The sequence below is a fragment of the Pleurodeles waltl genome, chromosome 4_2 (genome assembly GCF_031143425.1).
Source record: "Pleurodeles waltl isolate 20211129_DDA chromosome 4_2, aPleWal1.hap1.20221129, whole genome shotgun sequence".
NCBI classification, from domain to species: domain Eukaryota; kingdom Metazoa; phylum Chordata; class Amphibia; order Caudata; family Salamandridae; genus Pleurodeles; species Pleurodeles waltl.
In genome coordinates, this window is record NC_090443.1 from 21,163,105 (window position 1) to 21,235,193 (window position 72,089).

Genomic DNA, 72,089 nt, shown 5'->3' on the forward strand with positions numbered 1-72,089 from the left:
CATGGGTCAGACTTCCAAGGTACAAACGATCTGTAGGATGTCACATCCACAAGGGGTGAAGGCAACCAGCGGGAAAATCACCATCCAATCGTGTCCCAAAATTAAAACCATCTCTCCGACACACAGATCCCTGGCCCTACTGACATGAACCTACAGGTACCCACACACAGTAGGAAAGGCAAAGACCCCAGGTAGGTGACTGGCATGGGAGGCAGTCGGTGATACAGCTAAAGTGTGCAATACCTCTGAGGCACAGATGCCACCAAACACAAGTCGCCCCTTTTACCCTCATTAAGAGTGGCATCTTAATTCAGCAGATCTGTTGATTTTCACACAACCAGGGGGGTGGGGGTGAGGAATTACCAGAATTACCAAGCCACCTAGCAATTCCGTGTTTCCAAAGGGACCCTCGTGGTCGACCTAATGAAAGAACGGATTGTCCTGGACTCTGAGATGACGGCTTTAACCTGCTATGCTGCAGAACAAGCCACTCTCGAGTATGGCTGGGGTACACTTTGGACCCCTTACCCTAGGAGGTAGAACCATAAACGTCACACAAAAAACACGGGGAGCTCGCAGTGGACTGGTAGATTGTCGAGTGTACAGGGAGAAAAGAAATGTAAGGCAGAGTTGAGAAAACGATAAGGAAGAGCAGGGCAGGTTTTCCAAACAATACTAGGAGTTATGTCCCTGCGGGGGAGAGGAAAAGAATGTAGAAGAAGAGGGGGTCCGAAGAGAGGAGGGTCGATGGAAAGGAGAGTGGAGACAAGGCGGAGAAGTGAGGGGACAAAGGAGGGTGGATTCAGAGTGAAAGTGAGTGGAGTGCGGAAAGACTAGAGCGTGAATAGAAAAGGGAAGGAACGAGGGAGGTCAGGAGAATAAAGGGTAAGCGGAGTGGGGGGGCAGGTGGTACACAGGAGAAAGGGATGCATGAGAGGGAAGAAAGGAGGTAGGGTGGCGAGGATGGGCGGGAATGGGCGAAGATGGAAAGTGGAGGGAGAGTGGAAAAAGCAGGGCAGCTGGAGAGTAGAAGAGGACGGAAAGAAATGAAATAGCGGCGCGAGAGGGGACGAACGTCTAAAGTATGTGTGAAGGGGAGAAGGAACGTGAGAAAGGAGTGGAACTGAGTGCTTATGGGCGTATAATGAAAGAGGAAAAAGAGAGGGGGGAAGATTGGACGAAGAGAGAAAGGCGATGGATAGTGAGGTAACATAAGAGGGCAGGGGATGAAATACGAAATCGGGGGGTAAGGGAAATGAGGAGAAAAGAAGTCGTGAGAAAAGACAAGGAAGGAGGGTAAGGGTGGGGAAAAGGGAACCGTGGGAACTCAGAAAGGGCTGAAACCAGAGGAAAGTTGAGAGCGCGAAATGAGAGGCAGAAAGAAGGGGCAATGTGATGCTGAAAGATGGAAGGTAAGACGGGATGAAGGAGAGATGGAAGAGGCGAGTAGGAAAAGAGGAACGTAGCCGCAGAGAGGCAGAAAGAACAGGGAGCAGGAGAACGAAAGGTAGAGTAAGAGAGAAGAAAAGAAGAAAGGAAAGATTGATGAATGGGGAAGGTAAAGAGAAATAAGGAAGAGCAAGAGAGGAGAGAAGGTGGAAGAAGAAAATGGAAAGAGAGCTAGAACGGCACGAGACAGGAGAGAGAAAAGAGAGGGGAAAGACAAAAACGCGATAGATGGAATAAGAGGGTGGATATGAAAGGGAAGGAGGCACTGTAAAGTTAGGTTAAAGATAAGAGGAAAGTTAAGGAGGGGAAGCGAAACAATGAAGGAGACGAAATGATAAAGCAATGAAGGTAAGAAGGCGGGAAGAAGAGATGGAATGATCTAGATTGAGAGTACCCCTGGGCACCCTTATTTTTTGCTCCTGACCCATACAGGACCCATGGCTCTAGGAGCTGCGGCCCTCCTCCCCGCACAAAATTTCGGCCCACATTTTGGAAGGCTTAATCTCTTTGGGACGAATGGGGAGTGGGGCGGGTTCTCCGCCCATCCCCCACAATACCGCTCCCAACTCTTTCTCGTGGATCCAGCATTGACCTGTCACTCTATAGAAGTTGTTGCTATGGAGACGGGAGACAATGGTCCTCAGCCACCCCCTGGAATACCATTGGCTGCAAGGTCTTAGCCGGTTCCAGCGCCCCTCGAACGGGTGTCTCCATGGCGACAGACTACAGATTGGATGCTATATTCACCGAGGGTCCTGGTAGTGGAAGCGAGGGAGGCGGGGAAGAGTGCAGGGTGGTGGGGGAGAATCTGCCAAGGGGCTACTCTTTCCTACCCTTAGTCACGAATGGTGGCCGCATTTAACTGAGTGTCCAGGATTGGCACGAACAGCGCATATGCAGTGAGCAGCCGCGGTGGACAGGCTCGGTGAAGATGAGAGGAAGCCCAAGGGAGCTTTCACCCTCCATCGGTGAGTGGTGCCGCTGAAGGAACTGGAATACTTTATCGGTCACCTCAACTCCACAACTGCCTGTTCAAGATTATTGGTGGGGGGTCCCGAACTCACATCAGTCCCGAACCCCCTACCATTGACTGTAAGACTTCTGAAATTGGGAGAGAATTGGGAAAGGCCACCGATGGAACAAAAGTGTCCGATCCCAAGTGAGATTAACAGAAGAACCCATGTGATGTCATAGAAGGACTAGGGGGCCTATTGGGGCAGTAAGCTGCCCTACTCTCACCTCACACTAACAGAGGGTGGAGGGGGCCCACCACTGTATAATCTATACTACAGCCTCCTGAGACCAACAGAGGGGCATGAGAGTTACTAGTGCAGTAAACTGTGTTACACCCACCTTTGACAAACAGAGCTCACTGGAGTAGAATGAACTACGACTGACTGGAAATCGTTGCAGCTGATAATTCCCCTCCTTCATGTAAAGGGCCTGAGAGTACTCAGCGGGCGAGGGTACTCTATTACCACCTGTGCGGAAAGGGCAAGGGACCTGGAAGTGCCAAGCAGTCAATTAAACTCCATGACAACCTGCATGGGAACTCTGGGAAGCTGGAAGATCTCAGTGGCTCAACAAGACAATACACCCAGATGCATAAGGAGCCTGGAAGCGGCCGTGATCAGTAATGCCAGACTAACACCAATATAAAGCCACCTCCCCAGAATACACTTTTTACCACCTCCATGAGACCAGCAGAAATCCCACTGGCCAGACAAGGCCTACTGCTGCCTGTGTGTGAAGAGCAGGAAGCCTGGGAGAGCCCAGCATTTGTGACTATCCTACTGCAGCGTGCATGAGGAAAGGCAGAGTGGGGAGTATGAAAGACACAACACATCCTGCATTAGGCCAACCTGAGACTAATCTGCCTAGCCCACTCTAGGAGATGGTTGAAGCCTTGTGAAGTTAGCAAGGCACCAGCATTGCTTCTTCTCCATTGCAGGGGACGTAAGCAGCATCCTTGTGTGAGGAAGAAGGGCTGAGCGACTCTCTGTTTCATGCAGAGTCACACCTATGACTCTTCCATAAAGGGGACTGAAGAAACGAAGACTAGAAGTTAAGTGGACATCTATGGCAACTCTAGAATTCTTGTCAAGCATACACTCCTGAGGAATTTCACTGAGAGGAAAGGAAGACGTAGAGCTCAGATGTGAAAGGTGCTTCCAATTATCTTCCCCATTGACCATCTCTGCCCTTACTTCTTCGACCTAGTATGTCTGTTCCACTGTTACTTGGTACTGTCAATCTCTACCATCACCCCCTCGCTCCTTTCCTTGGTTGTGTCTTTCGCTACCTTCAGTCCTTGGTTGTCTTTAACTATTCTCATTCATCGGTCATGTCCATCAGGAAACCCATTCTTTACGTCTATCTCTGACACCATTACTTGATTGTGCATATTACAATCCTCAACCCTTGGTTGTGTCTATCAGAAACCGAATTCACTGGTGCTGCTTTAGCTACCCTCATTCCTTTGCTGTTTTTTGTCAATACCCCCATTCCTTGTTTGTGTCTTTCACTGCTCTCGCACTTCGGATGTTTCTATCTCTGCTTTTGTTTCTTGTTTGTGTCTATCATCTTTCCCATGTCTTGGCTGCGTCTTTTGCTACTGTTACTCCTTGGTGATGTCTATTGCTATCCTAATCTACTAGTGGGTCTACTGCTACCTTGATTCCTTGGATTTGAGATTCACTAGTCCCATTCCTTTGCTGTGTCTTTCCCTGCTCTTACTGAACATATGTATTTATGTTGGTATTTACAGTGAATAAACCTAGCCAAGGTTAATGGAGGTCAGCACATAGCCACGATACGCTCAAAGAAAGGCAGAAGGGTAGAGGAGTTTGTGTGTAGGCTGTTTCCGAGTTCAGGGAAGGGACCTTCAAAGATAATCAGATGTAGAGCTCTTTGAAGAAGTGTGTCTTGAGCTCTTTTATAAAATGAAGGTGGCTTGAGGCTATTATTCAAGATCCTGGTTGCATAAATAGAGGTGGCCTGTTTTTTTCCTGACATTTCTTTGTCACTATTCTTAAGGTGCCACATTTCTGGTGCTATTGGGACTTGCCGAAGATAGCAAGTTTATAAGCTAGATAGGCAGGGGAGTGTTCGTGGTTTTGTAAATGATGAAGCTGGTCTTGAATACGAAGTGGGCAGATGAGGGGACCCAGTGAGTTTCCATCAGAGTCCGGGTGACGTAGAATTTCTTCTCACACTTGATGAGACATGAGACATGAAGGGTACTTTTTAGGGGCCAGTGTTCTGCCTGAGAGGCCATGGAAGAGCTCTGAAATCACTTTCCAGGAGGAACGTTTCCACTATCTTTGAAAGAGAGGACTAGAATTAAGATGGTGTCAATGCGATTTGGTCTTCTTGGTGACTTGTTCCTTAACGGTGAGAAAAGTATTAAGTGTTAGTCTGAATGGCAGTGTTAAGTAGAAGTTGGAGTTGAATCCATGCAGGATTATGTTGATTTGCCACATTTGGAACGGTAATCATTTGTTGCTGTTGGGGAAAAGGAATGTGGTTTTGATGGGTTTGTGTTTCCAGTACATGTTGGACATCCAGGTGTGGATGAGGCACAAACAGTGATTCAGACATTAACGGGGCTATTCAGAGACTGCATTTTGTAGTACGTTATTGGTACTACAATAGTACCACTAAAGTACTACAAAATGCATTTCACAAAGCTAAAAGTGTAAATCTCCACCTCTCCCATCGTTTCCTAGGGAGATCAGCACACATGTAGGTTTACTTCTTAGTAGTAAATATGGAAGGGGCCAGGGGCATTGGTTGGAAAAAGGGACATGCTTACTATTAAATGAGAAGGGTTAGGGTGTAGGAACAAGGGGTCTAGGGAGGGAGTGGGAGTAGGGAGGGGAATGCACCCACCCACAAAAGAGTAGCCCATTGCTATTCACAAACTGAACTTCTAAAGTTACCACAGTCAAGAAAGGACCCAAAACAGTGGTAAATTACTCTAGCCCAAAGCTGTAAGATGCCCAGCACCAAACATGGCCAACCATTGCTATTGCACAATCATCTGATACAAAATAGTCAGACTTAAAATAAAACCCCCTTAAGAAGTCATCTAAAATGTTATTCATCATAAAAATATTCTACCATTGTGTTTTTAGATAAATAAACATTTTTACTTTTGGATATATTTCATCATAGGAAGACTCCACAGTCAGGGTGGAGATTTCCCAATGGTAAAGTACATGGAAGATTTAAAAAGTATGTTAATGTTTATAATGCACAATATATTTTTGTGTTAAATATTAATTTAAATTATCGTTATATATTTATTTCAAATGTAGACGAAAATAAAAAATGCTACAGCACTATTAACTTAACTTTTAAGTATTTTTTTACATTTATTTAAATATATTGATTTGAATGACAATGTTTTTCTGAGGTTTAAATTAAAAAATAAATTAACACTTAAATTAAAAAAAGTATTATGCATTACCTATTCCTAAACATGATTTATACAATTAATAAAAAGTAATTACATTATATTCAACAACAAATTAATATTACATTGATTTACACATTTAAAAGGTTATTAAAAAAAGTTATATAATTAAATAATAAATGTGTTTTCTTTTTAGTTTTTTTTTGTAAAATGAAAGTACATTTAGTTATAAATACTTTAATTTAATTAGACATTATTTCATATGGAGTTTTATTTTAAGCCCCTAGCTCCATTCATTTTTAGTGAGGGGAGGGGAAAGACAGTGTTGGCCATGTGTGGTGCTGGACTTACTACTGTTTATTGTTTGGCAGTAGTGGCATAAACTCGTGAATTTGGCCCCACCCCCTTTTTATTGTGGTGGTGATGATAACGTCTATAACTTTGAGCAACTTTAAATTCTGATTTTTTGAATACCCAAAAGTAGTAAAAATACAAATGTAAAAAGTAAATTACACATTTCAATTACTCACACATGTAAGTTACCTTTGTGAATATCTCTGTGAATGTCAAGGTTAGAGGAAACTTTCATACATAGTGGTGTGATTTTATTGTATTTGTACATTTTCATGCTGCTATAGTGAGTAGGAATCTATATTAAGATGTCCAAGTGGACACACTGGTGTTGTTTGATGAGTAGGAAAAGAGAAAGTGAAAGATATTTCCTGTGATTGATTGGTTGAAGAGTAGTAAGACCAGGTCACAGTTGAGGAAGTCTAGGAAATGGCTTGGGTAAGGGATGTGCTGAGAGAGCTTTTCCAATGAGAGCTTTGATGAAGACCAAGGTAAAATATATTCTTCATAGTAGGTGGCTTTGAGGCAGAAGATTACATTTAGGAAGTCTGTGAGAGAGAGGAGATTGAAGGACATTTATTCTATTACATGATGCTGCATGATGGGGTGGGCTGTAGATGGGAAACAGGCTTGGTGCTTTTGATGTGCTGTTAGATATGGTGTATTTTTCACTAAAGAGGTTTATGTCCTAGATCATGTATATGGAACATGAGGTAAGTGGGCCAGGGAGGGAACTAGTATTGTGCTTTATTACCTTGATGAGAGTTCCGCTTCTGTTGGATGCTTTACTGTTGCTGTTGGTGTAGTCTTGGCTATAGTGATGAGTGTTGTGCAGAGGGAGTTTAGAAGGATAAGTTTAATATGGGATCCGCTTCTTTCCTGCTTGCAAATGGTGCTCTTCTTGTCGGAGAGGCTTTTATGGTACTAGGGTGCTAAAGGTTTTGGACTGTACTGATGCGTTAGTTTTGGAACGCGGGCAAGCTTTGGGATTAGAAAATTGTGATGGGAAGAAAAATATGTTTGTGCTGGAGATTGTTGATGGAGAAGTCCTTGAATTATCTAAAAGTTTGCTATTTTTTATTGGGTTAGCCATGGTCTGTTTGCTGGCTTCAAAGCACGATGATCAGGATCACAAAATGGACTGTCCTATCCATGCGTAAAGGTGGTTTGCACAGAACTATTGGTGGTGTTGAGATGATAAGGTTGGAAATTTGTCCTTTGTAGGGAGCTGGTTCATTGGCATTCTGTACCATGTTAGGCTAGTCAGTGAGAGTGAGAAGGCTATCTTGCTTTCTTGGAGCTTAAATTTTTGTGGAGGGTGAAGTTGCTGAGAAGGTTATTAAGGGTGTGTTAGATAGATTAAGTGGAGAGGAGGTCTAAGACTTAATCTATTACTTCTTTGCTTTGTACCGGGGGCTTGTAGATGAGGCAGAACATAGTAAACACATTTGCAGACAGCAGGAAGATGCATGTGATGAGCTCCATCAAATTGATCATAGGTTGATCACCCAGGGTAAAAGGTAAGGCCACCTTGAAAAATACAGCAAGTCTTCCACCGTTTTTGAGCACATGGTCTGCACAATGAATGTTCTAGCTTGTGAAAACAAGGATTTATAGGATGTGGTGAAGAACCATATTTCTGTGACGGAGAGTGCATCAAGGGAACAGGGTGTGAAGAGGTCATCGATGTATGGCACATAGAGAGCACACACTAATAGCATTGTTTGGAGTATGCACATGGTCATTTGTGGGTTCCTGGTGGTTAGTGGAACCTATGTGAGGTTACATCTGTGTGTAGTATTGGTGTGGTGTGAGGGTTTTTTTCTGTTCTTGTTCTGCGTGTGGTTGTGGGGATAGACATTCCGGGAGAATGGGTGATACACATGATGAATTATTACCTTGCAGGTATTCGTTGCTTTTCCAGTAAGGCATTCAGGCCGTAGGGGTTTTCTGTCTAGAACAGGTCCAAACAAGTAACACCCTTGTCTTTGTCTTTATTAGCTGAGGGCGTTAAGGTGAAAGTACGCTCTCTGGCAAGTTTTTTTGTTGTAGCCCTTTAATGGGCTCCGATTGGAAGGCAGTCAGTCTGATGGTGTAGGGTTATTAGGAATTGTTGTAGCATGCCTCAGGGAGGGTTCTAGGTCCTTCCATAGCTCATCACAGTTCTTTGGTGAGCCCTGAGTGGCTAAAAATAGGTCATGCTGTGAGGTGATGCTGAAAGTCGTGGTTCATTGGTTGTGTCTATCACTAGCCCCTTCCTTTGGTTCTGTCTTTAACTTCCTTGGTTGTGTCTGTTGCTATCATCATTACATATCTGTGTCTATCAGTAGATCATTTGATTGGTTGTATCTTTCACTCTTCCAATTCCTTGCCTGTTTTCATCTCTACTGTTGTTACTTGGCAATAGCCATCTCTACCCTTTCTCCTTACCCTTGTTCCTTGGTCTTTTCTATCTTTACTCGTGCTCCCTAGTAAGCATCATCTTTACACTCCATAGTTTTCTTTATCACTAACCTTGTTATTGATTCTCTTTGTCTCTGCACTTTTCATTGTAATATTCATAATTCGATGTATTCTGTGGCCTTTGTTTATGTCCATCTGTACCTTTGTTCCTCTGTTATCTTGTTCTATGACCTATTTAGCTTCACACTTCTTCCTTGGTATTTTTTCTCTACACCCATTACTCGGTCGTGTCTATCTCTACGTCATTTCCCTTGTGCTGTCCATCTCTTGCTTCCTCACTTAGTCCTATCCTCTCGACCCTCCTGCCTTATTATGTTTATTTTTGCACTTGTTCAATGGTTCTGTTAATCATTGCCCTTGTTCTTAAACATCTTCATCTGTGCAGTAGAACGAGCGCTGAGATTAGCACAACCAAAGAATCTGGGTTAAGACGGACAGGACCAAGGAATGAGGATAGAAAGTACAAGACTCTATATTTTCATTCATATGTTCATTTCTACCATACTACCTTTATCAAGCCCAGTACTATCTTAATTTCTTGTACGCATCCATCTTTAACCTTATTCCCTGGACTCTTCTCTTATGTAAAACTCCTCATTTGGTCTTGTCCACACCTACTCTGACTGCTTTGTCAAGTCCATCATTTTCCTCATTCTGCAGCCATATCCAGCTTTTCATTCATTCCTTAATATTTTAATTTTTCCTTTTGATCTATCCACCTCTAACCTTGCTCTCTGGTTGAGTTCACTTCTACCACTGTTCCTTGGTTATGTTCTTCTCTACCTCATTTCATTGTCCTCTGTATCTGTACCATAAAAAGTGTGTCTTGGTTTTAGCACTCTTCACCTCTTCCCTTGCTGCAATTCATCTTACTTTTACCTTTAACTTTACTCCATACTCCTGTGAGCTCTACCCTTGTTCCTTAGTCCTATACATAAATTTTTCTAGATTATGCCCATCCCTTCCATTAGTCCTTAGTTTTGCTCACAATTACCCTTATTCCTAGGTTCTATCCTCACTATATGGTACATCCATAGAATCCTTTCTTCCATCGTCCTATAGAATGGTCCAGCATTCTTTTATTCCAGTCCTCTCTTTCCTTATTTATTTGCCCTGTCCATCTCTGCTCTCTTTTGCTGCCTATCTAAATATCTATTCTCATTGTTTGTTCCTTTAAAACTCTGTCTTGTCTCTGGTGAATCTACTGTCACCCTTTCCACCTCTATCATGATTCTGTGATGGTTTGTATCTCTAGCCTCATTTTGTGGCGATTATTTGGCCTTCTTCATCTTTTACCTCATTTCTTCATGTTTTTCCTAGCCATGCTCCATCATGATCCTCCAGTTCCTTACCACCATCACACTGCCCTGCCCATGTCCTTTCTCAATCCTTGGTACAGTTCTTCTCCATGCTCCTATGTTGGTCTTGTTAATCTCTCCCCACCGTCCTTGGTATAATTAATGTCAGTGTTTATACATTGGTCCTGTCCATGTTCCCCTCTTATTTTCATCCTGCCCATCTCTACCCTCATTCCTTTTGTTAACTGAACCCCTACCCTTATTAATTAGGCTGCCTACTGCTAGCCTCTTTTCTTGGTGATGTTGACCACAAAACTTGTTACTTGTCCCTCTGTCCTTGGTCCTCTTCATCTCTGCCCTCCTTCTTTGTTGCTGTTCATCTCAATACTTTTTCTTTGGTCTTGTTTAATCTACCCTTGCTCCTTAGGCCTCTTCATCTCTCCACCCTCATTTGGGCATGCTCTTCATCTCAAGCCTAGTTAATTGGTCCTGTGCAGTCTACCCTTGCTTTTTAGTTTTGTCGATCCATCTCTGATCTCATTACTAGGTGCTCTTCATCTCTACACTTCCTCCTTGCACCTGTTCGTGTTTACCCTCATTGCTTAATGTCTTTCACCTTGTGCTTTTGTTCTTTCTTTTTCATCATTTCTATTTTCTTTCTTTGGTCCTTTTCCTTGATACGTCTTCTCTGTTGAACTTCAATAGAGAATATTCTTCTCTTCAAAGATATAACAATGTTCTACTTTCCACTAGTTGGTGGTTAATTTTCTGAGCTTTACTGTGGTGCCTATCTTTTGCAACTAAAGGTCGGATTGGCATTCTTGCCATTGCCCCTACCAAGTTCTCCAAGATGCCCTCTGGATTGTGTGACTGCTTTTTGCTTCGAAAGAATACAACCCCACGGCGCAACATGGCAAAAGAGAAAGATTCCAAGAACAGGTCACGTGAGAGCTTGATGCCACAGGAATTAGTCTACCAGGACATCTCAGTCAGCTCCCTCGCTGAACAACCTCTTCTGGATCCAGTGACTGAGGCCAAGAGTGATCCCTTTGCCCCTTCTTTTTCCCCCTTCAATAGCCCGAGAATGGTAAGATCCTAGTGTTTATTTTTATAAGTTCTCCTATAAAGGAAAGCTCAACTGCTTCGGTGTAGGAGAATCTAGACCTGGGTATCCTGAACATAAGATACATTGAGCCTCATTTAGAGTTTGGGGGAGCAAGGGCCCCATAATAAAGTGTCAGGGCTCCCATCCCACCAAAGTCACGGCTTGCCTGTTTAATTGAGAGGTGAGCAAAGAGTAGGGTTTCCACAGGATGGAGCATCAGCTGGTTTCCTGGTGGAATCACTTGACCTGGCGGACCATACACCATTAGTTAGCCTAGTCATAAATATGTTCTCCCCAATTTCACTGTAGTCAATTCCCTGTAGTCAATTTCCCTGTCCAGGATTGCCTTTAAGGCATGGCGGTCCTGGGTAGGGATATCACACAATGATCTGACACACAAGGAAAAGCTTCCTGTGCATCATGGCCATAGGTTTTTGTTTGCCAAAAATAAACTCTCTATTCAGGAGTTTATATTTGAAAAGTAAAAAAGAATTGCAGAGAAGGGCCAAAATAACACTCACACTCGTGGTTGCTCCGAAGATAGCAAGATTCCCCTCAAACTAGTGGAGATCTTACATTATGGTAGCCAGTTGACCACCAGAGATTACCCGTCTGCCTCTGTGGACGTGGCAGGTTGGCAGGACACATACCAGGGTCATAACAGCACTTTTTGTATGCACAACAGCTGGTTGTCAGAGCTGTGTGGGTAGAGAAGAGCTATCCAGAAAGGGTTTTCTATGTGAAGTAGTGTATTTGTGGAAAGATTCGAGTGAAAAGGAGAGTGCAGTTAGAGTGTTTGCAAAGAGGGACTGGGGTGTTAAAATAAGTCAATCAATGTGTATTTAAGTGTGTGTGTGTGTGTGTGTGTGTAGGGGTGTGTGTGTGCACGCATCTGTGGGAAGTTTGTGAATGTGAGAAAGATACATGCAAAGAAGATTTTGGGCCTGGTTCTTTGCATCTTTAGGAGAATGTGTGCTAAGGAGGTTGTTCACAAAAGATGTGTACAGGGGAATGTGTATATAAAGGAAGGTGTGTCCATATAAAAGTGCGTGCACGAACAAGAGTGGGTCCAGATAGTCTGTGTGCAATAGAAAAGATGGGTAAGAGTGTGCTAAGCAAAGTATAATATTAGGAAATATCTATGGTGTAACCCCAAACATTCAGGTCTACAAATTCAGGTTACATTTATTTCAGGCCCTGTTTGCTCCGTGGTCGGAATTCCACACTTGGTGTTAATGTCCACTGTCAGTAATTACCATGTGCACTAAATAACTCACCATTCATTACATTTTGTCAGTCCAAATCTTCTAAAATTTAACAGGGGAAAACAATACAGTATTTACAGAAACATACAGTTTTTGGTGCAGGAAGCACCAAAATCTGCAAGTTATTCCCCCAAAACTCAGAATAGGTGCTTTTTATTCCCCCCCAAAAATTCTGAACATCTGGGTATTTTATCAGGTGTGATAAGTAGCAGCTTCCATCCGACAAACTCAGTATCAGGCACTAACACTTTCGATTACCACCATTTTATGTTTTTGGCTTGACTAATTTATGATGCCATTATGTCGAACAGGGAAGTATATAAATATAAATATTAGATATTACTGGGTAATATATGTAGTACCTTGTGAAGGTCGCCACTGGGTAGGTATAGTTAGGATCGTGTTTCCATCGGAAATGCATTTTTTGTGTTGCCAATAACACTGGCGCCATTTGACGAATCTCCACAAAACGTTCCAAAAAAGTGCTCCTTTTTGCATAGTTTGTGCTTGAAAAGTTTGGGGTGATCCATCAAGAGGGTGCTGAGAAAAAAGGGTGGTTCCAAAACATGTTTTCCTCATTCATTTTCCCATAGGAACTTTAGACACAGCTACACCCTAAACCACTAAATGGATTTAGACCAACTAAGAAAAAAGCTAGATCTAGGTTCCAAAAGAGTGCTTTTTGTCTTTTGATTTAAATCCATTCAGTCGTTTTGGAGCAGTTATTGTTAAAACAGCTTTGCATATCTAGGGACACAGAGGCTCAGAGGTTCCCGAAAGATTTCAAGCTGAGATCTGTCTGGCTGCTACCACCCAACCAGGAAGTAATGGTGGCCATTTTTGGCCTCATGGATACCATCCCCCTAAGGGCCCAGCTCTGTAATAAAGGAGGAAGAGAGCATGCTTCCCCTCCCCATGAAGATTTTGGCCCAGGGGACCCCATCTCTCATGGCCAGCCATATTTGCAAAAGGGAGAGGAGCCGTACAGCACCACCTCACTGAGCCATTAATGGCACTGAGGACCCCATCCCCCAGGGCCCGTTCATATGCTATGGCCTGGGATGCCTACCCCAGGACTTATCAGTTTCCCTGCCTGCACTGGCGCAGGCAGGGATACCTGTATTTGCTTTCATATGGCGGGAGCAATTTTAAACCCCCCCCAAGCCAGAGCAAATACTAAGTCCGCTCACAGCTGGCAGTCGCAGGGAACAGCATTTTTAGCCACTTGCTGCTGGCGGGAACAATGCTGGATCCTGCTGAATGCAGTGAGCCCGCTGGGGCTGTGGGGGCCTTGGGGCTACCCATGGCCCCCAACGAAAGTGTGGTGGGTGCCCTGGTTGGGCATCCTCCCTTTGTTGGCCGGACCTCAGGGGATGGAGTACCCAGGCACAAATTGGCCCAGGGAAGGGGGTCACGTGTCCCCCACCCCTTTTCCATATAAAGCAGGGTCATAGGTCCCCAGTACCTAAAAGGACCAGGAAGGGGGTCTGCATGCCCGCTCCTCCTAAAATATGTTCGTAGGCCCTGGGAAATGTGGTCCCTGGGGCCAAAAGCAGCTGGGGGAGGTGGCCTCATTTCCACCTTCCCTGAAACAGTGTGGTGGGCCCCAGGGGATGGGGTTCCCAGGGCCAAAAGTGGCCCAGGGAGGGTGCCTTCCCCATTCAAATATGCAGCTGGGTCCCAGGGGGATGGGGTGTCCGGGGCGAAAATGTGCCCAGGGAGGACGGCCGCATGCTCCCATTCCTTTAAATATGTTCCCAGACCCTGAGGAATGAGGTCCCTTAGGGCAACAGGGTCCTGGGGAGGGGGGCCTGTACCCCACTAAAGAATACACTGGACCCCAGAGAATGGGATTCCCGGGGCCAAAAGAAACCCAGGGAGGGGACCACATGCCCCCTTCCCCCCCAAAAAAATGCATTTAGTCCTGGGGAATGGGGTCCCCAGGCTGAAAGTGGCCCAGGCAAGGGGGGGCGCATGTCTCCCTCCCCTTAATTTTAATTAGTGGCCCTGTGGTCCCCAGGACATAATAGGTTTGGTAATGAGGGCTACACGGCCACCCACTTCTTTAGAAAAAATGGGCCGGGGGTCCCCAGGGCCAGGCCCTGTGGTGAACCCACGTCACTCATGGCTGAAGGACGAACATATGCAGTGTTAGAAATGGGGGTATGCACCTAAGCCAGGCAGAACCCACACACTAGTCAGGGCAAGGGATTTACATGTCCAAGATAACCCCTGCTCCCCATCTTGGTAGCTTGGCACCAGTAGTCAGGCCTATCCCAGAGGCAATGTCTAAAGCGTTTGCGCAACACGCACAACACACGTGACACACTATCCCCACCACAAAGGAAACACAACACCAAATAATATAAAAATAAATTGTATTGTACACAACGTAATTAGACCAAACACTTGTCAGTAATACCCTGCTACTCAAGCAGTTGTCAGAACGTTACACAATAGTTACTCTGCAGAGACCAGCAGTAGTCACACATAACACACAGGGTACTCATTATTCTGCAACATAAGCAGTAGTCAGGAATCACATTATCAGCTGGAACCATGGGGGAGGCCTTGAGGCTACCCTGTGCTTCCAGATAGCCAGTAAAGGGCAACAAAAAAATTGGGAAAAAATAGCCTAATGGTGAAGGTCACAGACCCCCACACTGACAGTTGATGGTTCTACTTCAGGTGTGTCCGTGATCATTTCCCCCACTTTAATTTCTTTTAAACTTCAAAACTTTAAGGCTCATACTGAAAGGAGATGCCACTCTTTTTAAATGAGAAATACATTCAATGTGTCCATATATATCTCATTCTATCATCCTTCAAAGCCTAAAAGCCTCTTTATCTCTCCCTCTCTTCCTCTTCCTCTCACTCTTTCTCTCTCTCTCTTTCAGTCTCTTTCGCCCACTCACACACTGACTCAGCCCCTTACGTACCCACTCACAGACCCACTCAGGCCCTCGCGCACCACTCACAGACCCACTCAGACTCTCACACACCCAATCACAGACCAACTGACACCCTCATGCACCCACTCACAGACCTGCGCAGACAGTGATGCACCCACTAAGACACTTATGTACTTACTCTCAAACCCAGACAGAGACTCTGACAGCCACTCCCACCCCCAAATACACCCTCTCACACTCAGAGGAACAGGCTGCGGTCAACTTCCACCATGCATGGCCAAAGGGGCGTGTACACAGTAGGGTTATGTGGTAAGGAGGGGTTGGCCACAGGGACTGGCTGCAGGCCAGGCCTTGCGTGCAACCCCTGCCGTGCACGGGCAAAGGCTGAGTCCAGAAAAACATTAAAAAAAGAGGCAGGGTATGTATACCCTAACCCCCTAGCCTTGGTCCAGGCGTCCCCCTGTGACTCCGCCAAGGCTAAAAAGCATTTTTTATAAATTCTCAGAGAACTCCTCTACCAAAATGTTTTTAAGAAAAGCGTGCGAGCCCCCGTGCTTATTGCTTAATTAGCCCCTGGGTAGGCCAGGTTCCAGGGGCACTGCATTTATTTTTTAGAGATGGAGGGGGGGCACACAGGACCCCTTTCTTAGGGCTTATTGAAGCCCTGGGGACCACCACCTTCCCAGGACAACATTTTATGTGTGCAGGGATGCCTGGACCCTCCCTGTCACCGGGGACCACCACCTCCAGCCGCTAGAACAAATGATGCGGTGGCCTTGTGGCAAGCCCTGGGCCCTGGAGACCTCAGCTTCCCCGGGGCCACAATAACAAAGAAAAAGCCAGGTGCCACGAGGACCCCCGTGCCCTGGGGACAATTTTCTCCCTGGGGCTGCAAATAAAATAAGATGCGATGGGCACGCGGACCACGCTGGGCCCCGGGGACCACCACCTCCCGGGGCCAATAACTTTATTTTCTATAGGAGGGGGCCCCACAGCACCCCTCCTGAGCCATATATGGCCCCCGGACCAACTCCTCCCCAGGGCCGGCCTGTGAAGATCAAAGGAGTGGGGCCTCGCAGCACCTCTCCCGGAGCCATATATGGCCCTTGGGACCACCATCCCCCAGGGCTGGTTACTGCTACCCCCCGAGGTGCCCATCCTAAGGGGGTAGCTGTTTGCTTTTGCTTGGCAGGAACTATGACAGCTCCCGCCAAACAAAAGCAACCACTCCACTTCCAGCAAGCAGGAGCTTTAAAAATGCTCCAGCTTGCTGGAAGCAGACATTTAATCTCTTTCCCTGCCCACAGACACGCTGGCAGGGGAAGAGATTAAATTATTGCTCCTGCATGCAAGGAGCTGCTATTTGCGACAGCTCCCTTCGTGCAGAAGCAATGTCAGCTCCTCCAGGAGGCGGTGAGCCGGCTGGAATCACAGGCTTTGAGGCTCTGCCCACGGCCCCTCACATCAACAAGAAAGACAGAAGCTTCGATAAAGTACAAATCATCAGAGTGTGTTTTCTATGCAGTTCCACCTTGTAAAGTTATCTGATGAAGACACTCGAGGAACAATCGCAATGGCAAAGTTACAGACACACAACTTCATTGGAGACGTTACCACGGCTTCCTTTACCCAGCTGTAGTGTAGGAGATGCACTATACATTTACCCAGTGAGGTAGCACTTACTAATTAGCCAGTATTTAGGAGCTCTTTAATAAACCAATTCATTTACTCCAACTTTTTGGAGATTTCTTTTACAGTTCCTTTAGTTTAGCTTTGATGATTTTGTTCCTCATCCTCTTTGCCTTCATGGCTTGATAAAGGTCAAAATCTGTCATCTTGGCTTTCTTCTCCCTGGCATCGATCTTCTTAGCCCATCTTGAGTAAGCCCATTTTTCATTTACATTTTATTTTTCCCAAACGCAAGCGCTGTGGGGGAACTTGAGCACAAAGTCAGTAAGCTGCATGCACTTGAAGGAAATAGCTTGCCTTTTGACGCCACTGCAAGGACCATCCGCCAGGGCCCTGTTTTGGTCAATTATGTAAACAATTGCAACCAGCTTCCCTGTAAGTGGGCCAAAGGAGATGTAGGTAAAGAGGCCAATCTGTATATAATGCTTGAAAACCAAGTTAGGACTTTTCTATTTCTTTCAGTGGTCAGCCTCTCCCTGGGAACACTTACTCATATTGCCACCAATAACTTAAAAGCTACACCAGCAGAAAACCTGCCGAAAACGTATAAGATGTCAAAAATTGATACATCTTGAAAAAACAAACACTACAAGAATAATTATTTTGGAACCTTAACAAGTACAAATGTATATTTTATACAATAGCGAGCAAACAGCCAAATGTGCAAGGATAATAAAATATTTTGTTTTTTACTTTTTAAAGTGACCTCAAGTGACCTCAGTTTTTTACATTTTAAGGGGAAATAACGTGGTCTGCTCTGATCACCTAAACAATGCATGAAAATAATGAAGGAAATCTGACAAGCCCGTTGCCATAAATGTAATCGACTACTTCTAATACCACCACTACTATGGATCCAGTTAAAGAGTGTATTAACTTACCTATGAAACCAAGCGGGTACCGTGGGAAAGCTGCAGGCAATAATGCTGTTAGGGCCAGATGTAGCAAGGGTTTTACGCATCGCAAACAGCGAAAATGCCCTATTCCCATTTTGCGAGTCAGTATCTTGGTTAACGACTCGCAAAATGGGACTGCGAGTCGTAAATAGGAAGGGGTGTTCCCCTTCCTATTTGCAAGTAGCAGCGCGATGCAGGATTGCTTTGTGATCACGAACGCAGTTACAAAGCAATCGCTATTATCACCAGTGTCACACTAGTGGTAACCCATGTGCAAAAGGGAAGGGGTCCCCATGGGACCCCTTCCCCTTTGTAAATGACCTTGAAAACATATTTTCAGAGCAGACAGTGGTCCGATGGACCACTGCCTGCTCTGAAAAAATTAAACTGACACGTTTAATTTTTTCATTTTATAATCCATCTCGTTTTCCTTTAAGGAAAACGGGCTGCATTACAACAACAACAAAAAAACTGCTTTATTTAAAAGCAGTCACAGGCATGGTGGTCTGCTGTCTCCAGCAGGCCACCATCCCTGTGAGTGCTGCGAGTCACAAGGGGGTCGCAAATTGCGACCCACCTCATTAATATTAATGAGGTGGGCCTTTGTGACCCCCTTGCGACTCACAGATGGTGTCAGGGACACCATCCTGCATCCTGCATTCGAGTCGCAAATTGCGAGTCGCTCAGACTCGCAATTTGCGAGTCGCAATGCAGGATTTTCCTACATCTGGCCCTTAGTAACTTGCAGCAGCGACCTTGTGTTAGGACTCTCAAGCACTGCACAACGTATAACAGTTCTAGCATAGTTTACATCAAAACCATAAAGCAGCAATACACGCCTCACTAAAAAGTGGTCAAGGAGCAGCACCATTTCCCACCTAAAAATAACCTAGTGTTCTTGACTTTTGTTCTTGCAACATTTAAATTGCATCTGTGGGTCCAGAGTCAACAATCAGTCCTTTAAAAGTTTTCTTTCTGTTGGGGGTTGTTAAATAAGCTGTAGACCCGACCCCTGGCCAGCAAACTCCGAGGATATTGCAGCATTGCACGTTTCACCCACCTTGGACACTTCAATAAAGCATTTTAATATTTGCATCATTTAAATGCAAAACTCATCAGAGACATGGGTTGTATGCCAAAGGGCAGAAGTTAAGCTACTCGAATACAGAAGCCAAGCTGTTGACTTTAAAGCAAGGTATCATAATGATTAAGGACGGAGGCAAAGGAGTCTGATGCCAACTTGCTGTAACAGTATTAAATCATTACACATTGAAAAGACATTTCAACCTAATTCACAACATTTGTTTATTTTAATGTCCACACTAATCACAGCCAGCCAGCTGTGAAATTAGTTTTTTTTTTTTTTTTTTGGCGGCACGTGCACATCCACGGAGGCCAGTACCCAGGATACATGAGGCAGAACTGAGATGTGGTTGTTTCTGCCATTCAGCTAAGCTACACAGCTCGGCTTTCCCGCAAAGCATATGATTACAATGCAAAAATTTCCATGGCCCCACCTTCCGTCCTAGCCATGACCCTGGCCTCTTATGGCCAGTACAAAGTATTCCAGTTGGGTAGGATTTCTAAACAAAGTGCTGTCCTCTTTATGGATAAATGCGCAGGACAGGATTCATCCTGGCTCAATGCTCATTTCACAGAAACTAAACCTCAACACAAGGCATTTACAGATATAAACAAAGCAGGTGCCCAAGTTGAACCTCCACTTCTGTAAAGTGCTAATCATCCAAATTTCTTGTGCATGGTGAAGGAAAACAAGTGGTTTTTTTCTGCATCTTGACCTTGAAAATATATCTTTAAACCTTGAAGGAGGTGTTTGCATCCTTGCTTTTTCAAGCAAAATATCTCATGTATTGAAACTGCTGCTGAGACTAGATATCTTGCTATCCTTTTAAAAATACAAGTATATGAAATGGTCTAGAAGCCCCACCCTTTTGGCACTACCCCATATACATTAGTGATATGCAGCGTGTCCCCCCCATTTTGCAAGGAAGAAAGGCCATGTGTAGTATGGGGTGGGGTGATTATAGGGGGTTGGCTGCAGGGTCTGACCACAGGCTAGGCCCTGCGGCCAACCCCTGCCACACACGACCAAAGGCCATGCGTGGCACAGTGCTGGGTGGTTACAAGGAGTTGGGCATAAGGCCTGGCCCTGCGGCCAACCCCTGCCACACATGGCCGAAGGCTGTGCATGGCACAGGGTTAGGTGATTATAGGGGCCCTGCCATAGCCAACCTCATATGCACACAGCCAAAGGCTGTGCTTGGCGCAGGGTTGGGCAGTTATAGGTGTATAGTCCACCCCACCCCTGCATGCAGTCTTTGGCCATGCGATGGGATGGTTGGATTAACTTAAAGTTATTAAAATTAATTATGTTAAAAAAATGCACTGATAAAACAAAGGTTACAGGGACGTTACGGTTAGGCTCACATTTTTAACGTACAAAACCATAGAAATTCAGCTGATAGAGTTGCTTCAAGTTACTATAGCTAGTGACCTAAGGTAACTATAACTCCCTTCCTCGCCATGTAGTGCTAATTACCCAACATATTTCAAAACACTCATGACATCCTGGAAAACATCATTGATAAAAATCAATGTAATAATTGCAGTAAAATATTGATTTGAAAACTGTGCATGGTGGTGGTGCAAGTTGTAGTTACTCTAGGGCACGGGTTATAGTTAGTGAAATAACTCTAACAGTTGAATTTCTGTGGTTTTGTACATTTGAAATATGAACCTAACTACAACGCCCCTGTAACCATTTGTTTAAGTGAAACAAATTTTTTTTATATGTATATATATATATATATATATATATATATATATTTTTTTTTTTTTTTTGTGGATATAGCCTTCCCATTGCACTACATGTACCACTCTTAGATTGCACTAAGTCTTTTGCACCTGACACTCTGAACTATGCACTGGACCAAGCATTCCTATATACCATTGAGGAACATACAGGATACCTATGCAAGGCAGTACGAACACATGCTCTACCTGATCTTATGAGTGTGTATTGCTCCCCTTCTAGAGTACTTTACTAGATGAATGGATGGAATTCAGTAGGGTTATCCTCTGATACCTTGTAATACCTTGTAATATAGGCTATAGGGAGAATTGGAACAAAATACATAGATTAAAGCTCTTAGAAAAATAATTGTCACAGTGGGAGATCAAACAAAGGACGTAATGGTGACATGTGAGGGTATGGAATTTGGTACAGGATTCGTTGCGTTCTTGACCATCTTATCGGAACATCTTTTTTTTGAACCAACTCATATGGTATTAGATGAAATTACCTGTGCAAAAGACAATTTTAATAAAACTTGTTAAGATAGCAGTCTTTTAATTTCCATGCACATGGCACTTTAAAGTCGTATTATGCATATCACACTCTAACTATGCACTTTGTCAGTCACTTTGAATTATGTAATGTACTAAGTGCAGTTATTTAACAACAAGGGATACATAGGATGTCTTACATAAGATAGATCTTATGAGTGTGTGTCGCTCCTTGCCCTGAGTACCTTACCAGATAAATGTATAGGAGTTGTATGCTTACTCTGGTATTTAGAGCAATACGGGAAACTTGGACCATGGGATGGAATATGAAATTTTGAGGAAATAACTGTTGAAATGGGAGTTCAAAGGAAATGTACAATGGCGAACTGTGAATGTGCAATAGTTACGCGTTATGAAAGGATGAAATACTGTGTGTTCAGATGATCTGTTTAAAGTGAAGAATTATTTTACATTCTTTGTCTGAAAGGCTTTGTAGAACTTGTACTTTACGTAACTTTGATATAGTGATGACTAAGAGGTGAATCTGTTTTTGTCCCAAAGTGAAAGAATCACTCTCAGGAGTTCGAGGCAAGAAAAAATAGTGGATGTCTTGGGAATGTCTTTTATAAAAACATGTCAGCACTCCAGATGTTTTTATTGGTGATGGGGGAGGGCTTTGTCCCTTTAAATACACTCTGCATATATTGACTTTATGGCCAGTCGAAGTCTCTGGCCGAAAAGCATCCTCAGACTCACACTTTTGGCACCTGGAATAACAGAAAGATAAAATACACATTTGCACTGACTAACCTGACTGTGCTTTGATCGATCCTTTGAGCCGTTCAAACACACTGGAAGTCTGTTGAGCAGAAGTGGAGCACACACACAGACACACACACACACACATATATATATATATATATATATATATATATATATATATATATATATATATATATATAGAGAGAGAGAGAGAGAGAGAGAGAGATAGATAGATAGATAGATAGATAGATAGATAGATAGATAGATAGATAGATAGTATAACTCTAATAAATATATATACATATATATATATATATATATATATATATATATATATATATATATATATATATATATATATATAAAAAACATTAAACTTAGGTGTTCAAATGATATTAAAATCTAAAATACCAGTGAAATTCACAAGGTATAGTTTACTGAGCTAACTATAACTTTCACGCCCCCCATGCATTCCTATTACCTCATGTATTACTTAATTAATTACATCTTAAATGACATTATAGTCATTTGCACCATGGAAGTAGTTTAAGGCTTGGAGGAAAGTGCAATTGTGCATGCTAATAATTATATGGTGCATCCGTTTACAAACCACAAACATTTGGGGCCATATTTATACTTTTCGACGCACAACTGCGCCAACGCAGTTGTGCGTCAAAAAATCTAACGCCGGCTAACGCCATTCTGAAGCGCCATGCGGGCGCCGTATTTATTCAATGACGTTAGCCGGCGTTAGCCGGCGGAGCTGCCTGGTGTGAGTAAAAAAAAATGACGTACACCAGGCAGCGCCGGCGTAGGGGAATATGGAGCTTGGGCGGCAAAAAATGGGGCAAGTCAGGCTGAGGCAACATTTTCGCCTCAACCCGATTTGCGCCATTTCTTTTGACTCCCAACCCCCATTGAAATGATTCCTGTCTTAGCAAAGACAGGAGTCATGCCCCCTTGCCCAGTGGCCATACCCAGGGGACTTCTGTCCCCTGGGCATGGTCATTGGGCATAGTGGCATGTTGGGGGGCACAAATCAGGCCCCCCTATGCCACAAAAAAAAAAAAAAAAAATTACTTACCTGAACTTACCTTATGTTCCCTGGGATGGGTCCCTCCATCCTTAGGCGTCCTCCTGGGGTGGGCAAGGGTGACAGGGGGGGTCCCTGGGGGCATGGGAGGGCACCTCTGGGCTCCTTCCGAGCCCACAGGTCCCTTAACGCCTGCCCTGACCAGGCGCTAAAAAACGACGCAAAAGCGGCTGGACGTCATTTTTTTTGACCCGCCCACTCCCGGGCGTCATTTTTGCCCGGGAGTGTAAATACGGCGCACATGCCTCGGAGTCAGTTTTTTAGACGGGAACGCCTACCTTGCATATCATTAACGCAAAGTAGGTGTCCACGCTAAAAAATGACGCAAACTCCATGGACTTTGGCGCTAGACGCGTCTAACGCCAGAGTATAAATATGGAGTTAGTTTTGCGTCTAATTTGTGTAAAAAAAAACGACACTAATCCGGCGCAAACGGAGTATAAATATGGCCCTTGAGGTGCAAGTATTACTCCATGGTATGTTTTAAAGTAGGTTGTGGTTTAAAGCCACAGCCTATTGCACAAAATCTGTGGGAAAGGCTAAAACGTCTGTTGACATTAGATTATCCCCTAGTCGATATCGGATCATTAGCCCATGTTAAATATTTGTAACATAGTACTGTAGACAAATTACAAGGACTTTTATATGGTGTAGATGTTTATTTCCAGAAGTCGCCTGATGATTTTAAGGCATTGTAGATTGCTGCATAATGCAGAATGCAGGGTTCCCACTTAGAGGTGGTTTATCTCACAATGGGTTTGTAAGCATTGCAATAACATTTGATTTCATTGTAATCAATTTAGGAAATAATGGATCTGTCAGAAGATATTTTTAGTAGCAAATGCGTACATGCCAACCTCTTGACTTAAAATTGTGGGTCATGTGAAGTCTTTAAGAGGATATGTTATGTGTCCTTTATCACATGATTGGTGATAGAAAATTGGCCATGGGTGTTGCATGTTGAATTACTTCAAGACCAGGATGCTGTCACAATGATAGAATTATGTTAACAGTTTTAACAGTTATGTCATCAATGACGTCATTTGAGATTTCATCAGTGATGACATTTAACATATCATGAGTGACGCAATATGTGAGTTAAGCATTGCACAGCTGGGGCGCATGTTATAGTTAGCTCAGTAAACTATAACTTGTGAATTACAACAGTTTGCCGGGTTTTAAATTAAGTTTTTATCCCAATTCAACACCTAACTAGGACGTCACTTTAACCTTTGTTTTTTTGCAATGAATTTCTGTTTTTTGTTGCTCAAACCAGAGCATACACCAAACCTCCTCAGGTTATCCAGAGCCAATAACCCAGCTACGTACCACCTTTGGCAGTGCACAGCAGGGGGTTCGTTCTTATACAATTTTTTAAAAACAATTATGGGCACAGGGACTGAGTCCCCAAGTCCTGTAATGACAGCTGCGACATCTTCTTCGGAGTTGGGGCCACCAATCAGATAGCTCGGTACCACAGCACCAGTAACAATGTGCCAAACTGGCAGATGGGAAAATAAATTCTCCCAACCAGTGAGGAGGTGCTGTGTTTTTAATTTTGGCACCACTGGACTCCTGTGGTGCCAACCATCTAGATATCTTCAAGCCCAGACCCTCTTTGACAGCACAAATTTCCAATAACAGCTGAACAGGTTTATACCGCATCACAAAAAGGCTGCTTTCTGAGAAAATTTCAAACTTTATGTTATGAGATGTAACATGAGGAATCATCGTTTTGGAACCCCCTTTCTTCTTGGCCACTCACTTACTGGATCAGCAATAGACTTTCCATTGAAAGAGCTGAGGTGGATAAGCATGTTTTTCGGAAAGGTTCGGAAAGATTTGTGCTCTGCTCTTACTATGGAAACTCTGAAATAAGCATAACTGCACATTGCCAAGCATGGCATATGTATACATGCGTTCACTGAAAAACCAAAGGTTAAAGTAAGTTATGGTTAGCTCTGGGTATAACATCCTAATGCACCTTTAATAAAAACTTAGAAATGCACATAAAAATAACAGTTTCACTAAATACAACCACTAAAATTCACAAGCTATATTTAGGACTGCATTCCATAAGTCGAGCAATAGCTCTGAAAACCATAAATCACAAATACCAAACTCAATGCTTACAGCCTCACAATATTTGTACCAATAAGTAACAACACCTAAATGTGCAACATAATTAAATCTAAACATATAATCCGACTTAGTTCTATATTTGTTGTCCTCTCTTTCCTAGTGTTACGGGCATTGTGATATTTATTCTAATATCTAACATTATTAACAACATTTGTGATTGCTGAATGTCACATCAAGCTTGAGCTCATACGCATTGTGTCCAGCATGCTTTTAGTCATGGGCAGGAGGGGCTAACCCTCCTTGGGTGGCCAACACCCACTTTGGCCTTATAGTGGGGGTTGGCTGAAGAGCCCAGTCTACGAAGGTGCTCTGCCCCCAACTGTGCACCCCAAAGCCTCTTTGAGGCCCTGAGGGTCCAATTCCACAGGGCTGATATTTAAGGAAAGGGGAGGGGGCACAGCCTCTCTCTCAACCTCTTTAGTGCGCCAGAGACCCCATCCCAGGGGGGCTGATATTTAATGAAAGTGGAGTGGGGCTTGCAGCTTCCCTCCCCCAGCCTCACTGTGGCCCGGGAGCCCATTCCCTGGGGCCAATATTTAATTCAATGGGAAGGGGGCTGAACCACCCCCCCAAGTACCAAAATGCCCCAGGGACCCCATCCCCAGGGGGGCAATATTGAATTAAATGGAGGGTGTGTGCAGCCTCCCTCCTGAGTCTCAAAGTGTCACAGAGACCCAGTCCCCTGGGGCAGGCTCAATGCTTGTGTCCAAGGAAGCCTACCCCCATTATTGTGGGCCTGGGATACCTATAATAATAAAAACACAATGAAAAACGGGGGAAAATAAATAATAAATGAGCAGCATGGGCCAATCAATCAATCAAAAACATTTATAGAGCACGCTAACTCACCTGTGAGGGTCTCAAGGCGCTTGTGGGGGGGTTGCGGGGGGGTTACTGTTCGAACACCCATGACTTGAGGTTTTTTCTGAAGAGTAGGTGGTCTTTGGTTTTGCGGAGGTTGGTGGGGAGGGAGTTCCAGGTTGTGGGGGCGAGGTAGGAGAAGGCCCTGCCTCCTGTGGTGGTTCGTTGGATGCCGGGGACTGTAGCTAGTGCGAGGTCGGCTGATCGGAGGTTGCGGGTGGGAGTATGGAAGTTCACTCTTTCGTTGAGGTAGGTCGGGCCGGTGTTGTGGAGGGATTTGTGTGCGTGGATGAGGATCTTGAAAGTGATTCTCTTGTCTATGGGGAGCCAGTGAAGGGATTTGTTTGTGGTGGGGGAGGCCAAGGACAAGGCGTGCGGCTGTGTTCTGGATTCTCTGGAGTTTGCGTTTGAGTTTGAGTGTGGTGCCGGCGTAGAGGGCGTTACCGTAGTCTAGTCTGCTGATGATGAGTGCATGGGTGACTGTCTTCCTGGTCTCTGGGGGAATCCATTTGAAGGATTTTTTTAGAGTGCGGAGTGTGTGGAAGCAGGAGGAGGTTAGAGTATTGATTTGCTGTGTCATGGAGAGGGAGAGGTCCAGGATGATGCTGAGGTAGCGTGCGTGGTTTGCGGGGGTGGGTGCGGGGCCTAGGGCGGTGGGCCACCAGGAGTTGTCCCATATGGTTTTGTTGGGGCCGAAGATGATGGTCTTGGTTTTGTTGGAGTTAAGCTTGAGGTGGTTAATTGTCATCCAGTTGGCGGTGTCGAGGAGAGCAGCGTGTAGGCTGGTTTTGGTGGTGGTGAGGTTGCGGGTGAGGGAGAGGATGAGTTGGGTGTCATCTGCGTAGGAGAAGATAGTGATTCCGTGTGGTCGGAGGATGTTGGCTAGGGGGATCCTGTAAATGTTGAAGAGTGTGGGGCTGAGGGAGGACCCTTCGGGGACTCCGCAGATGATCTTGGTAGCGGTGGAGTGGAAAGGTGGAAGGCGGATTCTCTGGGTCCGGTCGGTGAGGAACGAGGTGAGCCAGTCTAAGGCTTTGTGGCGAATACCTATGTTGTGGAGGCGTGTGCGGAGTGTGTGGTGGCAGACAGTGTCAAAGGCTGCGGAGAGGTCTAGGAGGATGAGTGCGACGTTCTCGCCTTTGTCGAATTTGGTCCTGATGTCGTCAGTGCAGGCGATGAGGGCGGTTTCCGTGCTGTGGTTCTTGCGGAACCCGGATTGTGAGGGGCCAAGAGTGTTGTTTTCTTTGAGAAAGTGGGAAAGGCGGGCGTTGACTAGTTTCTATGCAACCTTGGTGGGGAAAGGGAGGAGGGAGATGGGGCGATAGTTGGAGACGACCTCCGGGTCGGCTTTGTTTTTTTGGTGATTTCTGCATGCTTCCAGGGGTCTGGGTAGGTGGCGGAGTCGAAAGAGGAGTTGATTATGTTGCTGATTATGGGGGCGATGGTTGGGCTGGCTTTGTTGTAGATGCGATGAGGACAGGGGTCAGAGGGGGATCCGGAGTGGATGGAGTTCATGTTTTTTTCTGTTTCTTCGTGTGTGGTGGGGGCCCCGGTGGTGAATGTGGTGGGGGGGTCATGAGTGGGGGGTTGAGTTGGGTGAGTGAGGGGTGTGTGTGGTGGGTGTGTGTGGTATGAAGCTGTTGTGGATGTCCAGGATTTTGTGGTGGAAGTTGTTGGAGAGGGTGTCACATAGGGGCTGTGTGTGGGGGGGTCTATGTTGCTGGCTTTGGCTAACTCTTTAATGATGGTGAAGAGTTCTTTGCTGCTTTGAGAGTTGTTGTCAAGGCGTGTCTTGTAGTGATCTCTTTTGGCGGTGCGTATGAGTTGGTGATAGGTGCGAATGGTGGCTTTGAGGGTGGAGAAGTTGGTTGTAGAGGGTTCTTGTCGCCATATTTTCTCCGCTTGGCGGCATTTGCACTTGGAGTCTTGGAGTTCGGGGGTGAAACATGGGGCTTTCTTGATGTTGCGGGTGGCGATGTGTTTTCTGAGGGGGGCTACTGTGTCTGCGCAGGTAGTGATCCATTTAGAGAGGTTGTGTGCTCCTGTGTTGGGGTCGTTGGTGTGGGGGGGGAGGCTGTGAGCCAGTTGGGAGTTCAGGCGTTCTGTGGGGATCTTGTCCCACATGCGGTAGGGTGTGGTGTGTTGATGGTGGCGTGTGGGGGGTTTGGTGGAGGAGAAGTGGATGCAGTGGTGGTCAGTCCAGAGGAGTTCGGTGGTGTGGGTGTAGGCTATGTGTTGGCTTGAGGTGAAGATTGCATGGAGCGTGTGTCCTGCTGAGTGGGTTGGTGCGGTGACAAGTTGTTTGAGTCCGAGGTTGGTGAGGTTGTATATGAGGGAGGTAGAGTTGTGGTCTTGAAGGTTCTCCAAGTGAAAGTTGAAATCACTGAGAAGGATGTAGTCTGTGGAGGTGAGGGCGTGCGAGCTGATGGTGTCGGCGATGGTGTCGCAGAAGGCGGGGCGAGGCCACTCATTTATTATTCACTGCTTCTGCGAGCCCCCCAAATGCCCAATATATATTGATTCTGGTGCTGCCTCTAGAAGAGGCAGAGGCACCACCAAACATTTGTTTAATGTCATGGGGGGCTGCAGAGAGCCAGGTCATGTGTTCAACCTCATGCCCTGCACAGCAATGGCCATCTTACTTTATGTTAATAAAAGGTTATAGATATATATGATAATAAATTGTTACTTTCCATTAAAAAGAACTTTAGAAATTCACTGAAAAAATATAGGCTAAAGGGACATTATAGTTAGGTGAAAATGTTATTTAAAACATAGGCCCTCATTACGACTTCGGTGGTCTTACTAAAAGACCGCCAAAGCCGTGGGCGCCACTATACCGCAAGTGCTGGCCCAGCGGAAAAGTCACATCAACATTGCAGCCGGCTCCTAACAGAGCCGGCGGAAATGCTGATGTGCAGTGGGTGAAGCAGCACCCGTCGCAAATTTCACTGCCCGAAATTCGGGCAGTGAAATGCGCAATGGCCTGTGCCTGGGGGGCCCTGCACTGCCCATGGGCACCCCGAGTCCCCCTTACCACCAGCCTTTCCATGGCGGTGTTTACCACCATGGACAGGCTGGCGGTTGGGGATTATGACCGCCTGGCGGAAGCCTGGCGGTCAGTTGGAGGGGCCGGCGCTATGGCCGTGGCTAATGCGCCACGGTCATAATACACTGCCGGTACACCTCCAGCCTGTTGGTGGTGATACCGCCGGTGTACCACTGGCCGCCAGGGCCTTAATGAGGCCCATAATGTTTTAGACAAACAAATCCACTGAAATTCACCACTTATAGTTATCTCTACTCATGTCCCTGTAGCCTTCTACAGGTTTGGGGACAGGGGCATGTGGCATATTATATTAAAATGGCCCCTTTTACAAATACAGCAGGCCCAAAAGGCTAGATTCGCTGGGGCCAGAATTGCCTTGGAGAGGGGAGGGGCTTGGTTTCATAAAAGTGCACCTAACCCTGAGAGAATTAGGTCTCTGGGTCTGAAGGCAGCTCAGGAAGGGAACACTATGCACGCCTCCCGCTCATATTTGGAGAAAAAAAATATGTTTGACCCTGGGCCCACACCGGAGTGTCATTTATTGATAAAAAAAGATACAGGTGCCATTCTGTGGTTTTTTTATGGTGATCCTGTGGAATAATCACAGGATCAAGGCAAATCGTTTTTTGTTTTTTTGCACCACCAAGGTGTCGCTCTGAACCATCTCTCCCACAAGGGCAAGGACAACAGGGTATACCTACCCTGTTCCCTTATCTTCTGTTTGTAAAACTTTGTAAGCACAGGGGTTAAGTCCCCAAGTTCTGTAATGGCTGCTGCAACATTTCTTTTCATGCTATGGCCAGCCACTCACAGTGCTAACTCTGAAAAAGTCCCCTTAGCCAATCAGAAGGCTTATATTTTTTCGTTTCAGCCCAACGGTCTAGATATACAAAGTTTTTAATCGTTAATTTCTTTAAAAAAAAAAAACTACTGAAAACATTTACACCAAGTCACAAAAAACATGCTTTCTGGACCAAGATCTAGCTTTCTGCCAAATTTTGGGTAATTTTTGTTCAGCTGTTTTGGCTGTAGAACGTTTCAAAAATCACTATGAAAATGTCATGGGGAAATTGCATTTTTGGGGACCCCCCATTTTTCTAGGTGGCCGCTTGACAGATCACCCCAAAACTTTCCAGGAAGGAGCTGAGATAAAAAGAACACTTTTTAGAGAGCTTTGAGAAGAACCATATCATGGCCAGAAGTTATTAGTAAACCAAAAAAAAGCCATTTCCTATGGAAACGTAGTCACGTAGTCCTAACTATAACTATCCAGTGGCAGTCTAGGTAATAACTATATAGAGAGTAGACTTGCGCGGAGTCTGACTCCGTGAATTTCTGTGGAGTTGAAAAAAAACTCTGTGGAATTCTGTGGAGGGGAAACCGGTATCTGCGGAGTGCTGAATGCGCCTGATCTCAGAAGCGCTAAGCAGGGTCGGGCCTCGTCACCCAGGCCTGACCCTGCCTAGCACTTCTGAGATCAGGCGCATTCAGGAGAGGGCTTTGGCAGTGAAAACTACCATTTCAGCCCTCTTGTGCACTAGTCTGTCAAGTGTGCACTGCCTCAAAGAAACAGCAGCTTTCTTTTGCTGCCTACGGCCCTGGCCTGCCAGCCCTGTTGTGCACTGGCCTTCCCCTTGTGCAATGCACATGGGGCAGGCCAGCGCACAAGAGGCCTGAAACGGCAGCAGAATTCAGGCCAGGGCTATAAGCAGTGAAAGCTGCAATTTCAGTCCTTGTTTGTGCACCAATGTGCACAAACAATGAAAAAGAGAGTAAGAGATGAGGACTTACCTGGGTCTTCCCAGGGGCCTACTCTACCTGTCTACCGTGACGAGTCTCTCTCCACAGCAGCTGCCTCCCTGCAGCCCAGTGCACGCTGCAGCCCAGTTAGACTGTCTGCACTTGCGCTGTGCAGTCCATACTGGGCTGCAGGGGGCACTGGGTGAGCTCTACTCCGCTGGCAGGGCTAGCAGTGTTTTTGGACTTACTCTGTGCTCCAAGCAGAGCACTGAGTTCCAAAAACCCTTTAGCTCTGCCAGCGGAGCGGAGCTCCCTGGACACCCCTAATGGAGAGGGTGTGAGGCTTACCATTAAATAAAGTACACGTTAACAGATGATTAAAAAAAATAGAAAAAACATGATAAAATTTGAAAAGTTAAAATAAATATGGACAACATAAATGCATAGAAACTTACTGGGTAGCTACAATGGTATTCTGAAATTAATGATCTGAAATAATTGTAATCTGAAATTAAGAAGGTTGAAAAGTAACATGCAACTGTTTCAGCAGAATGAGCAGTGGAATGTGTATACATCAAAAATGTGGGTGTGTACTTAGCAGAGAAGGGTGTGTGCACAGAGATGTGTGATTGTAAAGCAAGATGTATTTTCTAACAGAGGTGCACCTAAGGCCTGCAAAACAAGGCATCAGTTTGTGCAAATGTCATTATTATTCACTGAATCCGGATCTGTTGACATTCATACCAGCAAATTAAACCTAATACCACAGAAAATCTGTAAATTTGTGGTGTGCTACGTTTCCGGGTACTGGCAGAAAGATGGCTGCCCACAGGAAAGGGAAAATGGAGGATCATTGTGGTTTTGGTGTACTACCACAAAATAACTTTCCTCCTATTGGCAAACTCTGCAGATGTAAGCATAGATGACGTGTGATCATGGAAATCTATTCTTTGCATAGGTTTCTATGATTTCTAAAGAACTTTGCGTGCATACCCAACAATTCAGAAAACTGAATTCATAGGAGTAGCATTTGCTGAGAAAATTAAAATCTTTGAAACAAAAATGTATGAATCATGCTCAGAGTCTGTGGCCACGCCAACAACCCGATCTTGATTCAATAGTTATTCTAACTCTCTTCTCTTGTTTCTTATTTATTTTGTAGTGCATCAGCTCCAAGGAGGTATCAAGAACCGGCAACCAGCTGATTGAGAAGAAAAACAGAACCATGTGAGTAGCAGACCACTGCAGCAATACCTCATGTTAAAAAGCACACACACAACCTCTTAGACAGATTACAGACACCGCACTGCCTGGTAGGCCTATGTGAGGCAAAACACCACCTTTGGAATGCTCCATAGACACCACCAATGCACTCCTACATGCGATAGACTTACCTTCAGTTTTTACAGATGTGGCACACACCTCTGAACAGACATGTGAAATCATAAAGTATTTATGTTGTGCTGAAAAGTAAACGAATGGCAACAAAGCACTGAAAGGGCTAGGAGAACCCAGTACCCTAAAATATAAAGATTTTGATTGATTTCTCGAATAATAGAGGTTCAACAATATTCAATAAGATCTCTCACTGTGGCCAGGAGTGTATTGGAAGCTGAGTGAACCATCACGCAAATAGGGGCATAGCTTCAGGGGGTGTATGGGGTGTTACACCCTGCTAATAAATGTATTCTCTGATGAATAGTTGGATACAGGTGCTTTCAGTCTGGTATGGTGAGATGTCTGTCGGGTTTCACCTGGGATTTTTGCATGCACACACAGACAAAAACACACACACACTCTCGCCTTTGTTTTAAGGTTCCTCAAAATGTTAGTTATTTTATCAAATGTTGTGTTTCTTTCACTTAGTACTGCTACTAATCCCCATGCCTCTCTTTTCTGTTGCCCTTTAATCCTTCTCCTGCGCCCTGCTTGTCTTGAATTATTTTAGCATTCTGTGCCAGTGAGCTTGTTGGGAAATCTGAAGCTGACCCCGCCCAATCTTACTGACCAAGCTACGCCCTCCTGATGGCTGTGTGAAAAGAAATATAGAAGTCTGAAACATGTTTAACTGACAAAATATAGCAACCAGCAAAAATATTCCAAGTGTGAGTCGCAGTGTCAATGGACCAGTGCCTCGCCACCTGAACCGTTGGAGCATTTATTGCTAATTCAATACACTTTTATGCACTTTTTTCAATGCAGCAAGCAGAAAAAGAACACGTGGTTAAACCAAACCTCAAGATAAACACTGGAGAGCAGAAGCTTAACTGGTCTCGTGGAAAGAATGCGCGGGGACCATGGGAGGAAGGTAGAGTGGGGCGTGGCGGAAAGGTGACTTCACTAGATCTTCAGTTCTCATTTTGGTGTACAAGACATGTTTTATTGTCTGCCAAAGACCCCAACCGGGATATAAAGTACAGATTTCTTAGTCAGGTATCTTGGGGCATGCTGATGTGTCACTCTCTGTGCAAACCTAAGAGTTTTCAATTTTACACAGGCGGTCATCGGCATTCATGTCCTCAACGTAAGGTATTCATGTTTGCACCTCAGTAAACTAGGCACTGTTCTGGCTGCAGCTTTCCTTACAGCCTGAATCTTTCCTTTTTTTAAATAAATATCTCCATTTGTTTTTGTATGCAGACAAAACAACATTACGTTACCAACATCAATATAATTCACCCTACTTTCCAGTCCATAAGGATGAGTATAGACATTTACCTCCCACTTATTTTCTATGCTCTTCTCTGCCTCTCGAGAGTTTTTCCCAATTACTTTATTTTTCACCTGCAGGCGCTCACAGGACTTCCGTGCATCCCACATCTTCTCCTACTTTCTATGGCGTGTCCTATCCTCATACACCACTTTTCCGGCTTGTGTACGCCAGTCCCTGCCCTTCTTTCAGTCATTCAGACCTGGTAGCTCCTTTGCTCCCCATCATCTGGCAATATTGCACTTTGCTACAATTAGGTCTAGTGGTATCCACAATTTAGAATACTTAGGGACCTCACCCACTCCCTATATATTCAACACAAACAGTTTAAAAAGGATATGGAAGACGGAGCCCCTTTGGTTACATCCCCTCTTTTACATGTCTCAGAGTCATTCTTTCCCATCATGTGCAGGGTTACTCTAGAATAGTATGATCTATTTATGATGCAGAGTTGTATGTGTCTATACTCAGAGCATATTGTTATTTTCATGAGGAGAAGGAGGTGGGCATCAATACTTCCTCTCACGTCTCCTCCTCAAATTCCCCCACATCTTCCTCTCAGTCGACCTTTAGTCTCTGCAGGCTGTCAGGGAAGCTCCTTATACCAGGGGGGCAGTCAGTATCCTCTCTTCCAAAGGTAAGGAATCTTTAAGTTCAGTCCCTTTTTAAATATAAGCTGACATGGCTTGTTTGATATGTAGGTATTTGTATGTTTCAGATTCCACCAATTCATATTCTTTCCCGAGGGTCTCTAAGGAGATCAGGTCTCTTTTCACCCACAAGTCTGCAAATTCTGTAATACCAATTAGGTCCTATTTGCTGGATCCTTCTATCTTCCCACCTCTGCCAGTGCATCACTGTCCCCTGGGTGTTGTGTGGGTAGGTCTTTTGGGAGCTGGTTTCTCTATGGTGCTTCTGGGTAGTCCCTTTGCCAATTGCATATCTGTCTGCCCTGATCACAGGTTCTTTTTTAGTTCTTAATCATTGCTAACTGTGTGGCCCAGTAATGTTTCTTGATATCTGGCAAAGCCACCCCCCAAAATCCCTCCCCCTGTAATGTTGGGCAGTGCAATACGAGGAGGCCCCCCATTCCATAATAATGATCTAATTTCAGCCTTCACTTGTTAAAAGAATTTTACTGGGATGTGAAAGAGGGTATATTGGAGTGCATGAAGAAACCTAGGTAGGGACTCCATCTTAACAGTGCAGCCTTACCCAAAAGTGACAGTGGCAATGCCCTCCATTGTCTAACATCACTCCTAAATTTGTCTAGCAATGCATGTTCTGATCAAGGAACACTGCTAAATTTCTGGTCATTTAAATGCACAGGTATTTGAACCCTCCCCTTGCAATGGGCATCTGTTGGCAACCTTGGGATTCCCTCCTCCTTCCATTATAGTGGATATATTAGATTTTCTCCAATATATTTGAGAGTCATAATATGTCCAAAGTTTCTAAGTATCTGCATAACGTTAAAACCAACAATGCAGGCTCCGGCAAGTAAAACGACACATCATCAGCGGAGAGTGATATTCTTTCCTCCCAGGCATTATCCCATCTCAATCTTATCTATTGGATCCAGGCTGTGAGCTGCTCCAAAGCTAACATCAAAATCATGGGTGACAGTGGGAGACCTGTCTAGTCCCCTTCGCAAGTTCAAAGAGGCATGACCTCGTCCCTTTACCCTAGCCATCAGTTGTTGGTATGTGAACCCTATCCATTGCCTGTATTGTGAGGCAAAACCCAGTCTATCCAGGAACACAAACTAGTAGGTCCACTCAAGAGTGTCAAATGCCATTGTGGCATCCAATTACATCACTAGTATTTGCTCCTGTTTTTTCCTAGGAAACTACTCTGGAATACGAGGTGTAACCCACATGTGCAACCACCTTGTAACCATACTTGTCAAGTGTCTTACAATTATTTCATTTCAGGTGTGTCTCCTGTATCATAAAAACATCTGGGGAGTGCCATTTAAGTTATTGCATAATGATTCCCCTTTTACTTTTACTACCTAGACCATTCCCATGCCAGGACAGGACCTTTAATGTGATTACTATGGCCATTTAGTTCTATTCACTCCCTTTCCTGGACTCTCTCTCTGGATAGTTTTCTCTTCCCGAACACCTCAGTACTTTGTATGTATGTATGTATGTATGTATGTTTCCCTTCTTTACTGATTATACAGTGTTGGCAACTATATAGAACATAAAAAAAGCAAAATCATCTCCAACCCTCCATATCCTGTCCTTGACTGAACTTCCCCTTCCCTCGATCCCTGCATTATAGGTTCCAAACTACCTACCCCCCCCCAACTTGCAGAGTTCCTATTGCCCTAACGTTTGTGTGCATCTAATAGGTGGCCTGGCCACTGCCACAATTATATGAGCATTTGTCTCAAGTCCCCTTTAGATTGTCATCATGGTTTATGATGTCATCATGTCTCAATAATTCAACTATTGTGGCTTTTGCTGCTTCTGCCAGCTGTTTACTTGATCTTGTAGCCATATTAATGTTTTGGGGCATGTATCACTTGGTTGAACTTTACAGTTAGTACTCATCTGGTGCCTCCCCATGAAGTCCCTTCTAGGCTTCTAAGGCCATACTTATAAGGGAGTTGCTTCGCTCTTCCACCACACAACGTGGTGTATGTGTGACACATCTCCAAATTGCGATTTATCATGCAATGCAAGGCCTGCTTGCATGGCTCTGAGTGACTTGATCCAGAGTAATGCAACGGAGCACAAATTGCTGCGTTGCATTACTCTGTCCCATTGAGGCGTTCCATGGGTGTTGCATGGGTGTTTCCACCAAGCACCCATGGATTTTGACGCATTCCCAGATTTATCAAATGTGATAGACCTGTGAATGCACCAAAACTGCTACGCCTTCCCAGGTGAGGTGTAACAAGGAGAAATATATTTATTTATTCTCTTTTTTCCTCTTTCTATGTGTACTGCAATCTGCACCACACATAGAAAGAGCATAATGCCTCAGGGGATGCAGTGATGCTTGTGTTAGAGCTAGGCAGCTAAAAGGGAACCAGCACAGAGAAAAGGCAAGAATGCACCGTATTATTTTAAATACGGCACATTCCTGCCCTTTCCCTGCCATGCAGTGCAGCAAGGTGACTTGCTGCGTGACTTTCTCATAAATATGCCCCTGGTTTTTAGCATAGCCTTGTTGTCAACTTCATCACCTCTTTTTCCTCTCTTCTCTATAGGCAAACCGGTGTGCCTCTGTTGCTGTAGATACCACTGGAGAATTCCTGAATCAATCTGTTTATGTTTGACTCCATCATTTGGTGCTTACCAACTTCTTGTTGGTCTCCCTCCACCAAGCCAGTTCCAGACCTCATCTAGAGTTCTGAAGAGTCAGGTCTTACCTTCTGCCACCACTCTTAGTTTCACAGGGAATAGCATCGTATCTTTAAGCTCCCTTGCTGTCAACACTTTTTAAATTTAATTAAAGCTGCATCTCTGTGCGTGAGCTTTCAGTGTTACGTCCAGGAAGAAACTTAGATTTACATTTTCATAATTTAAGAGTGTTTTGTTGCCTGGCGGCCTGAAGGAAGGCATCTTGATCTTGTTGGTTGAAGAGCTGCACAAATATGGTCCTGGTGGGATTCCAGGTTGGAGTAGCAGGAGTAGGGCCCTATGGGCACGCTTTATGGAAAAGAACTTGTAGTACTTTAGGTTAACATATTCAATATAAGGTCTCCCTCAGAAAGTTTGGCACTGGATCCCGTCTCTTGCTGTGGGACCCCACCACCTTAATGTTAATATCTTCTCGAACAACCCTCAAAGTCACCTAGTTTTGTCATTATCAGCTCATTGTTTTTCAGTAGCTGATCTACAGCTACATGGTGGGTCTTTGTGTCAGCTTGTAGCATTTGAGTGAGTGCTCTGTTTCTGTAATTCTTTCACCTATCTTTCTAATGTCCACTCTCAACAGGGTGACCTCTGTTGTCACAAGGTCTATTTTGGGTTCTAACAAGCACCTCACTCACTGAATTGCTACCATTATATGTTTTAAGGAGTGCTCTGGTTCTTCTCAAGGTTCTGAGGCACTGACATTTGTTGGAGAAGTGTGACCTATCATAATCTTCAACATAACATATGTATCCATTTTGTTTGTTGAGATGTCTTTCTCCCTTTGCCCACTATCATGGTGCTGTGTGGGTAATAGAACCAGGATGTAATGCTGTGTGAGTCCCTGCCTTTCTGCCACTGATGAAGGGATAGTATAGTCCAAGGGCCTCCCCCTATGCTAGCGTTGATGCCTCTGCTGGACAGGGCAGTGCTGGATATATGGGCACACTTAGGTCTTTGTCTCACTCTAATTAACTTGTACCTGCCTTTTGGCACTTTGCAACTTTTCAAAGTATGTTTCCCTTGTCTGTTTATCAAGCGCCATGTTACTGTGTGCACTTAATTACTCAGAATGCATATCTTGCTGTGGGATGCGGGAGAAGTGAGATTTGGGGTGGAGGCATGGAGAGGAACAAAAAGAGTATTGTCTTTATTTATGCCAGCACCCACCATGGGCTAGCACAACTCTAAACGCACCCCACCTACGGTGCATGAATGAAAGTTGCAAAACTCGATAGCCATTGTGCTGCCCTTAATGTCCCCATAGACTAATGGGTGCCTGCCTCATGTCTCTTTTTTCTCACTGGAGTGAGGTCTTATTTTTACACTCACTTGCCTGTATGCAGTATTTTCCTCTGCTGCCTACCACTTTATTTTGAGTGGTGGCACCTCGTTAACAGCCACACAGGGGATGTCGCTTTGGTGGGCTGAAGCAACGCAGTTGGTCCTTCATCAATCAAGCCCGATGTTCACCAAAGGATATAGATCCCGTGTGACTTTGGCGGCAAGAAGGCGTTACAAACGTGCAGTATCTGTCCACATGGCAATGCTGTGGTCACAGTCGGCTTGCGGTGCAGCAATCTCTATGCAGGACAGATTTTAGGTCAAATGTTAAGGATTAAGTTTATAAAACACCAAGCACACTAGTGAGCGGCCACCTCAGTGGCCATCTCATCCAGCAGTCACCCAGGCCCCCATCCTGTAACTTTCTTATATTGGTTATAGAGGTTCCTGCTAGTACAGCACTCCCATACTCTACTGTGCTGCCAACGAGAGCCACTGGTACTGTGGTTTAGTCCAATTCTGAGAGGAGATATCTAATTTTCTCAGCATCTTCAGATGGAAGTGCAGCACTCATACTACATTATTATTGAGGCTGTCTAAAAGCATTCTTCAATTCAGAATGACTCTGAAAGTTTTAACACTCTCACTAACTGGGATGTTTGAACTATGGACTCTAACAGAAGTGCTTTAGCCCTAATGAGTTTCAGACAGCAGTCCATACCAATGAGCAAGAGGCTGATTGAGGCTCAATGATTAACAGATGATCCATCTCTTTAATATGTCAAATATCTCTGTTGTCTTTCTTTGGCCCACAGTCTGATCTTGTGACAGGTGAAACTTAATCTATGTATGATCTTAAATATTGAATCCAAACTCCTAAATTTACCAGGTTTTTCTGCAGGGACTGCTGTACCTGCAGGTAGAAAGTTAGGGGAGACAAATAAGACCCCTGTAGGACACAAGTATCTCTGTACTCTTTGGGCTTGATTCACAAACTGCACTTCTGGTTAAATTTACCACTTTTCATTATTCACAAACTGCTCTTTAGCAGTAACTTGCACTTTTGTAGTAATTTACGTTTTTGTAGTAAGTCCAGCACTACTACTGGTACTGCAACACCCTCCCTTAGAAAATAATGTAGGTAGGGACTTAAAAGAAAACCCCATAGGAAATAATGTTAAATTAAGTTCAATTATTTAGAATATTTCAAAATATAAATAAATGTATTTTAATGTTAATATATATATATATAAAAAAATAGTGCTTATGTATTGTTACAGTATTTCCCAAACTCAATTTGGGTTATTAAATATTTTATGAGTAAGTAATTAATATGTACTATTTTTATATTTTTTAACATTAAATTATATTTATATATATTTTGAGCTACTTTAAAAAATGTATTTAATGTAATTTACTATGGGGTTTTATTTCAAGTCTCTAGCTCCATTATTTTCTGTGACAGGGTGTTATAGTACCAGTGGTTGGCCATGTGTAGTGCTGGATTTATTACAAAAGTGCAAGGGCCTGATTTAGAGTTTGGCAGAGGGTTGCTCCATCACAAATGTGACGGATCTCCTGTCCAACGTATTACAAGTGCCATAGGATGTAATGCAGTTGCAACAAGGTGGATGGGACAGAGTAACCCCTCCACCAAACTCTAAATCAGGCCACAAGTTACTACAGAAGTGCAGTTTGTGAATACCAAAAAGGAGTAAACTTACTCAAAAAGGTAAACTTACCCAAATGTGAAAGTTATCTTTGTGAATCAGGCCCTCTCAGTCAACCATCACTTTAGCTTTTCTTGCCCAACGAATAGACTCCAACAATGTACTGGCAAACCCTGCCATTGAGTCCGGGCTCCTCACTCTATTCAACAGCGTAGTGTTAACTAGGGTATCAAACTTTTCCGAAACCCCTAGTAGCACGAGGGTCTTCAAACAGGGGGGTGGGCCCCCTAAGGGGGTCTCACATGGTCCTGTGAGTCACCAGATTCCGGCAAAAAGAAGCAATAAGCTGATAAATGAGCTTTGTTTAAGCTGAAAAAAATAAGCAGCAGTAAACTGCTATGTAATGAGCCATCACTAACATGTTTTGTCATTTATATCCAAGCTGGGAGTATGTGTCTAAAGAATATGGACTCCAAATACTCTTCAAAAACCCCACTGCCACTTTTAATAATCACACTGTGGATACCTTTACATGTTAATAAGACCTCCCTGACCAGAATAGTATGTTTGGCATCATGTTTTTGATTGCATTTTTAAAACAGTAACAGAACCTAACTGGAATGTTTAAATAAGTCTAGATGTAGTTAAACATTGCCAATTTAATAGAACATTTGTGACAAATTCTGAGTGGGCCTCATTGTGTTTTTTCACTGGCGTGCATGGTATTAAAACGTTTGAAGGCCACTGCAGTACCATAAACAGGGCATTGATGCCTTAGTCAATAATATACAAGATGGCCAGATTTCTTATTGTCCAAGATATTATAAGCTTAGACAAAGTTATGCCACTGAGAAACTGTAGCTTTCTCATATAGTTTTAACAACCAAGGGAAAAGAAACACTCTGAGAAGTCACGTTGAAGCATAATAAATGTTCAATAGAAAAATATAGCAAGCATGAAAAATGCTCTAATTGTGAATTTCCAATTTTAATGAGCCACTGGAGCATACAATGGTACATTCACATAATTTCTAACTTTATGTTACACACTGTCTATAATGCAGCAAGAGGATAGAACGTGGTTTGCCATGAAACTCAAGATAGCCTCAAATGAGCAGGCGCCTAGCTCTTCTCATGGAAATAACACGAGAAGACCCTGTGAGAGAGAAACCGTGGGACACGGTGTAAAGCTGACTTTAGTATATCTGCAGATTCCTGCTGGTCCATGCCAACTTCATAACGAAGCTACGCTTACTCGAGCAGTCAAGATAAATGTGCAATGTATACCGGAGTACAAGATGGCAGTGCAATCAAAATGCATGTTAATGTGCAATAGTGGAAATGATTGGTACTACTTTAAGCAAGCAAAGAAACGAATTTACAGGTTAAAGAGGGATCATTAGTTTTTTTGTGGCTGAAGTGTCAAGGAATGTGTTTCTGTAGGAGAGAGGTTTCTCATACTTCTTTCAGTACTTCTGGAATGTGAACAGCCCAAAATTAAACGTTTGTAAGGACAAATAACTTAAAGTAGGTATACATGTGTTCGAATCCTTGATAATCATTGAGAGGAAACAGTCCCAAGGCAGGGCGTGGGATTAGTAGTCTTTTATAAAAGGCATCATATCCCCCAGGAAGTTACAATTTAGCTACAGTTGGATTATTTCCCCACATAGACTTTGGAATTGAGGTAATTTTGTACTGTGTTGGAATGCCCTGCCGGGCAGATGGGCCAGCACGAAAGAGGCAGTGTGTGGATGATTTGTTTTCATTTTAATTGGTCCTGTGTGCTGTGACGGGTTAACAACAGGCCCACACACTGGCCCTTTCTAGCTGGCTCAACTGGCAGTGCCAGAGTGCTAAACTGCCTGACATGCCAGTCCAACACTGAATTTGTTCAGCCTCACACCAGGTCTTCAGTTGTTCAGTAATGGCAACTTTATAAAATGGGTCAGTGAGCTTTTTCAATAACCTGGAGAGTTCATTACAGATATTGGTACTTCTCTAGTTCTGATCGATAGTTATTTTCTTTACTGGGACTCACAATTTCTCTCTTCTAAATTTTCCCTCGATGTACGTGTTTTACATTCACAATTTCCCCTCTTTTTAGAGGGGTTGAAGTCTCTCTTACCTGGGTGTTACAATTCCCAATGAGTTTCACAGTTTTCATCTGTATTAAAGAGATTCACGTTTTCCTCCTTCAAACGGGTTTACTAAGCCAGCTTCTTGCAAGGCGTTCACATTTTTCACCTTTTAATGGGTTTCCAAGTTTTCCTTATTTAAAACGGTTTATGGAGTTACTTTCTTCCAAAGATATTGCACAGTTTTACATTTCAAGCCTGTTTTCAGGGTTTCTCCAATAATATCGGTTTAAAACTATGATTCTTTAAATTAATTCCCCAATGTATCTTTCTTCAAAGGAAGTTATACAAATGCACTTTATTCAATAGCGTCGTCGTTCAATTATCCTACTTAAAACTATTTTCTCAATGCACCTTTCACTCTGGTTTTGTTTCTCTCTTAGAGCAAGACAGATGAATTCAAGGTTGAGTTTCTTGCTCCAAAGACAGGATTCTGTGTGTGAGCAGAATGACTCTGCTTTGGAGGAAACAGATAGACTCAACAAAGCCACAAGGTGAGAGTGCAATACAGAGGCTACCAGTTCCGGTGAAGGCGTAAGTCATTGGCCGTTTTATGTGGGTGGGTTGAGGGACATGGACTGGGGATCGTGCCGTCAATATCACGTGATCACCCATGTCTGTGGCATCAGTTTGCTAATAACACAGCCTCACAAATCATACGCCATACATCATGCCATCCCCCGACCACAAGTGCAGATTACCTCTATAGAAATGCAAAACGTCTTGTTTTTCTGGGTCGGAGAGGGGTAGACTGAGGGTGGGGTGCATTGGGGTGGGATAGATTAGATTTAAGTGAAATGGGATAGCTTAGGTAGAGTGGGGTATATTGAAGTGGAGTTGACTGGAGTGGAGTAGATTGGGGTAGATTGGAGTGGGGAAATGGGGTAGATTGGGTGGAGTGGGTAGACTGGAGTGGAGTGGGGTAGATTGAAGTTTGGTAGATTCGGGTGGGATAGATCAGGGTAGAGTGGAGTGGGATGAATTGGGATACATTGGAGTGGAGTGAGGTAGATTGGAGTGGGATAGATTGGAGTGAAGTGGATAGATTGGAGTGGAGAGGAGTAGATTGGATTGGAGTGGGGTAGGGTAGAGTAGGGTGGAGTGGAGTAGGGTAGGTTGGAGTGGGGTAGATTGGGTGGAATATGGTAGGGTAGATTGGAGTGAAGTATGGTAGGTTGGAGTGGGATTGATATACGTGTGGTAGTTTAGAGTGGGGGTCCATTTAGGTAGATTGGGATGGGGTAGGGCTGATTAGAGTGGAGTAGATTGGGTTAGAGTTGGGTAGAATGCAGTGGAGTAGTTTGAGGGTAGATTGGAGTGGGCAAACTGGAATGAGGTAGATCTGGGGTGGGGTAAATTGGAGTGGAGTGAATTGGAGTGAAGTGGGTTAGATTCTACTGGAGTGGGGTCGATTTGAGTGGTGTGAGGTAGACTGGAGTGTAGTAGAGTGGGATAGATTAGGTAGAGTCGAATGGAGTGTGGTAGATTGGGGTAGATTATGGTGGTGTGGAGTGGGGCAGATTGGGTGGATTGGAGTGTAGTAGACTGGAGTGCAATTGAATAGATTGGAGTGGAGTCGAGGTTGGAGTGGAGTGAGATAGACTAGGGAAGAGAGGAGTGGGAGTACATTTGAGTGGAGTGGGATCTATTGGGTGGTTTAGAGTAGGGTAGATTGTAATGGAGGAGGGTAGACTGAAGTAGGGCAGATTGGAGTGGGGAGGTTGGAGGTTGGAGTGTGATGACTGACGTGCTGTAGTTTGGAGTGGAGTAGATTGGAGCGGAGTGGGGTAGATTAAAGTGAAATGGGGTAGATTGGCATGGACTTGGGTGTATTGGGTCAGGGTGAGGTAGAGTGTAGAGTGGCATACTGAAGTGGGGTGGGTAGACTGGAATGGAGTAGATTGGAGTGGATGTGATAGGGGTAAACTGGAGTGGGTTAGATTGTGACGGGGTAAATTGAAGAGTAGATTGGAATATGGTAGATTGTGTGCAGTGAGGAAGATTGGAGTAGGGTGGAGCAGGCTGACTGGAGTGGAATGAGGTAGATTTAAGTTGAGTGTGGTAGACTGGAGCAAAGTGTAGCAGATTGCAGTGAGGTAAATTGGTGGGAAGTGGAGTGGGATAGACCTCACAGTTTGGGGAGGCCTGGGATAAACTAGAATGGAGTGGGGTAAAATGGACTGAGATATATTTGAGTGGAGTGGGGTAGATTGTATTTGAGTCGAGAGGGGTAGGTTATGTTGGAGTGGAGTGTGTTAGATCAGAGTGGAGTCAGGTGGACTGGAGTGGAGTGGAATTAGTTGGATTGGGGTACATTGGAGTAGGGTTGATTGAAGTAGATTGGAGTGGATTCGAGTGGGGTAGATTGGGGTTATTGGAACAGAGTGGAATAGATTTGAGTGGAGTAGATTAGGGTGGGTGGGGTTAATTGGGTTAGATTGAGTGGAGTGTGGTAGATTGGAGGGGAGCGGGATAGATTGTAGTGGAGTAGATTGAAGTGGAGTGGAGTAGATTAGGGTGGATGGGTAGATTGGGGTAAACTGTAGTGGAGTCGGGTAGACTAGAGTGAGATACATTGGACTGGAATGGGGTAGATTGGATCGTATTGGAGTGTATTGGGGTTGACTGGAGTGATGGAGTCACGTGGGGTAGATCAGGTTACAGGAGGTACATTGGAGTGGAATAGATTTAAGTGGGGTAGATTAGGGTGGGGTGGAGTGGGGTCGGATTATTTAGAATGGAGAGGGGTAGGTTTGGTGGCGTGGTGTAGATTGGAGTGGAGTAGATTGTAGCGAAGTGGAGTAGGGTAGATTGGAGTGGAGTGGGATAGATTAGAGTGGAGTGGGGTAGACTGGAGTAGAGTAAGTGGTGCAGAGTGCAGGGCCACAGAGTGGAGGGGCATAGACTGGAGTGGGGTGTTGTGTCATGGAGTGTGTGGCACAGAGTGGAGTGACATGTTGTAGAGTGGAGTGTCGTAGAATGGAGTGGTGTGGCATAGGGTGGCGTAGTGTGGAGTATGCCCTGTGTGGTAGCACATTGCCATTACAACCCAAACATTGTCAATTGAAATTACCATTACACTTGCACCCAAATATAGTTTTACTGTGCATACACGATAATGTGTGCAATGTAATCACCTAGTGCAGTGGTTCTTAACCTGTGGGCCAAGGACCCCTGGGGGTCTGCGAAGCCCACTCAGCGGGTCTGCGTACTTAGAAAATTAAATAACTTTAAAAGATTAATAAAGTGTATATATACAAAATGTACAATTGAAAAATGTAAAACATTCTATTAATGTGAAGGGATTTGAAATTGAAGACTACAAACTAAGTTAGCATCCTCAGATTGATTCATGGGAGCAGTACAAGTGCATGACACAGAATATCATATGGATGATGAGTGGCCTCAATACAATTTTGAAAATCTCCAACCTTCCCATTAAAATTAAAATGTAGATTCTTTCCTATATTTGTTTGTGAATTCAATAGAATGATCATTTGTATACTTTAGGAATGATTGTTTCTGTGCTGTTTCTGTATTTTTTTTGTGGTTTAAATAAATATGCTAAGACCAGTCTCGGCTTCCAGTAATTACTCATTGTGGGTCCCCCAATTCCAATAATGATTCAGATGGGGTCCACAGATTCCAGTAATGAGCAACTGGGGGTCCATATAAATCAAAAGGTTACAAGCAACTTACTTAGTATATTGATGTGTTGATTGTATTCAAATATTTGTTTCGAACACACTTCAGCATTTCAGAAAAAGTGATTCATTTGTACTTATTCTGATATATTCTGAAACATCAGCACAGTTCTTTTTATGTGTGTTAGAAAAAAAACCACACACCCTCTCCGCTCACATGGGTAGTCAGCGTGATTGTCACATACATTCTCTCACTTTGAAGTCAGAGAAAGAAAAGTAAAACCAACCTCCCTGGAAGACAGAGCCTGCTTGCATTTCACCTCTGTCTTTGAATGCACAGCAAATGTAACAAAATGAGAACAACATTTAAGGGCCTTTATACAGAAAGCAAGTTTGTGGAAGTTTACAGTAAACAGGGTTTCGGCAACGGGAGGGACAAACTGAAGCTGGACACCTTAAAACAAATAAAGCCAGTAAATAGAAAGCCAGAACATGTGAGTCACAGACCACAAAACCAATGGTCAGCAATAGATGGAATGCATACATTCCCGGGGAAGCTTTCAGAATGCCTACAAAAAGGTTTTAAGCAAACCAGAAAGTTGTGCTATCTGGTAGGCTTTGACCTAAACATGTACCACTTTTTAATCCCAAGCCCATGTCTTTGATCCCATCCATGGACTTCTTCAATGGCACACCCACTACCAAGGATGTGTCACAGCACTTTCGGACATGGACAGTGACTTATACCCAGCCAGTACCTCTTTCACTTACTGAACTCAATTGGTACTTTTTTCACCCAATATGATAAGCGGCTGGGAGGGAAGTCTTTATGCCACAGGGGAGGTTAGTAGATGGAAATGAACTCTGAGAATGGATTGTTTTGACAGAGGATTATTGAGACACTGTGCTGTATTCATGATATTTAATGAACTATTATCTTTCTTTTTGTCTTACGCAGACCCTCATTAGAAGAGGTGATGAGTTGGAGCCGGTCTCTTGAAACCCTGCTCTCCTCCAGTTGTAAGTGGTTCTCCTCTTCCTCTCATGTCGGATTCCCATTTTCCACTCTGGGCTCCTGGACTCTCACTTGGTCCTCCTTTCACAAAAAGCACAAATACTTATAAAGTGAATGAATAAATGAATGAATGAAGGGACTTATCCACTGTAGCCCTAAGTTCTTCATCTTCAGGTTATCTGCAGGTTGAACTAAAGGGTCAAGTGAAATTCAATAAAGATGTGTAGGATGTTTTGGTGAAAGTAAGGTAATTGAACTTGACACAGTTGGCCATTTTTAGCCTATTGCACGACCGGGGTTGTTAAATATCAAATGATCTGTCCCCTTTTGAGCAGTACTGTGTTTTGTGGCTCTGAGTCCAGTTTCAGATTGAGTATTCAGAAGAACAAGTACTTTATTTTGCTGCGGAAACATTTTTTCATGAGACACAGGGTGATAAATGTGGAACTCCTTTTGACAGAGAGCCAGGGGAGTGATTTCAGGGCTGGTGGATGGACTCCTGCGGTTTAGTTCTAGCGATCAGTCTGTTGTTTTGTTCATAAACACTGGTAGGCTGGTGATCTGATGTCTTGGAAAACCACTGTAGCATGAGATGACATTTTGAGGACAAGACTTGATGTTGCATGAGGTGATTTATTCAAGGCAGGAGCTGATGCAGAGTGAGTGTGTGTCCTGAGGACACAGGTCAAAATATAGTGAGCTGGCACATTCAGGGTCTACGTATATTGAGCTGACATATCCACAAAAGGAAACAATTTGAAATGAACTGGCATATTTGATACACAATGATCTCGCATATTCAAAAAAGAAATATGTGTTCAATTAATTGGCATATTCTGGGCAGACGTGAGCTTCCATTTTCAAGGCAGGATCTGTAGTAGGGTGAACTGTATATTCAATATGGGAACCTACATAACGTGTGCTGGCATATTCAAGACGCAAGGCAATGTAGAGTGACGAGGCAAATTCAAGACAGAAGTCGATGTATATGACTAGTACATTTAAAGGGGGAGTCAGTGCTCATTCCTAATAGTCTTTGGGAAGTGAGAGGACAGTAGGCTTTAGCAGGTCAGGATGTACGGATAGAGACTAATGTTCTGGTAGAGACCTGGAATGAACCAATGGAGGGTTAGAATGCACTGGCAGAGACAGATGGAGTTGATAGTTTTAGAAATGCACTGAGCAAAAGCTAAACTGCAATTATTAGACAGTAGGATCAGAATGATACACCATTACCGAACTAGAATGCATTGGTTAAGGGTTGAATTTGGTTGGTTCCGAATTAGAATACATAAGCACCTGATTTAGAGTTTGTTGGAATCCAGATGCTTTTTATCTCACCAGATAAATAATGACACCCTGGGGTATGTTATTTATCGGGTCCAATAAATAGCACTTATTATGATTTTCTAAGGAATAACAGACAGAATGTTGGTGCCTACAGCTCCAAAATCCTCATGGTACAGCAAATACCATACCTCTTCCCCTCAGTTTCACCAGTGGAAATGTAATGCAGGGTGAGGTATTTAATGCACCCAGTGATTACCAGATGTGTCAAATTCCACGCAACTCATACTTCCAACCCGTGCACAAACAGAAGCCTATGCAGGGGTCAGAAAACACCAACCCACTCGTAATCAAAGCCATTTATTGAGAGTTAGAACTCACCTGATTCAATAGAGAATTGAAATCAACTGATTGATTATTAGTGCACTGGTAGAGAGACTGAATGCAAGGACAGAGACTTTTTGCATAGATTAAGGTATGACTGCACTGATGGGGAGTCACCACTTTACAGATGATGCCTTGGTAGATGAGTAATATAAAATAACTAAAGGGGTTATTTAGAGGATGACAAAAGTGAGATATCCGCTGTAAACCGGTGAGTGCTCAACTCCACTAACCTTGCTGTTCTTCTCCTGACCTCACTTAGAGGAGCGGAGCCCCTGAGTTTAGGATGGAAGAGCCACTGTCAATCCCACCACGGAAAACCTTTCCCTGGCAGTCCACATGCAACATGCCCACGGGCTTCTGCTTGGGAACCTCAGTAGAGGCCCTTATCTAGGTTGGGTCTTCAGGTGTGAAGACATGTGAGACATGTCAGTTCCAGGCAGGAAAAGGCAGAAATGCACCTATCGCATAGGTAGCAAATTCCCTGCTTATCAGGGTATGTCTTCTTTCAGCAACAAACCCTTGGTGTAACAACCAGATTTGCGGTTTGCACTGGTAAGCTGTGACATCTGCAGCCATCTCAGAATCTAGGTTTAAAAGAAACTGAGAGATTTAGAATACTCCGATGCGGGTTTAGAATGTACTGGTGAGTAAGAATGTGCTTATCAATGTTTAGAATGAACTGACTGACTTAACATACTCTGATCAAGGTTTAGAATGATCTGAGAGAGTAGAGTTAGGATACTCTGACCTGATATTGTTAGGATTCTCAGATCAAGGTTTAGAATGCACAGATAGGGTTCACATTATCTTGTCACAGTTTACAATGCATTGAGAGAATTAAAATACTCAGTTCAAGGTCTAGAAAGCACTGATAGAGTTGAAAACTGTGGTCGAGGTTTAAGAAGAGATGGGAGAGTTACAATGCTCTGGTCACTGTTTACAATTCGCAGATCGAGTTAAAATGCTCAAATTACAATCTAGAAAGTAATGACAAAGTTAAGCTACTGGGGTCCGTGCTTAGAATGCACTCATAGAGTTAGAGGCCCATGTTAGCACTTCAGAGTGAGTGATTGAGTAAGTGAGCGAGCGAGTCAGTTCTCTCCAAAAGCACCTTTAGAAATGTTGCTGTGTCTAGAATTGTTTGTCACAGGCTTACACCTCACTGATAAAGTGTGCTGCATTCCCTTGCAGTCTCTGTTCATCCTGACTCTCCCTCCCGCTTTCCCTTCTAGCTGGTGTGGCCACCTTTCGCTCATTCCTACAGAGTGAATACAGCGATGAGAATTTGGAGTTCTGGTTGGCCTGTGAGAACTACCGCAGCACCTGTATCACTGAGATGGACCACGCTGCTAGGAGAATATTCACAGAGTTTATCGGTGTGCAGGCACCGAAAGAGGTGAGCCAGACGTACAATCCTCTACGGTGGCACTGGCCCGAGTTATGTCCCAGTGTTAAACACAATTTGCCCATGAAATTGATATGGTAAGGAATTTCCATTAGTTCAAAGAGAATGCAATATGGAGGACAGGAAGTGACATTCTAAGACCTGAAGTAGCATTTAGGTACTGTATGTAACATTTAGAGACACTGATTATCCTTCCAAGGCACTAACAAATATTGAGAGACATTAAATGTTTTTCAAAGACAAAAAATAGTTTTCAGGAAAATAAGCAGAATTCAGGGGCAGGAAGTTGGATTCGGTGCTGTAAAATACCATTCCACAATAAGAAATAGGATTGAGAGAGTGGAAATAGAATTCAAAGACAGATAACAGCATACGGGCTAAGAAACAAAACCAAGAACTAAATGTCATTCCAGAATATAACATTGTATTCATAGTATTCAGGGAAAATACATAGCATAAGGGACATGAGACAGAGAGACAGAAATAGAGACGGGGCAGTAATTGGTGAATGGAAATAATTCAGAGACAAGAAATAGCCGTCAGGGGCATAAAGCAGTATTCAGGAGCACCAAACAGCATTCATATCACTGAAGTGCATGAAATCATATTCAGGGGCATGAAATGGCGTGGATTAGCAATGCAAAATGTGTAAACAAGAAACATGTATCCATTGTCATGAAACAGCTTTGAAGGACAGATTCTGGGAGAATGAATAGACTTCAGGGATTTAAAATAGTATTCAGAGAATGGAAACAGCATTCAGGGACAGAAAGCAGTATTCGGAGACATGTTATAGCATTCATAGAGAGAGAACCGCATTCAGAAGCAAATAGACATGAAATAGCATTAATATTATAAATAAGGCTCCTAGTTTTCCATTTTTACTGATTTTTACAGACAAATGCAGACAGAAAAGCATCTATTTTCTCATCTGTATTTATTTTTAACTATGGATAAAACGGAAATTAGGTTGTTTTTAACTGGGCTTAAGTGTTATCAACCACAGGCCAAATACTGTGCAGATTGACTGATAAGGGAGTAAGAAGAGAAAATGTTTTCTAATGAGGCTTGAGCAATCGTAGATGTGCATACGACTGATACTGAAATAAGCATGTTATCATAAGAGCGTATTGATTTATCAACCATGTTCATTCATATAATTGAAACCTTTCAGGCATTCAAGTATCAGTGTAAATTTATTGGTTAAATAAAAGCAAAACTTTACTAGTTTCAACTTTGCTTTTATTTTACAGAACCCAAAATAAATATGGATAAACACAGATACATTTTGCAAAAAAAGAAATACGGATAAATACAGATGAAAATGGCAAAAAATAAATACCATAAAACCGAGGCCCTAATTATAAAATAACATTCAGGGACACTGATTAGTATTCAGGACATGGGCATGATAGAGCACTGAGAGACAAAAAATAACATTCAGTGACAGACAATAAACCAGAGACAAGGAGCAGCTTCCAGAATTAATAAATTGCATTCAGAAATCGAACATAGCATTCGGTGACAGACAAAAAAAATCCAGCGGTCCAACCTAGGTTTCAAGGAAAGAAATATCACTTAGAGGTAGATAAAAGAATTTAGAGAGGACATGAGTAGATTTCGGGGGCAGTCTTTAATGACATAAAAGACGTTTTAAGGCATGGACGAAGTGGGCATTTGCCCCTGATTTTCAGGGGCCCACTTGGGAGACGTACATTTTCTTTTTACATCATTTCTGTGTATTTCTATAACTCAACCTTCGATGTATAATTTAATATTGTTAAGCAACATAGGGCCTCAATAGGCAAAAATTGGTAATAAAATTCAAAGTTTTTCAAACAGAGGCCGCCAAAATATTTCTTGCCACGGACCCCCAAAATCATTAAGATGTCTCTGAAAACAGCATTTAAGGTCTTGAGATAGCATTTGTGAGTATGACCTAGACCCCAGGATATTGAAACATTCAAGACCATGAAATAATATAAGCACATGAAACAGCAGATCCAGAAAGCAATAGAAAGCAAATAGACATTAGACCTTCAAGCACATGAAATGGCAATCACATGCATGACGTAGATTATCATTCAGGGACACGAACAGCATTTAGGGGTACGATATGGCTTTTGGCTGCATGAATTAGCACTAAGTGTATGAAATGATGTGAAGCTATAAATACGAACTACCTTTCAAGGGGAGCATAAGATAGCATTCAGGGACAGGTAAAAGTATTGATAGCATGATTTAGAATACTCGAAGCCGCATTCACAGGTACCAGATAGCAAACATTCACATACATGAAATAGCATTCAGGGACATGAGATATCATATACAGACTTGAAATAGAACTCAGGGACATGACATAACCCTGGGATGGATGAAATAGCAGCAAACACACACAGCATCAGAGAGAAGAAAGAAAATTCGATGAAATCAAATAGTATTTAAGCGCAGACAACATGATTCAGCTGCACAACAAAGACCCTCGTTACAAGTTAAGGGCTACATTCTGATCCCTGGTTAAAAAAATGTACGAGTTATGTAATAATTATCAACAGTTTTTCCCTGATAAATTCGGGCACATTATTTGGGGGGGTGGCCCTTAAAAGGTCAAAACATGCCAAATTATTTGTGTTAAATACCGATTCTGCATGAGTAATTCACCCTTGAGTAATGGTATTTACCGTGTGTGGTAAGTACATCACCCTAATCCGCCAACTTGTAAGAGGCCATAACGTTCAGACACTTTAAATAGCTTCAAGATCATAGAAATGCCATTTAAGGACAGGCTCTAGTATTTAATAATAGGGAAAATAGGCTTTGGCCAATGACATTTTATTCATGGAGAACAAATACCATTAAAAAAATATCAGCTATTATTTAAGCACATGAAATGTTATTCAGACGCTTAAAGTAACATTCCAGAGGAGTAGAAACGCCATTTTGGGACATTTGGAGCATTCAGGACTAGGATGCAGCACGTAGCATGTAAAGACCAGGAACTTTGAAAATCAGGACACAGCTTTCATGGTCAATTAATAATATCCAGGAAGAGAAAATATGATTTAAGATATGAAACAGTAATCAAAACATGTAGCAGTATTTTACCACACTAGGGTTCTCGATACTAGTGGTCCGGTAATAGCTGGGATATTTATTGCACCTGATAAAATCCAGCACTACTTATTTGAATTTATTGCGTGCCATACACACAATCCAATTACTAGTTTTGGGGGAATAACATGCATGTTTTGGTGCTAATTGCACCCATTTCCCACTGATAACAGGTTTGACCTGCCTGTTTTATTCACAATACTCATAATTGTCTTATGTGTGCTAATAGTAATTGAGGCCCTGATGTGCATTGCTGGCATTTTCTATTCCTCGATGTCAGTTGAAATGTCTGAATGATACCTTGGGTCCCAGATAAGATACACTTCATACTCCTGACACTAGGCCAAGTGCTGCAATTAACTGGGCTGCTATGAGCATTTAGGGACTGGAAATAACATGTGGGTAGGAAACTGTAGGCTCCGTCACATAGGTGCATTCATAAAAAGGAGCATGAACCACCACCAAAGCACAAGAAATTACATTTTCAGGGACATAAAATAGCATCTTTGTACTAAAAAAAACAGCTTCTGGGAACAGGGAATACTGCCCGGGGTGTGAAATTGCATTCAGAAACACTCTATGTCATCAAGGAAACAAAGTAGCATTGATCAATACAAAATGGCATTTATACTCACTAAGGCTCTCATTACAAGTGGCCCACTTGTCCTATCACAATTATGAGTCTTGTGATAAATATCTGCTGTTCCAAGCTGCCAATATGTACCAGGGTACTAATACCCAGTACCAAAAGGAAAATGCAGATCTTGGTGTGATAAGCACCAAAATCTGCATGTTATTCCCAAAAACTCGTAGTCGAGTGGTATTTATCCCACCTGCTAATAAGTGCATATGTGCAGTTTCCACACATATCAATTTACGCTCATAGAAAGGGCCACAATAGCATGTAGGTACAGGAAATATCACTAGGGTCTGGAAATGGTAGACTCCATCATACAACAACATCCATAACAGGAAGTCGCTTACAAAACGTGAACTAGCACTCAAGAATTAGAAGTGACGTATTCAAGAACACATAAAACCATCCGTGGACAGAAAAAAACAGCTTATGGGAAACTAAATATTGTTCAGGGATATGAAACTGCATTCAGAAATATTACGTCTTATCAAGACCATGGAATTCAGGAACAGAAAATAACACTGAGGACTACAAAATGCCATTTACAAATGATAAGGCACTTATTAGGGGCAGTCCATTTAATTGCAATATATCATATCTCAATTATACGTTTTGTGATAAGTATCGGCAGGTCGAACTTCTTGATCTATCTCTGGGGGAAAATGCCTAATACTTTCTAGAATATGCAAATTTTGGCACAATGAGCACCAAAATCTGCATTTTATTTCCCAAAAATGTGTAAGTGGGTGTTTTTTTATCACACTTGATAAGCTGAGTTGGATTTTATCAGTTGCTATAAGTATCAAACTGATTACCTGGTCCTTTGTAATAAGGACCAAAGGGCAGGATTATAATCCAACTATATTGAGATCCTTGTGCAAACACTTGTATGTGCAGGGGTTACGATTACAAATTGTGCTATGTTTATTACATTCACTTATTACCAAGGGCAACACAGATTGTACTGTTCGTTCAATTTTGGCAGGTCAAAACTAACAAAATTCAACAAAGAAAAAGGCCCAGCTTTTACCAGGACATGCAAGCACTAAAATCTGCATTTTATTTCTCAAAAGGTCAGAATAGGTGATAATTATCACTTGATAAATTCTGAACACCTTGGAGTTGGATTTTATAAGATGCGATAATTATCGATTGCCACATGGGTCACTTATAATCAGGCCCTAAATCACATTTAGGAACTGATTCTCAGTTGGGTGGAGGTGTAGGTGGTATTCATCACACCTGATAAGACCCAATACTATGAGGTTCGGAATTTGTAGGGTGCAATAAATAGCATTTATTCTCAGCTTTTGGCAAATAACATGTAGGTTTGGTGCCTAAAGCACCAAAATCAGCATTTTGTGGTAAATATCGCAGTGTTTTTTCTTCTTAAATTCTGATGCAATTTACTGAAGACTGAGGTATTTACTCCACCTGACAGTTATCTGGTGCGACAAATTCCACCCAAATCGGAATTCCAATCCCTGTACAAACAAGAGGTTTGTGTAGAGGTCGAAAAACACAAACTAACTGGGAATCAGGACCTTGGAGTCAGAAAATAGTATTCAGGGGAAAATAAATAGTTTTCAGGAACAGTACATGGGATTCACAGGAATGAAATAGCATTCAGGATCAGGAAACAACCCCAAGGACCAGTAAATAGCAATCATAGACCAGAACTGCATTTATGAACACGAAATAGAATGTGGCACAAAACATTAAAGGACAGGGAACTGCTTTAAGTGACACGGAATATCATTCAGGGATAGAAGGTAGCAATAAACAACAACAGGGAGCATTCAGGGAAGCAACTTAGTATCACTGACAGTAAATAACATCACTGACGTGTAATAGTAGTCAAGGAAAGTAAATAGCATTCGGAGACATGAATCAGAACTCAGAGAAAATAAAATGTGTTAATGAAAAATGTAGTCTTATTGCGACAATATGTCCTTCTCCTTCTGTAGATCAATCTGGATTCTCATACTCGGGACTCGATCCTCGCCAGCTTGAACCAGCCGACACTCTGCAGTTTCGACACAGCCCAGAAACGAGTTTATAGTTTGATGGAAAAGGACTCATACCCACGTTTCCTCCGATCGGACCTCTACCTCCACTCCATGGAGTAGCAAGATGTGGCGAACACCACTGACAGTGGTTTTATCACGAACGCCGCCAGCTGTCTTATGACACATGTCACCGTCGTCTTCCCATTCACAACACAGGTTGTTCTTACCAAGCACCCCACCAGCTATTTTACCCATCATGCCACCAGAATGTTATTGCATACTCCCCCAGCGATCTTACCACATGGGCCTTCAGTGATCTTACCACACACATCACCAGCGACCTTACAACACATGCCACCAGCAGACTTATCACACACATAACCAGTGGTTTTAACCAAGCATTACACCAGCTGCTTAGCCCAGCATTCCACCAGTGGTCCTGTTGTAAACCGCACCATGGGTCTTAACAAACATGCCACTAGCAGACTTGCCAAACACGGTATAGAACCAGAATATCTGTGGTACAACAGTATAGTAGCCAGAATGTTGACAACAAGATAACACAAAGGTAAGTATATTGTAAGCATAGATATTATTCTTAACTCCACTTATCTGTACCCTTAGAATATATGTATCTTTAAGGTAGGTATATGTGAATTAAGGATAATAAATCTATATTTGCTTATAAATATTTTATCTTTACTATATTTTGGTGGTCAATACTCTGGCTATGATATTTTTGCACCATAATATTTTTGTGTTTTATATTTTCACATACATCTAGCACACCACCTATGTTCTTATCATACGCACCCCAAGAAGACTAGGTAAGCACATCATCACTGGTCTTACCACACAAACCATCCAAAGTCTGAAAAAGTAAACCACCAGAGTTCTTACCAGGTAAACCACCATCTGGCTTAGTATTCACAGCACTAAATGTCACATCACACGTCACCAATTCACTTACTAAGCACATCGCCATTTGAATTAACACATGCCTCCCAAGCACAGCACCAAGCATGCACACTACCACAAGGTTTTCCCAAACACTAGGCCAATGCTTTTACAAAGCAGCTCACTAGCAGTCTTACTACACATGTGACCAGTAGACTTATGCATATGCCGCAAGTAGTTTGACCAAGTATCCCACCATGCACAGGACTGTCTAGTTTAGCAAGCACACCACCAGTTTTAGCACACATGGAACCAGTGTTCTGATCACATAAACCACCAGTGGACTTATCAAACAAGCCACCAGCATTTTTTTTACTAGAAAGACCTTTTGCAGCCTTACACACACTTCCAATGGTCTTATAAAACAAATCTTGGAGCCCTCTGAGTATGCCACCAATGCTCTCACAACAGACGCCACCAGAGGACTTGCAAACAAATTCATCAGCATTCGTATTGAGCACTCCAGCAGCAGTCTTAACAAGTGCATTTTTGCAGTCTTACTAATCATGCCACCAGTACTGTTACCACCCATACCACCACAAGTCTTAGGACACACATTTCTGAGCTCATCTACGGGTTTTACTACACACACCACCAGCCTACTTAAACAGCACACCACTAGTGGCCTTACAAACCATACTACCAGCTGTTTACTAATCATACTACCAGTGACCGTATCACACATAAAACCAAAGGTCCTACTGAGAATGATATTACTGGTCTTATGATGCCTAGCACTATCAACTTTTGGCATACATGCTACCAATAGTCTCAACAAGCATGCCCCACTGTTCTTACCAGACATACATCAACAGTAGTCTTACCAGCAACCCCATCAGTTGTATGTTCAAGTTTACCATCAGTGGTCTCCCAAAGCATGCCTCTCACAGCCTTCATGAATGCTATCAGCTAATTATCTTACCAATCATGCCACCAACGGCCTTATGACACATACCCACGTAGTTGCACAACCACACAAACACACACACACACACACACATACACACACACACACATACATGCACACACACCACATCTATCTTTTAAGGAATATTACTAGTGCTATCATCGCACAAACCACCAGTGTTCCTCCCAACCGTGCAGTGGTATTTATAAGCATGCCTATAATGGTCTTACCTAAACATAGGTTTTAACAGGTATACCAACAATGATTTCATCAACATGTGCCCCTAGTTTCTTTATCACACAGATACACCGCTGGGCCCAAGCATGGCATCAATGATATTGCTAACCGTACCACCAGGGTTTTTTCAAAGCATGCAGGTCTTACAAAAAATTCCAAAAGAAGTTGTGCCTATAATGCTACCAGTGGTTTTACCATCAATAACCCCAAATGCCTTACCAAACATGAAACACTGAGCAATGTGCCACAATTAGTCTTACCAAGCTTACCACCAATGATCTTAAAGTGGACCACCACTTGTCTTTCCACGAATACCCTTAGTGGTGTTACCATATATCTTACCATCCTCACCACCAGTGGTCTTAGTAAGCACACAGCCAGCGGTTTTAGCAAGAACATCACAGAGGACTTATAAAACAAACCATAGGTGTTTGTACTACACTTAACACACAACACATTTATCTAATCATGCCCTCTGTCAGTGACAAGTGGCAAGCCTGTGAGTGATGTTATTTAACACTATTAGAGGTCTCTCCACAAATACCTGTGATAGTCTTACAAAACCCACCAATGTGGGTGTTCCCGCACATACCACGTGCCATCTTAAAGCACACACGTCTGGTAAATCTGCCACTTATTCCACAACCAGACTTTCAGCCAGAAGTTATATCATGCAATTGCCAGCAATTTCACCCTACCACCTAACCACTGGGACAACGAACAATCTTACAAAGCATGCTTGAGACATCCAAGCAAGCAAGCACAAATCCAAGTCCTTAGAAACCACACCAGACACAGATCTCACCATCCGAGCACAGCTCAGGGGCTCTATGGAGAACCGGAGGCTGATCCCACCAAGCACTGTCACGTGAGACATATAATGAGACATATCTCAGTAAGATAGCATTGTTCCAGGGGTCTTGCAGAACAAATTAAGACAATTCTCAACAAGTGGGTGTGGTGTCAGTAACGCAGAGAGCAAAAAGGGGCAGAGTTCGGTGACCGAGGAGAGATTCTACGGCCTATAGCACATCTGAGGCAAATCTCTCCAAATGAATTCTGCTTTAGTGCCTCACAGATAGATCACCTGAGAATGCGCTCAGTAACTGAGCACAGCACAAAATAACTAGATCTCACCTCTGACAACACCTCCAGCACCATAGATAGCACATTATATATATCTTGCTAAGTGAGCACAGAGCTATATGGCTGTTGCATTATTGGGCATGCTATGCCTAGAAACCCCATCTTACAGGGATTCTGCGTATTTTGGAGTGCAGCCTGGATTCTAATCACTGGCTGATAACCAACTCTACTTCAGATCGGAGTTTAAGATGATGAAATGATGTGTATCATAATAAAGTGTAAGGTGGGCGGAGGAACTTCTGAAACCCGAACAGAGGTTTGCAGTCGCACTGTGGAGTGCATCTAAAGTAGGGAGATTCAAGGCAGTAGTGACACTCTGGCCCTCATTCTGACCTTGGCGGGCGGCGGAGGCCGCCCGCCAAAGTCCCGCCGTCAGGTTACCGTTCCGCGGTCGAAAGACCGCGGCGGTAATTCTGACTTTCCCGCTGGGCTGGCGGGCGGTCGCCTTCAGACCGCCCGCCAGCCCAGCGGGAAAGAGGCTTCCACGATGAAGCCGGCTCGGAATCGAGCCGGCGGAGTGGAAGCTGTGCGACGGGTGCAGTTGCACCCGTCGCGTATTTCACTGTCTGCGAAGCAGACAGTGAAATACATGTAGGGGCCCTCTTACGGGGGCCCCTGCAATGCCAGTGGCATGGGCACTGCAGGGGCCCCCAGGGGCCCCGCGACCCCCCCTACCGCCATCCAGATCCCGGCGGTCGGACCGCCGGGATCTGGATGGCGGTAGGGGGGGTCGGAATCCCCGCGGCGGTGCAGCAAGCTGCGCCGCCGTGGAGGATTCAATGGGGCGGCGGTACACTGGCGGGAGCCCGCCAGTGGTGCCGGTCCGAGCGCGGCTTTACCGCCGCGGTCGGAATCCCCATTGGAGCACCGCCGGCCTGTCGGCGGTGCTCCCGCGGTCCTCCGCCCTGGCGGTCTTTGACCGCCAGGGTCAGAATGAGGGCCTCTGTGTCCAATCACAGTAAGGCATAGTCGTAGGTCCCGGAGAGTAGCATTGATGCATCAGCAACACCCAGTGGCCCGTCACATTATATTGTTACCAATGATCCTGGACAGGTGTAGCAGTGCCTCCTAGTGTCCAGTGACAGTAAGGCACTGACTGATGCCCTGGAAGAAGCAAACACCAGCGCAGCAATGACAGCCAGTGATCAGTTACAGTATGGTCTGTGCTTAATTTCAGTTGGTGTTTGCCGGTGGGGGCTACTCTCACTCACTTTTGGGGCCAGCACTTAGTTTTCAGCAACAGACATTTATGAGAGTGAAAAAAAAAAGACGGGAAAAAAAAAGACGGAAAAATCGTTTCAAAGTGAGAAAGCCGGAACCTGCAAGAGTGAGGTAAAGTGTCAGGGAGTGTCTGGTAGTGGATTAAAGAGGCCTGAGGTGGATTTGGGGCGGATTTGGTGCACAGACATTTAATTTCATGGGCCATGGGCTTCTGAGCAGAGCTTTGGGCACAGGCACTCATTCACTTACAAATTAGGCGCTGAGCATGGCATTGCCTGAGGTCCTGGAAGTAACAGACACCAGTGAAACAGTGGCAGCCAGTGGCCAGTTACAGCCTGCTATTGGTAGTGGTGTTGAAGGAGGCAGCGACAACCACGCCACGCCATTGTCCATTTAGGTTATAGCATTGTCAAAAATCATGGAACACATACACACACATACTTGAACGCACACGTGTGTGCGTGCATACACACACATGCAATAGCAACACTCGGTGGCCAATCACAGTGTGATACCAAATTAAGTTTTGGCAAATAGGATGGGGTTTAAAGCGGCTTTCTGACCCTAGGTGGGGAATAGTGATCACAGATTTATCCTCGTTTTGCGAAGAACACCCACGGACAGCGCCTGTCACCAAAACAGCAAGATGCACATTTCCACCATTTCCAGTATTGGCATGGCCGGGCTCATCCACCTTGTAGCTCGCTGCCTTGGCTAGAAATCTCACCTCTATCTGCAGCGGACTAAAGTACAAAAAAACTGCAACACTCTATTACTTTTGCAAGTACATCTGCAGGGACTAAAACACACACCTCCAAAAATGAAACTTAAATCCACTGTTCTCCAACTTTTGAGAGGTAGTCGGTGAACAGTGGCCTGGGGGGAGGGGGGCGCCCTGGTAGAGTCAAACTCCTTTTCAAGTGAACTTAGAGGAGGTGCATGTGATGTCCCACCAGGATGTTCCCATCAGGGGTTCCTCATTTCACACTAACTCACTCACTCCAGGACCCAAGTTGTACCTCGGCCTCAGCGTGTCCATAAGAAGTTCTTTTGATAAAATTTTTACTACTAATAAAGATTTTTATAGTTTTTCTAGTTCTGTCTGAAGTGAAATGTTTTTAACACAGACATTCAAAGATCTTTCAAGTTAAAGGAACACACCTAGTCTTCCTTTGGATCCCAAGTTTAACTTAAGGGTGACAAAATGAGCTAATTTCACATTACATAATGGAGTATAACCACCAAAGGTCTCTCAAATGTTTAAAATGAGATACCACAGATAAAATAAGTTATTCATCTGTTGCAGTGCACAAGCACCTTACGGTAGTTACACTGATGCACTCTCATTCACTCGCTCCTCTGTCCATGTGATTTCCCTGCATGCCACATCCATCAGGTCTCTGGCATTAGCTGACCAGTAAGATCAAATCAGTGAGACTAGTGCTGTGTTGCTGGAGGGAGGGGCTTTGAAAATCTGGGCAGGGGGAGCTGTTCAGATAGCGCTGTGAAGGATTGAACTTTTCACTCATGTCAGCATCTGAGAGCATCCAAGATATAGGTTTTCTTCATTTAAAAAAAAGGATTGTGTTTGCCCAATCCTTGATGCTGAGGTGAAGGACATTCCAGAAGACTGAAATAGCCAAGCCAATAGGTCTGGCTTTAGTGTGTCACCACATGTAAACACAGGGATTCATAAATGCTGTTTAAACATTTTATCTGTGCAAAATCTGTTTATCACTTTCAAGCCTGTCCTTCTGGCTTTGCCAAAGCTGGGGAAAATGTAGCAAAAAATATTGCTTTCTCCGTGAAATGCATATAGAAGATAAAGAACTGAATGTGCATTCACGTGTAAAATTGTCCCTCAAGCATTCCAATGGAAGCACATGCTGGAAGGTGGAATGTTACTCAACATGGCCGGCAACATGAGGTAAGACAGTAGTTCTCCTCTGGAAGGAGCCAAAGCCCAATGGATGTGTGTTTTAAAGACTTGATAACAATACTGCGCTGTCAAGCCAGACCGAGATCTACCAATTTTTTAAGCGAAAAATATGGAGTTGACCTTCTACTGACAATAATCATGTATTGCACGTATGTTGAAGTGTGCACTTCTTACCATACGTCTACCTGTTAGTGTCACTGGAAGGTCTCACAATCTAGCTTGCCATCCAGTGGCAGTCTGTAGACATGAGCTCGGGTAGCCCAGTTCTTTTCTGATGGCCAGAACTCAATCCACCTTATGTCACAATACCACTCTAGGACTACATCTTTAGCATGTGGAGTGCTGCGGGCTCTTGCCTAATCCCCACTGTTTTCATGTTTATGTAGCACTACGTGCCTCCCTGGTATGAGCATTTGGCCTTATACTGGTTGTTTACGTAAACAATCCTTATATTATTCTATGACTGCCCAATAATTCTGATGCATCACAAAAAACAATTTAATAACTGTATGTCTGCTGTTGCCAGCTGGATGCAAGAAAATGACCTGAAACTGAATGACAATAAAATGGAGATCATCATGTTTGGCAAACCTTCTACTCTATTGTCCTTTAACGGGTGGCCTTTTGAATAAAGAGCTAGCAATATTCCATTGAGTTCAGCCAGCAGCCTAGACTTTCCCATCAACAATAATCTGTCCTTCACTGAACAGATAACCATGCTTTCTGTAAGATGCCTTGCCGTTCTGAGGATCCTGAGGAAGATCTTTACGCTGCTCCCCCGGGCACCAGAAGAACAGCGGTCCAGGCACTCATTACTTTGAAGCTAGACTATGGTAACGCTGTTTACCTAGGCAGTGCTTCAAATTGGAAAATAGAACCACAAGAACTCCCCATGTTGAGGCGTGGACTACTGGTGGGGTGTGAGGTGGGGCTACGGGCTCACATTTGAGGGGATCGAGACTGTGGAAGTGTGCATGATCAAACAGAAGCATTTCTAGGATTATTCCCTTTGTCCGTACATGTACAAAAGGGTACATTTAATATTATCTTTCAAATTTTACATTCGTACATATTACATCTGCCCAAGCACATGAAAGACATTTTGCAGTCTTAGAGGATGTACCTGATAGGAAGGGAAGATGGCAGGCTGATTTCACAATTGTGAGCTCCTCCTCCCTGCTGCTTCACCGAACTCTGACTCCCATCCACCACTCCACCCGGTGCTCAGCTGTGCTGAATTGCCTCTCCATAGCAGAATCATTGGCAAGCCACTCTCTTTTCCCAGGCCGCATAAATGGCAGATCTGTGGTCTAGGACTGTGTGGTTTAATTCCTCTAGCTCACCTGCTACGGCAGTCTGCTCCTGACATCTCTTTCAGTGGCTTAAGGCTTCCAGTCGGTAGCATGGTTCTTCCGGATTCGTCTGTGCTGCGTAGCGGCCGGGGCCTGCAATTTGATGAAAACTTGTGCCACTCATGAAGCTCAAGAATTTACAAAACGGCAGGGGGTACACCGAGAGCAGACCCAGCTCTTTAATAAACGCCCGCACTTGGATGCCCAATCTTGAATCTTTTGCAATCTTCTGGAAAGAAAACTACACTCGTGGATGCACTAATGGCAGCGGATAGGTTCCTTTTCCGCCACTCTACTTACTTACTGGAACATTGTAACTTCGGACGCTGAACTTATAAGCCTGTCACATTGTATCAATCTCCCCATGCTTGCTGCTCCCCTTGGGGTATCATCTCAGCAGGCCTACAGCGGCCAATTGGAATTTTTACCAACAGCACCATCAGGATGGGCCTGCTGCTGAGCCCGGTGAGTACTTTGGTGTCTAATATTGTGGATAATGCGGGTGGGGCTGTGCTGCAGCAGATGGTGTGGATTCAAGAGGTTCAAGGGATACACCTAGTATTGTGGTGTTGCCGCCAGCTCCTGACCCTACAAAATCTTTCTTTCCATCTTCGCCTTCAGCTTAATTTTTGCCTCCATCTTTGCCTTCAGCCTCATGCTCAGCCCCCACCGATATGGGTGATGCTAGTGGGGGAATCTGCACCACAGAGGGTATTCAGAAAACGACAGAGGAGACCTCTGGAAGGTCCATTTCAAAGAAAAACAGGTGGCTCTATCGAATGCTAAAAAATGTAATGAAGCTCTTAAAAGCTCTAAAGCCCAACCTATGGCCCCACGACGGACTCAGTGTAGGACAGCTAGCAGTGGTACAAAGGGCAGTCAGCTGCTGGTCTGGGTGACATCTAAAGGTGAGGTCAAATCCTTAATTTCTTGGTTTCCTGCTGCTAACACTGTTATTGGAAGAAACAACATTCGAGGAGGCCATCTATTATAGCTTCTCTTTCCTCTTGGGTCTAGTCCTGGCTCTCAAGGTGACTCCCTCTCGAGCTCTCCCTCTTATGGGGCTAAAGGAGATACTATTGCAGTAAATGGTGCACATGAGTTGACTTTGGCAGTAACCTTTCAGCTTTTACAGGCACAGCAGATGGAGGCACAACAACATTATGCACAAGTTTGTGCAGATAATGCAACAATTCAACAAACTTTAGCTGAAGTCTCTGGCAAAGTGTCTGCTCTTTCTACTGAGATTGCTGAACTACATCAGCAAGTGGATGGTGCAGAAGAAGTGGGCATGGCCACTGTAAAATCTGTTGAGAATCATGATTGCTGCCTGGTTCTGATCCAGATTAAACTTGAAGACCTAGAGAATTGCCAGAAGAGGAATAACCAGCAGGAGTTTGGTATACTTGAAGGTAAAAAAGGGCAGACCCCTGGCAATTCATTGTGCAGCTGTTTGGCAAGCCTTTTCCTGACCTTAAGGACTGGGACATGGACTCACAAAGTCAGCATGTCCACCAGCTTCCCTGAAATTAAAGCAGCAACATGGAACCTTCAAAAACCTGCCCAGCTCATCCTCGCCCTATCTTATTTCTTATGAAGGCAGAAAATCTGCCTTAAAGCTCACTCTGCCTTACCTGTGGAGGTTGACTCTATGATTATCTTTGTTCGATCTCACTTGCACAAATCCACAATGTCCAGGCATTGAAAACTTTATCAGCTGATCGACCCTCTGAAAGCAGCTGGGGTCCAAGCTTTTTTGCAAGAGCTAGTCAGGCTTAAGATTGTTAATAATGGCCAGGTTCAGATCTGTCTCACAGAACAGGAGGCAGCGCAGACCCTCAGCAGATTGAAGGGGCCTACACTTTAGATTGAGTTTGCTTTTGCTGTTTTTTTTTAATGTCTTTATTAAATTCTTGCTGTGCCTTTGCTTCACTGTTGGTCTTGCTGCTAAGCGTATTCATTATAGTGCTAAGCTAGGATTTTTCTTGCTTGGGATCACTGTGCCTATTTCTCATTCTCTATTTTGTCTTTATTTTTGGACGGGGGCGGCATGGTGGAGTTTACTGGGACACAGGGTAGTCTCTCAGGGCTGTCTAAATCCACCGACAGCCTCAGGTTGGGGGTGACTCCCTTTGTAGGAAATGGGGGTGGGTCTGCAGCAAGGTGGGGTTGGGGCGGGTTTGTGCATCGGGGGGCCACAAGGTGGTCTTGCATCTAGATCTGCTATGGATGGGATAGGGGTGTTGTAGTGTGAAATAGGTCAGAATGATCAAGTACTGTCAATTGAATCAGTGTCAGCAAGGGTATTTACTGATGATGGCTTTTGGTATTGGGTGGTCTGCACAAGGATAGGGGCATCACTAAAATGATTATATTTAAGGGCATGTGCTGGAATGTATCCAGCCGTAACTCATCGAATAAATGTCAGTTAGTACAGGAGGAGATTAAAATGTATAGTCTGTACCTGTTAACTTTCAAAAAGACCCATCTGCTTTTAAAGCTGCTCCTTATTTAAGCAGCTGGACTATAACACAGTTATTAGTACCTTCCAGCCTGTCTCCATTCAGGGGAGGGGTCACTATTATGGTAGCTGAGAATTTGGAGATTAAGGTGCTGGAAATGGCTGCAGATCCAAGTGACCAGATGGATGATTGCACAGCTGGTTATACAAGGTCAGAAATTTGATGTCTGTGGCATCAACGGGCCAAATGTGGATGACCCTGGGGCGTTTGATATTCTCTGCCTTGGATTGCTGGATTGGTCCAGAAAACTGTTAAGAATAGGGGTTTTTAATTGTGTAATGGATTATAGCATTGATTCTACCAATCATCACGCTACCCCTCAAATGGTTAGAAATAGGCATCTACCCCGGAGCTTGTTCATTTGCATGGGCTGACAGATACTAGGAGGGCATTGCATCCGGATACCCCGGGTTATACTTTTTATTCACCTCTACAAAAGCATTATTCAAGGCTTGATATGGTATTTGCTAAAGGGCTTCTGGCACACGACGTTGAAATGGAGCTTTGTCCTAGAATTACTTCTGATCATAACCTCATTCTATTGTCAATCACAATCTCTGTGGTGAGGGGGGAACAGCGTCAGTTTTCGTTTTCCCGATACCTTCTTTCTAATCCTGATTACTGTAAATTCATAGCAGGTTCTCTTACAGAATTTTGGATGTTAATATAGGCACAGCATGACCACTTGTGGTGTGGGATACAATGAAAACTTATATCTGGGGGATCACCACGCAGTTTATCTTTAGTACAAACCAGCACACAATAACTACGGCTTAACGGGCAAACTCTAAACTGGAAACTTTGCATGCCAGGGCTACAATTACAGGTGGTGCTGGCAGCCCCGACAAGCAAACCCCATATCTTCAGTTGATAAATAAACTGTCCCTTTTCGGGCAAAACCTGAGGGAGGAGGTTGCTACTAGCTACTCCAAAAATAAAGCCCTCCAATAGGAAAATGAGTAAGAGGTAGGACGGGTCTTGGCGTACCAAATTTCAGACAAAAGGGCAAAATGTTTGTTTCAGCATATTAAAGGTAGCAATGAATCGGTATATACACTAACCTTTGGGCTATCACAGAGCAGTTATCCCTTTTTTAATCAGGAATTGTATAGCCAATCTCAAACAGTGAGGTTGCTTGGGCTCAAGGTGTATATTTAGAATATTAGGCTTCAACGTTTAGGGGAATCCCAAAGGTTGACTCTTCAGAAAGACATTACTGCCAGGGTAAGAGAGGCTGCTTTGGGGGCATTGCCATCGGGCTAGGCTCCAGAGGAGGACTCTATTCCTACAGAATTTTATAAGATTTTCAAAGATATCATAGCGCCTCCCTTCCTTAGTGTGATACAGAGCATCAATAAAGATGGTGAAGTCCCCAGCACCTGAAACATGACTAACATTATTATAATTTTTAAGAAAGGTAAACCACCTGAAGAGACAGGATCATACCGACCCATCTCTTTGGTTAATGCTGATGCCAACATGTTCGCTAAAATTCTAGCGACTCAACTTGCTCCCCTTCTCATAGGTTTAGTTTCACAACAACAACACAGGTTCATCCCTGGTAGAGATACCACTAGTCACATTAACACAGCAATTGCTGCTTTCGAAGTGGCAGGACAAATGGGGAAAAATGTGGGTATGATACTATTAGACACTTTGAAGGCTTTCGATCATGTGGTTTGGGACCTTCTATGGGCTACGATAAGGGCTTTTGGGTTTGGTAACATGGTATTACAGATGGCTGCAATCTTTATACCAGACTCTATGTGCCAAGCATGTCTATTCTAGGATTTCCTTGCTGCCTTTTAAGATACAGTGGGCATCCGACAAGGGTGCCCGCTCTAACCTCTGTTGTTCGCTCTTAACCTAGAGCTTTACTTGCAATTGTTACTGAATAATGATGGAATTTGGCCTATGGTATCTGGAGACTGCAAACTCAAAATTATCTCTAATGGTGAAGACAACGCTATATATTCGACCAATCCCTCTGACGCTATGAAATGCGTGATTTAAGAAGCAGGCCGGTTTGGGATATATTCCGGCTATAAATTAAATTTAGACAAAACTCAGTTATTGTTGAATTCTAGGCTGGCTGCCCAAACTTCTGGGATACTTTCCTCAGCTACCTACCTGGGTATTAGGTTGAGTGCACAAGTTGATAACATCTTTAAGCTAAATTATGCACTTATGTTGCAAACAGTTGTTTCTAAATTGTAGCATTAGAATAGGCTCCCAATAAGTATTACTGGCCGCTGCAATATCATAAAAATGAACATACTGCCCAAATTTTAATACTTGTTTTGAGAAATCCCACTCAGGGTCCAGAACTCATTTTTAAAGTGGCTTGAAGGAGTCATCAGTAGCTTTATTTGGCGATATCCGCGGGCTTGCACGCTGTGCGACCTCTAAAGCTTCTGTATAGGCGGGGGGGCTACAGCTATCAGACTTTAGTTGTAATTACTGGGCAGTGTTTGCCGGTCATCTTCGTAATTTGCTTACATTAATCCAACCAGACCCGGCAATAAAGGGATTTCTGCTGGCACTGGGGTCTGATTGCAGGGTCTTCTTTTAAAGACTAGTGGACCCCAATTATTACAAGCCTGCGTTGGACAGGCTGTTGCAGGTGGGCACAGGCAAGGTGAGCGTCGTACAAAGGGAGAGGCAGAGAGAGCTGAGGGGCCAGAAATAGCAGAGGGCCCATGAGCGGCCTGAAAGACGTTGCAAAGCTGCAGGGCAGCACCGGAGAGGAGCGGCTATAGTCAAGGCCAGAAGAGCGTGGAGAGCGGAGTGGCCACGAGGTATACCCTGACTCCTGGGTGAGGAGGTGGCCCCGCCGGGTGCGGAGCCCTACTGCAACTGCAGAGGGCCCAGGCAGAAGACGCGGGCTGGTGCAGCGGGACGTGGGCCCGGACTGACAGGTGAGCCAGTGCCCGCGGCCACAGCGACCCACGCTGGAGGGAGAGAAAGGGGCATGATGACTGAGGCCTAACTTGGGGGCCCCAGAAGACAGGCGGTCCTGGCCCAGAAAGGTGGTCTTTCGCAGATATCTGGGTGGCTGGCTGGTGAAGCGGCTTGCCCGCCTGGGCACTGGCAGATAGACACAGAGGGAGGCCCGAATAGGACCATACAGCAACACTGAAGGGATGTGAAACTGGGCCCTTTGGAGGGCATAATGGGAGAGACTGCTGGGAATCTTCGCTGCTTGATGACGACCACCCCGACGTCAAACACAGGTCTGTAGTTGACCCAGGGAAGATAGTCTGGAACTTACCGGGCAGGCCTCTGGAGATACAGCAGTGGGAATGCCTGTTCGGGTGAGTGACCCCGCCGGGGAACCGCAAACCGTATGGACGGGCTTCCTACCCCAGACACGGATTGCGGATCCAGTGTTGGATCCAGCCGTGGGCCGGAGTGACGATTCACGACACCGGTGGAGTGCACTTTTGAACAGCGGTCTCACGGGGACAATGCCAAAGAGACTGAACTTCGATGGAAGGAGAACGGACAAGAATGGTGTCCCAGATACATGGCAAAAAGGAGGGCTCCTTTAAATACCATTTCAATAAAACGCCGGCCAAGAAATCAGTTCCACCAGAGACCCCTGTGGCAGGGAGAGGGAAGGCGACAGACACGAGCCAGGTAGAGGGCAGGGAGGCACCTCTGACAAGGACATTCATGGAACAACTTTTTGGCTCCCTCCGTGAGGATTTGCCACGTTGAAGTGGGAAATTGCAGCCGAAGTCAAATACCTCAGGAGAGAGGTGACTGATCTGGGCCAGTGTGTGGACACACTGGAGCAGACCCATGACACACGGGAGGAAGAAGTTGACTCTCACAGATGGGAATTCGTCGCCCTGCAAGATAAGAACCAAGAACTGCAGTATCAATTAGAAGACCTGGAAAATAGATCCCGGCGATCTAATATTCGTATAAAAGGCATCCCGACACAGGCAGTAACGGGCCCCTTAGAGGACTTTGTAATACGTCTTTTTAAACATGTGGCTCCGCCGTTAAAGGACCAGGCCATCATACTGGACAGAACACACAGGGCTGGCTGCCCCGCCGGGTCAGGCTCAGGATATACTGACCTGTTTGCACTATTATAGTCAACGGGAGACCATACTGGTGGTAGCTCGCGACCAGAATGCGATTGAATTTGAGGGGCACCAAATCGGTCTCTTGCAGCACCTATCAATGTTGACGCTGCAACGCCGCAGAACCCTTCGGCCGGTCACAGACTTTCTACAAGAGGGAGGCATCAGATATAAATGGGGCCACACATTTCATCTGCAATTCATCTGGCTGAATGAAACCCACAGCATTCGCACGCTGGAAGAAGCACAAGCCCTTGAGGGGATACTGCCGGGCTTCCGGGGCTGGCCTCAGCAGTCGCCCTCCCAGCAGCAGCCCTCACAAAGAGATAGGGGCCACTCAAAATCCCGCAACAAGAGGAATAAACCCCATAAACCGACAACGGCTGAAAGTCAGAAGGAAAGAGCAGCCTTGATCCGGAGTCTATGCAGCCAGGACAGTGTATCAGAAGTGGACTCAGAACACTGATGACACACAATAAACCACAGAGGTTCTCTACCACCCCCTTCTCTGATGGCCTTCAAGCCATTGCGGATCGAGCGGCGAAGCTCCGACCCCCACAGAGAGGAGGTCATATGAAGGTGGACTGCGGACCAAGCCGCCCCTGAATATGTTGACGTTAGCTCCCAGGCGGGGAACGTTCATACCCAGTTGTTTGTCCCCTTCCCCCTTTCTTTTCCTGTTTTGCTCCAGGAGAGTTAATATTCTGCAACCCCACCAACAACAGGTTTAGATGTTGTGTTGTCTTTCTACTGATTGAACCATCTTACCGACCCACAGCAACCTACACCAACTGCCTCACTATTAACCATTAATAGTCTAAATGTTTTAACACGCCTGTGAAGAAGCAGTCCCTTCTTTTGTAGCTTAGGGAGTTGAAGAGTGATATCTGTCTACTACAAGAGACCCATCTACTTCGAACAGACTGAAAAAGACTGCAGTCCCACTGGTTTGATTGCCAGTTTCATTCTTCAGAACCTGGGAGGCAGGCAGAAGTGGCTATCTTACTGGCCAAGAGTTTTCCAGGGAAGGTAACACAGACACAGGAGGAGGTCCCGGGGAGGCTCCTCTCACTACACATGGACATTCACAGGCACTCCCCAACAATGCAACTGGGTATGGTGATTGTTATCCCTAACCGGGGAAGGACCCGCTGTTGTGCTCCTCCTACAGACCCATAACGCTACTGAACGTGGACACTAAGATCTTCACAGGTATCTTGGACTGCCGGCTGAACCCATACATGCAAGGTCTCGTTGACCCAGATCAAACAGGATTTATACCGGAAAGATCCTGTAACGACAATACCAAGCGACTATGCCACTTGATGGATAAGGTCCATCGGTCCCGAACCCCACCCTCCTTCTCTCCATTGATGCGGAGAAAGCCTTTGACCGAGTAGACTGGCAGTGCTTTCATGAGGTCCTGCGACACTTTGGGCACGGACCTAGATTCTGTGGGTGGCTCAGAAGCAACTATGATAGACCCAGAGCTATGATCTCAGTGAATGGACAGCTGTTGCAGCAATTCCTATTTCCAGGGGGACATGGCAGGGGTGCCCTTTGTCGTCTCTGCTGTTCGCTTTGTATATGGAGCCATTCTCTGAGCACATTCGGCAGAACCCGGACATATATGGAGTGGCGATGGGGGACAGAATGCATAAATTAGCGCTCTATGCAGATGAATTGTTTCTTCATCTGTCACAATCCCCAAACCTTCCTTGTGAGGGTCACAGTAGAACTCACTGCATTTAGCAAAGCATCGGGTTTTTAAACTAATCTCACTAAATCAGCTCTTCTAAAATTTCACGATACCGGAGGTTGAATGGACAGCATTGGAGGCTACCCTCCCATTTTCATGGGCCTCAAATGGCATCAGGTTCCTAGGTCTCTGGATACACCCCACACTTGAGGCAACAGTGGCTCACAATTATAACACAATATTAGAGACGGTACGTTCTGACCTGACAAGGTGGAAGACACATGGATTATCATGGCTGGGCCGTTTGGCGGCAATAAAGATGACACTCCTGCCTAAAATACTCTACCTTATGCAGACGTTGCCACTGCAACCGCCACCTAATCTTATAGATAAAATGCAATCGCACATATGGGAGTATATCTGGGGAGGCAAGAGGGCTAGAATGTCAAAGGCTCAGGCATATCTGCCTCAACCAGATGGGAGCCTGGGGGTCCCTGACCTGATGAGCTATTATTATGTGGCCCAATTGCAGTACATGGTCGAATAGGCC

The 72,089-nt window shown here is 44.2% G+C and overlaps 1 protein-coding gene across 1 annotated transcript; it reads left to right on the top strand.

The window, feature by feature from the left end:
• The first annotated feature begins 2,206 nt into the window (after positions 1-2,206).
• On the top strand, positions 2,207-56,151 carry LOC138292068 (regulator of G-protein signaling 5-like). Its single transcript, XM_069230424.1, has 7 exons — positions 2,207-3,614; positions 10,785-11,065; positions 31,961-32,025; positions 42,354-42,464; positions 46,573-46,634; positions 49,536-49,699; positions 55,424-56,151. Exons 2-7 carry the CDS (start codon positions 10,829-10,831, stop codon positions 55,583-55,585), a joined length of 801 nt encoding a protein of 266 aa, XP_069086525.1. The 5' UTR covers positions 2,207-3,614; positions 10,785-10,828; the 3' UTR covers positions 55,586-56,151.
• Positions 56,152-72,089: the final 15,938 nt, after the last annotated feature.

Coding starts and splice junctions, on each gene's coding strand:
- LOC138292068 (XM_069230424.1), top strand. CDS start 10,829: ATGCCCTCTGGATTGTGTGACTGCTTTTTGCTTCGAAAGAATACAACC. Junction 32,026..42,353: donor GAGAAGAAAAACAGAACCAT/GTGAGTAGCAGA, acceptor TTTCTCTCTTAG/AGCAAGACAGATGAATTCAA. Junction 46,635..49,535: donor AACCCTGCTCTCCTCCAGTT/GTAAGTGGTTCT, acceptor TTTCCCTTCTAG/CTGGTGTGGCCACCTTTCGC.